General features: G+C 30.9%; 3 protein-coding genes and 1 pseudogene across 23 annotated transcripts; 3 read left to right on the top strand and 1 right to left on the bottom strand.

Annotated features, from left to right (window-relative positions):
• The first annotated feature begins 22,325 nt into the window (after nt 1–22,325).
• Nucleotides 22,326–22,895, top strand: LOC149510711 (uncharacterized). The gene has a single exon (XM_089757066.1). The coding sequence runs from the start codon at nt 22,326–22,328 to the stop codon at nt 22,893–22,895; it is 570 nt and encodes a 189-aa protein (XP_089613192.1).
• Nucleotides 22,896–42,642: 19,747 nt separating this feature from the next.
• On the bottom strand, nt 42,643–43,107 carry LOC149510710 (uncharacterized). Its single transcript, XM_089757065.1, has one exon. It carries the CDS (start codon nt 43,105–43,107, stop codon nt 42,643–42,645), a length of 465 nt encoding a protein of 154 aa, XP_089613191.1.
• Nucleotides 43,108–55,373: 12,266 nt separating this feature from the next.
• On the top strand, nt 55,374–62,581 carry LOC111280605 (protein MLN51 homolog). Of its 20 annotated transcripts, none has more exons than XM_089756763.1 (13): nt 55,522–56,380; nt 57,633–57,735; nt 57,846–58,054; nt 58,147–58,985; nt 59,479–59,593; nt 60,001–60,123; nt 60,855–60,910; nt 61,013–61,070; nt 61,186–61,254; nt 61,334–61,413; nt 61,904–61,993; nt 62,084–62,148; nt 62,323–62,581. In XM_089756763.1, exons 1-9 carry the CDS (start codon nt 55,848–55,850, stop codon nt 61,211–61,213), a joined length of 2,064 nt encoding a protein of 687 aa, XP_089612889.1. In that variant the 5' UTR covers nt 55,522–55,847; the 3' UTR covers nt 61,214–61,254; nt 61,334–61,413; nt 61,904–61,993; nt 62,084–62,148; nt 62,323–62,581. The 20 variants fall into 20 exon arrangements, with proteins under 20 accessions (XP_089612890.1, XP_089612889.1, XP_089612888.1 ...); XM_089756755.1 differs by having other exon boundaries at nt 55,543–56,380; nt 60,989–61,070; nt 62,323–62,421; XM_089756756.1 differs by having other exon boundaries at nt 55,543–56,380; nt 60,989–61,070; nt 62,320–62,421.
• A 1,764-nt stretch (nt 62,582–64,345) lies between these two features.
• LOC111281400 (uncharacterized) lies at nt 64,346–70,827 on the top strand (annotated as a pseudogene). The gene is made up of 4 exons (XR_016334905.1): nt 64,346–65,427; nt 66,527–67,373; nt 68,067–68,119; nt 70,484–70,827. The product of XR_016334905.1 is annotated as an uncharacterized LOC111281400 (transcript).
• Nucleotides 70,828–72,089: the final 1,262 nt, after the last annotated feature.

The following is a 72,089-nucleotide window of genomic DNA, read 5'->3' as shown; positions in this document are numbered from 1 at the left end:
TATCCAAAATAGGTTAATGGTTCAAATAGTAGTTAAACCGTGAAAAAAGACAAAAAACTCATAGGTTATATGGTGATTCTACATGGAAAAGCTTTTCAATTTAAGCATTTATATTTGATCAAAATGAACTTTTCAAAGCATATAACGTAGGCCAAGGTTTGGGGTTTTGAAGGAAATGATAAATAGACCCAAAATGTGTTTAAAGGTGATCAAACCAAGGATCTTTTCGTATTATATTAAGGATTTCCTTTGGGAAATTTGTCTTTTCATTTCCCACACTTGCCACTCCATCATTTTATTCTTTTTTTTTTCTTACCTTTTCTTTTCTTCTATTCTCTTTACTTTTCTTTGCATGTATTCATTTTTGATTGAGTGAGTTCAAAACTTTTTGGAAACTCTTTTTATTGATCATTTGCCCGAGCAGCACATAAGGTTTTTTCTTTATACTTAGAATTAGGCTTTACCATGCATGATTTTTGAACATGTCCCTCTTTTGCCTCCCAATATGAAGGGTGATCCTTGGTCAGAGTTTATTTAGAAAGAATTCATTAGGCTTAAGGGGGTAGCAAATGAATAATTTTCATGCTCGTAAAGAGATAATGAAAGACAGCCTTTGCCATCTTAAATACAATCACTTAAATTGAAAAATGAATTTTTTTTGGAAAATGGGTTAAAAGAAAAGCTTCTCAAAATTTATCCTTTTTTTTTTCAAAATTTTTCCTTTCTTTTTTGTTTTCTTGACTTTTCTTTCATTTTGAGTTCTTTGATTTTTTCCTTCTTGGTTTTTTTAAAAAATTTAGGCTTCTTTCAAAAATTTTCAAGTTTTTGTCTTGATTTATTTAAAATTTTCAAGTGCATGATGTCACAATCATTTTTAATTTTTTTTTATCTTTTTCTTTTTTTCTCTCTCTTTTCTTACATGTCCCCATAACTTATACATTAATTTTTTTGCCAAAAACATAATGCATGGAAGATGTTCCTATTTTAACATTCCACCTCTAATGAACTTGTTTAGGTTCTCAAATTATTCGAGTCACTCCATAGATGAATAGGATTTGCTATAACTTAAGTTGTCCCAAGGGCAATAAATGGTCTTGCCTTTGGGTTAATGTGCCCCAAAGCACAAACAAAAGGTAATAAATGAAGGGCTGACGTGGTTGATGTTGTTTAAAGAGATATGGGTGGGTGGGTGGCTTTTGCACTTGAAATTCTGGTATAATCTTGATAGATATTAAATTACCAACATCTAGAGCCTAAAAAATATTAGGTTTGATTAATTTTCAAGAAATCCATCAAACCATAAAAAGAAAAAAAGAAAAATATTTTTAACTTAACCGTTTCATTGTTCATTGTATAGACAAAGATTATCACCATTTTCTCTCATGTATGATCGAATGAAGGCATAGTTCAACAAATTCAAATTTATACTCCACGAAATGTTAAGGCTCTTGAGTGATTTTCATTCAATTGACCTTGGCCATGAAACACTCAAGAGGAAAAATAAGATCGGTCCATCATAATCACCAATTTGTTTGAGACTCTTTTCATTATTTAAGAAAAATCCCTTTTTTTTGGATTTTTTTTGAACTTTCTTATTTTGTAAATTTGTCATGTGAGGCCTTTTATGAACAATTAAATAAAAACAAATTTCATAGAAAAACTCCAAAACATCCATTTTTTCTAAAATAAAATCTAATATTAATCCAAATAATTTCTAGTAACACCATATACATAGCATACACAAAATAAAAGTTCAATGGTTTTAAAGAAAATTATCCTATCTTGATCATTCAAAACTTTAAATTCCCTACTATATCTCAACTACTCAAAATTTGTGATTGGACAAATTAACTTCTTTTGTTCCATAAGTTCTAAAGTTAAAATACTACTCTTGATAAAATCTTCAATCCTTTTCTTCAATTACCTGTATTTTTCGATTGAAAGGCCAATTACCCTCATTTAATAATCATACTTACTATTAAGATCATAACTCTTTGTCGATGGATTTGGAGTTGTTTTCAAAGGCATAAAAGTAAGGCATTGGCTTTTTATTAGCAAAGGCAAAAGATAAGAAATAGGGATTGAGAGTTTCTCTTAGCTATTTCTTAAACAGAGGCCCCTCAAGTGCGACTACTTGCACCTCTCCTTTTTTTTTTTTGATGTACTACCCCTATCAACATTAATCACATCTTTCAACTTAATCCTGCCATTCTTGATTGCATTTTTTATCATTTCCCAAAAAATTACCATTTTAGCAAAATTTTTGGAGACATTCCCAATCATTCTTTCAAAATAATGAGTGCTTAGGTTGTTGACAAATAGAACAATGATTTCTTTCTCTGTTGGGATGGTTGTACTTGAGCAGGCACATGTTTCCAACTTTGGGCATACTTATTTAAGCTTTCATTGGCTCTATTTTCCATGTTCTGTAAGGATAATTATTTAGGAGCCAAGTCAACCACATGTCTATACTGAGCAATAAAGGCTCATGCAAGATCTTTCCATGAATGTATTCGATTTTAATCCAATTAATGTACCACCTAGTTGCTGACCTTGTTATGCTGTCCTGAAAGTAGTGTATTAAAAGCTTGTCATTGTAGGTATAACCTGTCATCTTATGGTAAAATATTGTGAGATAGGCGAATGGGCACTAAGTTACATCATATTTTTCAAAATCTGGGACCTTGAACTTTGCAAGAAGGATCAAGTCGGGGACTAAACTAAGTTCATTCATGTCAATGTTTCCACAGACATTATTCCCTTCTACTATCCGAAGCTTTTCCTCTAACATATTGTATTTATTTTGCATTTCAGTGTTCCCACCTAGTTATAACATACCCTCAATTTTTCTTATTCCTTGAAATTGTTTGGGTTTAGGACTAGAATGAGATCAATAGGACTAGATCCTAGGTTGACATGCATTGACACAAGTTACTGGATAGGCTCAGATTAGGATAAGCATAGGGTTATATATTTACAAGTGGTGAATGCACATCTTAACAAGTTTGGAAATATGACATTGCATACCTTATGGAGTGTAATAGTTTTTCTCTAGTAGTGTTTTCCATGTCTCTTAGTTTAGAGGTATCAACAACTTCTTCGCTCTTTAATAAATCCATCAACAAATTTTGCCACTTGTTGATCAATGCTTTCTTAAAATTTGGCCACCCTTTTCCTTATCTCCTCTTAGGTTTTCTCAATCATTTCTATTCTAGCCTCACGATTTTCCATGTTGTGAACAAAACTACTCTCAAAAGATTTAGTGAGAAATCAATAATATTGAACCTTTATTCTTTAAAAGAAGCAAGATCAAATCTATTGACATGATGGTGAATCTGCGTTGTTATAACGTATCGGTCTATGAACTTGATCATTAGACAAAAAAATTAGGGAGCCGTTATCAATCTTTATATATATATATATATAAGTATTTATGGCCACCTAAAAGATTATCTTTTAATAAAAATCTCAAAATTAATTAAGATTTACTAAAAGACATTTTAGTTTACAAAACTGGGATCGGGTTCGGGAGTATAGCTACGAGCAAGGAAAACATAAGCAAACCCACATCATCTGTTCAAAGAATAGTACTATTTAAACATGTGTTATCCTTTAATTTTTGATGATATGGCCTTTTTAAATATCTAAAGTTAATTCCCTAAAAAATATTTATGAAAAACATTTATTATTGTTATTATTATTTTGTAAAAAGAATTATTATTTTCACATTCCATAACTTTTCCAACACTTTGGTGGAATCTATAGAAAATATCTTTATTCATGAAATTTTCAAAAAAATTGATTATTCACAAAATTTCTAAAATTTTGTCATAAGATATTTTTTATTACTTTTTTTATAAAATTAATTTTACAATTATCTCAACTCTTTGTTAAAATCCCAAAAATCATTTTTTTAGTAATAATTAAGCAAAATAAGATTTTTCCAGTTTTCGTTAAAATTTTTACTCAAGAGATTTAATCAAAATAAACACTTAATTAATTTTTTGTTATTTTTATTTTATCATTTTTCATCATTGTTTTCATTTATTTCTTTTTATTATTTAAATAAATTTTTATTTAGTAAAAATATTTTTTAGATTATCCCAACTCTTTGGTGAAATCTAAAAAATATTTTTCATTGTAATACTTAAAGAAAACATAACCCTTTCAATTTTCTTTAAAAATTATATTTAAAAAAAATTATTTAAACAATATATATATTTTTAGTATTATTGTTTTTTACCAAAAATAATTTCTTGAATCACCCTAGCACTTCGGCAAAAGTCAAGAAATATTTTTGCTTGTAAAATTATGGGAAAAAAATAGAACTCTTTCCATTTTCCTTAATAAATATTATTTAGGAATTTAATTAATTTTATTGATTTTCATTAAAATTTTATTTTTGATTTTGTATTTTTATTAAAATTGTTACTCATAATAATCATTTTTTTGTTTAATTTTTTATAAATAATTGTAAAAATAAATAAGAAAAATCCTTAAAAAATCAAATCAAATCAAATCAAATCAAAAAAGAAAAAGAAAATCTTACAAATAGGTAGCGTTGTATGCAGGTCGACATGTGGGTTTGTCGTAGGGCCAGTGCAGGCTCGGGATGCCTAAACGACATCGTTTTGGCCTACTATAAAAGATTCCTTTTTGTTTTCCTTTTTATTTTTTATTTCTCTCTAAAAAAAACAAAAACTCCCTCACCTGCCATAGCAAAACCTTGATTCCGACCAACTGCCATCATGGTGTCACTGTGCCATCATCAAGATATTCAATTGATGCTGAAAAGTTCAACGATTTGCCAAAATCTAGTGGTATTCCCAAATTTCAATGGTTGAAAAATTCAATCAATTGGAAAGTTTTAGTTTTTCTAGATTTTGGCGACCTAAAAAATTTTCAAAAAAATCTAAAAAAATCACAAAATGATCCTTTTAACCTCTCTAACACCTTTGCTAAATTAGATTTTAAAAAAAATCTCAAAATGCCCAAGTCAAATTTTTTATTTTCAGTTTAAATTGGTTCACTGGAAGGGGATGTGCATACTAAAAATTTTCTATTGTTTATGTGTGCATGATCTTGGGTCGGTAAGATAACAGTGGGGCTTTTTGCTTTAAAATTCTCTATGCCTAAAAAATTGCTCTTCATTTGTGTTTTGCCCCCAGCTTAGAGGTTGGATTTATAAGGGTTCAATAAGAACCTAAATCCTAGAAAATTTGGGATGGAGGATGATTTTTCAAGGCCATCGACGACTTTTTCAAAATTTTCAAAGTTTGAAAATTGGGCAACTTGATTTAAACTACTCTAATTGAAATTTGGTTCTTGACTTTTATTGCTTTTTTTTTTTTTACTTTTTACTTTTCTTTTTTAAAATTAATTAATAAAATAAATAATATGTAATTGAACCCAATATGCAATAAATATGATCAGAACACTCGAATGAGTTCAAATTAAACACATCAAAATCACAAATGCAATTTGAGTTCCATTAGTTTGGACAAAATTGGGTGTCTAAAATTACCCATCTTTGCACATTACTAAGAATCAAGAATAGGGCAAAAATAAAAGACAACAATTTTGTTCGAGAAGCATGATTTTAACATTAATAAATTTATTCAAATAATCCATCATTTTTTTGCTCATTATTTATAAAAAAATTATTTTTGGTAGAAAATAATTTCTTGAATTATCCTAATAATCTGGTGAAATTCAAGAAATATTTTTTACCTGAAAAATTAAGGAAAAATATAACTCTTTCAATTTTTCTTAACAATTTTTTATTAAATTTTACTAAAAATAGAGCTCTTCTAATTTTCCTTTAACCAAAGACAATTAAACTTTAAAAAGCCCCTCTAACCAAAGGTTATGATACTTGAAAGACACTTCTGACCAGAGGTTACGATATTTTAAAGAAAACTTTTCTAACTAAAGGCTGTGGCACTTTTTATTTTTTATTTTTTAAAAACTATTCTAACCAAAGGCAATGATATTTTAAAAAATTTTTCTAACTAATGCTATAGCACTTTTAAAGAAAAATTTTAAAATATCTTATAGATTATGCTTGTTGGTCTTACAAATCATGCCTAATTTTGAGAGAGTCCTCTATCAAAAGGCTCTTAAAATGTTTTGAAAACTCTTCTAACATGAGGTAATGAGACTTTAAAAAACTTCTAACACTGTAAATAACTCATCTAACCAGAGGCTATGATACTTGAAGGATTCTTTTATCCAAAGGTAATGATATTTGAAAGATTCCTTTAACCAGAGGCAATGAAATTTGAAGGATTCCCCTAACTAAAGGTAATGGAATTTGAAAATTGCTCTAACCAAAAGCGATAAAACTAAAAAAAAAAAACTTTTATTTGGAAAGAAACTCAAAGATTCTCATTCGAAGAAAAGATAGAAAATTTGAGATTCACACCAAATCATCCTCGAAATTTGCATAGAGAGCCATTTCAAAAGTTTTCATCTTTAAGATTTGTATTAAAGGCTCTGAATTTACATTGAAAGGTCCTCAAGATTTGCACCGAATGTTGCATTAGAAGCTTTTGAGATTCATATTAAAAGTTTAAAATTTAGATCAAAAGGCCTTTAAGATTTCTATCAAGGGTCACATAAAAATCTTTGAAACTCGCATTGGAGATTTAGGATTCATATTGAAAGGTTTTCGACATTCGCATCAAGAGTCGTATAAGAAATCTTTGAGATTTGTATCAAAAATTTGAGATTCAAACTAAAAAGTCCTTGAGATTTCCATTGAAGGTCGTTTAAAATGTTTATGAGATTCACATAGAAGGTTCAGAATTCACATTAAAAAGTTCTTGAGATTTGTATAAAAAAACTTTGAGATTTGCATTGAGGGTTTGGTATTCACATTGAAAAGTCCTTGAGATCCCATTAAGGGTTGTTTCAAAAGTCTTTTGAGATATGCATTAAAGGCTTAAAATTCACTCTAAACGTTTTTTAGATTTGCATCAAAAGTTTGAGATTTACATTGAAAATTTTTTTATATTCACATTGAGGGTTGCATCAAAAGCTTTCAAGATTCACACTGAAAGATTCTTGAGATTTGCATCGAAAGTCTTAGAGATTTGCATTGAAGGTTCAGTATTCACATCGAAAAGTCCTTGAAATCCCATTAAAGGTTGTTTCAAAAATCTTTCAAGATATGCATTGAAGGTTCAAAATTCACACATTCACACTATAGGTTTTCGAGATTTGCATCGAAGGTTTGAAATTTACACTAAAAAGTTTTCGATATTCACATTGAGGGTTGTATGAAAAGCTTTCAAGATTCACATCGAAGATTTGAGATTCACACTGAAAAGTTCTAAAGATTTGCATCGAGAGTTGCATCAAAAGTATTCAAAATTCCCATCGAAGGTTTGAAATTTCCATTGAAAGATTCTCTAGATTCACGTCACAAGTCTCAAAGGCCACATCAAAAGTCTTTATCTCCGAGATTTGCATCAAAGGCTTGGGATTCACATCAAAAGATCCTTAACGTTTGCATCAAGAGTTACATTAGAAGCCTTTAAGATTCACATTGAAGGTTCGAGATTCACACCAAAAGGTTCTCAAGATTCTCATCAAGAGTCGCATCAAAACTCTTCAAGATTCACATTAAAGATTTAGAATTTACACCAAAAGATTCTTGAGAGTCACATTGAGACTTTTGCATGTCTTTGGATATCACCACCGAAAAGTTTTGATAAAAACTCAAATATTCGGATATCACCATTGAGTAAATTTGCTTTAAACTTGAATACTCGAATATCATCATCGAGATTTAAAATTTTAGAATTTGAATACTTGGATATTGCCATCGAGATTTTTTTTACAAGAACTCTTTTTATTGTTCTTGTTTCTTGAATATCAGGTATCTTTTTTTAATTTTTGGCAACTTTTCTTCTTTTTTCTTGGATTGACTTTTTCTTTCTTTCTTTTTTTTCTTTAATACTTTTCCTTTCTATTTTTTTTTGTTCTTTTCTTGACATACTCTTTTTTTTTATTCTTTCCTTGACAAACTAATCAATTTTTTTTTATTTTTTTGGTTTAATTTTTTTCAAACTAAAAAAAATATCAATATTTTTTTTTCTCAATGTTTGTAAAATTGATAAATGCAATTATGATGCAAACGTCTAATTTCAAAATAAATTTTGAAACTGTGAATATCTCTACACTAATGCAAATGATGCAGAAGCTAATTTTTTTTCATGTAAATGCCCTTGTAAATACGTTTTCAATGATGCAGATGCAATGTTGTAATTGTGAATGTCTTTCTCATGATACAAATGCAAGTGATGCAAATGTGGGTGTCTTTGTTGTGATGTAAATATGATAATGTAAATGTAAATATCTTTATTATGATGCAGATGCAATGATGCAAATGCGAATGATCAGCTACCATAAAACCAATGCAAAGATTTGTTTTATGTTTCCTTTTGCTATTTTTAAAGAAGAAAGTTTCTAATCAAATTCTCATTATTCAAAATTTTATTCATCACAAAAACAAAATGAATAGTCACAAAATTGCCTCACATAGTTTTCAAGATAAATAAAATATCTAAAGTGTATTGACTTTTGAGTTTTTTCAAAATTGATGACTACTATTTGCAATACCCGTGAATAGAGTGATTGACAATTCAATTCTTTTCACTAGTGGGCAAATCTCAAGGAGGGCTTGACAAGGGTTTTAATGAAAAAGGAATTACTTCTTTCTTTTTTTGATTTGGCTCATAAAAGAAATAATTTTCCAAAATACTTTTTTTTTTCTTGAAAGTCATGTATGGTTTGGCACTCTTTCAGTTTCTTAGCATGATACTTCAATGTGTGTCAAAACTAGCCATTATTATTATTATTATTATTATTATTATTATTATTTGCAAAGATATGGAAAAGAAATGATTTAGCTTTTGATTTTCACTCTTTTAGGAGCTGCAAAGTCTTTAATGGGTATTGATCTCTCAAAAGACTTTTCATCATGAATTTTTCTTTTTAGATAGAACCTTGAAAACTTTAAAGTTCTTGTGAAGCACCAAGAATGATTGTTCTAGCTCTAGACAAAAAGGGACTTGGTAAAATCTCTCCAATCAGTATTAAGTACATACAAAATTTCAAAGACATTGCTCTTCAATTCAAATGCCCACATTTGATCAAAATAGATTTTTCAATGCATGTAATGTAGGCCAAGATTCATAGTTATAAAAGAATGAATTAATAGGCCCAAAATATGTTATTGAGGGTAATTAGGCCAAGGATCATATTATTTTTTATTGAGCATTTCTTTTGGATGAAAAGACATGTGTCTCTTTTTTACTTTGCTTTCTCTTTTTGAAAACATTCAACTTTGACTCAAGTATTCTACTTTCTTGAATTTCATCTCTTTTTTTGCTTGGGATTCTAACTGAAACTTAATTCATTCATTTTTTACCCCAACTTCCCATCTCTAAGGTATATGTCAAAATTCAATATAAGACATTTTTCTTGAAGTAGTGCACATAATGCCTATGATCCTCAACGATGTCCCCATTTTCACTATCAATATAGGGGATGATCCTTAAGGGTTCATTTTGGGTAGCAAATGAATAATTTTTTATATGTGAAGGATAAAGAAAGATTGCTATTGATCATCTCAAATATGATCACTTAGGTTAAGTACTTGAAAAGTGGGTAAAAAAGGCTTTTTTTTTTTATTGTTCGTTGTTAATTTTTTTTTTAATTTTTAGTTTTTTTTTCTTGTTCTCGAATCATTTGAATGTCTCAAGTGTGTGAGGTAACCATCAATCATTTTTATTTTGTGTGAATGATGCCCCATCTTGTTTGCCACTTTGGGTTCCTATGACGATGAAAATCATGTTGTATGGGGTGTTCAAAATTTCATCGTAAAGTTCATAAAAAGCTCATATTACTTCCATGTTGTTTGGCATATTTTGTAAAATGAGGGGAAACGTATATTGGCATGCAAAAAAATGTCTTAAGCAATATGGAATTTTGCTTCTGTTGGTCAATGCGCCTTAAAATATAAAACAAGAATGACTTGAGGGAGAAAGTTTAGTCATTTTTATGTCTACGGTCATCAAAAAGATTTGGATGGTTTAATCATTTTAGGAAAATTTTGACACTCTTTAAATTACCAACTAAAAAATTTCAAAAGGTATCATGCTTGATTTTCAAAACTTAAAATGAATTTTCGATAGTAGTATGTTTTGTTAATTGCCCAAAATAAAGCTTGGCTTTTAGTTATCATGAAAATTAGGTTTATGAAGCTCAAACTCATGCCCCTCAAAGTATTAGATTTATTTGGGATTTAAAATGAACATCAAATTTGAAATTAACTGATGATAGATAAAGTTGTTGGGATTTGCCTTGAATCTCAGAATCCCACATCGAAAGTTAAGTAAGTTTGAATTTGTCTTGTATCCCACATCAGGAGTTTAGTAAAGGTATAAAGGGTTTCACCCCTATAAATAAGATGTTTTGGTTTTAGTTTAGTAACCTCAGAGAGTTAGACACCAAGAGAATAGCTAAGTGAGTAGGCTATTAAATGGTGTAATTGAGTTTTGGGTTAAGTTTTGAGTAAGGAGTTTTAGGAGACTTTTCTCATTCTAAAAGTCTCACAGTTGTAAAGATTTATTTGTTAGTGGATTGTGTTTGGAGTAGGCCATTTTGAGTTGGGCCAAACCAAATATATTTGTGTGTTCTTATTCTTGATTTGAGCTTGCTATTTTGTGTGTGGTTGCTGCGCGTGGGTATTGTTGTTTTTCCCAACAAGTGGTATCAGAGCTATGGTGATCCCCAACAAGTGGTATCAGAGCGAGGTTCGAGGTTCGTGGGTCCAAGAGATCGTGAAACAGTGTTTGAAGATGTCTGAAGAAGGTATGTCTGGTATGTCTATGCCTAAGTTTGAGATTCCCTTATTTGATGGAAAGAGTAATTTTATGTTATGGCAAAGTACGATTCAAGATCTGTTAGTACAACAAGGGTTGATCAGGCATTAGAGAGTAGTAAGCCTGAGGGAATGTCTGATGCTAATTGGAATAAGATTCAGAAGAAGGCTGTTAGTACTATTAGATTGGCGTTAGCTCCAGAAGTAAAGTACAGTGTGTTGACTGAGAGTACTCCGAAGAGTTTGTGGGATAAGCTTGAAGGTATTTATGCTTCGAAGTCGTTGACTAATAGATTATGTTTGAAGATGGATCTGTATTCTCTGAAGATGGAAGAAGGTATGAGTCTTCAAAATCACCTGAATGAGTTTAATAAATTGGTTTCTCAATTGTTAGCAATTTTTGTTGATGAGTTAAAAGATGAAGAGAAGGCTTTAATTTTGCTGTCATCTTTGCCCAAGTCTTATAGGCCTTTAGTTCAGACTGTGTTGGTAGGCAGGTCTACTTTAAAGTTGGATGATGTGACTGCCCTATTGCGTGAGAATGAAAGGTTTATGAGAGCTCAGAACTCATCACTTGGGGGGAGTACACTAGCTGTAGAGGGTTTTGATCGAGGGAGGACTCAAAAGAGGATTAATGGATCGAGATAGAGATCCAAGTCAAGAGACAGAGATTACAATGATGTAGAATGCTATTATTGTGGTAAGAAGGGACATATCCAAGTGCGCTGCAGGAAGCTGAGAAGGGATATGGCTGCTTTCAAAAGGGCGAATGATGAGAAGAAATCAGATGAAGAAAAGAGTGATACTGCTGCTGTCTTGTCTGATGATGATGATGTTGTTTTGACAACTTGTGTGGATGAGACCCAGACTTTGAAAAGTGATAAAGGTTGGGTTTTAGATTCAGCTGCTACAGTTCATGTTTGCAATGATAGGAGCTGCTTTGTGGAGTTGAATGAGAATGAAAAGTATGGGGATATTGTGGTTGCTAACAAAGAAAAGGTGCAGATTCAAGGCATTGGGAGTGTTCGCCTTAGATCTCACAATGGTGTTATTAGGACACTTCGTCATGTAAGGTATGTACTAAATTGTCACTACAATTTGATTGCTTTGGGTGAGTTAGCTTCTCGGGGGTACACATTTTATGGTAGTAATGATTGGTTAAAAGTGTACAAGAATGGTAGTGTGATTCTACAAGGGAATAGGGTCAATCACTTGTACATGTTTGATGGAAGCTCAGTTGCTGGAATGCCTGTGATGAAAGAAAAGAAGAAAGGTAAGCATGTTAGTTTTGCAGATACTGTTGAAGTGTTTGGAGATTCAAGTCAAGGGAGGATTTGTTGGGATTTGCCTTGAATCTCAGAATCCCACATCGAAAGTTAAGTAAGTTTGAATTTGTCTTGTATCCCACATCGGGAGTTTAGTAAAGGTATAAAGGGTTTCACCCCTATAAATAAGATGTTTTGGTTTTAGTTTAGTAACCTCAGAGAGTTAGACACCAAGAGAATAGCTAAGTGAGTAGGCTATTAAAGGGTGTAATTGAGTTTTGGTTTAAGTTTTGAGTAAGGAGTTTTAGGAGACTTTTCTCATTCTAAAAGTCTCACAGTTGTAAAGATTTATTTGTTAGTGGATTGTGTTTGGAGTAGGCCATTTTGAGTTGGGCCAAACCAAATATATTTGTGTGTTCTTATTCTTGATTTGAGCTTGCTATTTTGTGTGTGGTTGCTGCGCGTGAGTATTGTTGTTTTTCCCAACAAAAGTAACATTACTTTATTTTTGCACTCACAATTAATATCCCAATTTAAATGACCTAATTTCTTTGCATAATTGCTTTAGAGTTTATATAATTTGATATAGTATTATTAGCGTAATTTTTTAATTATACAAACAGAGTTAGGAGATAATCACATATCTCACTTATTTTTTTAATTAAATTTTTTATTATTTAATATACTCTTAAAGGTAAGTATCACTCTATTAACTCTATTTATAAAATCTAAAAATTCCACTTACAGTAAATTAAATAATTTTTTATTGATTTAATAAAATCATGCACTGAACCTTGGAAAAAAAAAAGTCATACACATAACATTACACGACTTGTAAGTTTGCATGCCCCCAACTTTCTCCGACATGCATGATTTAGTTACCAAGGTTTTGTTTAGCACACGACGAGCTTCTTTCAAAAACTTTATGATTAATGACAAAAGCAAAGTTGAATTGGGGAAAAACCTTAAAATATTGGAACATTCGGACCCTCCAAATTTATAACAAATCATTAGTGGAAGCATGTTTCATATGACATGGACAGAGAAATAATTAATTAGTCCTTGTTCGTTATAATTAGGCAGTATAAATATATATATATATATAAAATATTTAAAAAGTATATATAAGATAGCAAACATTAAAATAAACAAGATAAATATTTAGGATCCAAGATTTAAATTACTATTATAGTCATGTTTTTAGTCCTGTCACATTTATTATCGTTGTGAACATAACGGATAAGATAGCAACAATCATATTTATTACAATCATAAATTTTTTTTTTAATTTTTGTACTACTCATCACAAATACAATAAATATTATGAATAATCATGAATACTCATATTTTATATTATTTAAAAAATTTTAAGACATTTTAATTACGTTTTTTATATGATAAAATCAATTATTAACATCTTTTTAGTATTATAACTTATATAATAGTCAATATACTCATTTAAAAGTCATTAAGTAAGATATCCATCAATTTTACAAATATGACTAATATAGTTAAATAGAATAAAAAAATAATTTCATGTGTGAAATTAATTGAAAAAATATAATAGATGAAAATTTTATATTTTATCAATAAACAAATTAAATCAATAGTTAGTAACTTAACTTTAATTAAACAAAAAAAAGCAATTAAAAATAAAATTAATGATAACAAAATTTTAATGTAAAATCAATTATTTTTAAATAATACTTATACATATAAAACACTTATAAAAATAAATTTACTAATCATCATCTTTCATTCTCTCTCAATTTTATTTTAAATAAAAAAATTTTCAAATTCTTATTTCTCAACAAACTTTTCCTCTCAAATTTTTATCTAAACAATAAAATAAAATATAAAACTAATTTTATTACTTTTAAACACCCTCACGTGACCCAATACACTTTCTTTCTTCTATACCTACTTCAATCCCTGTGCCTCTTTCTTTCCCATCTTTTTTTTTTTTTTTTTTTTGCATCTATTTCAATTCCTTCATTTCACCATACATAGCAAACTACTCTATGTAACTCCTATACCTTCTGCTTCAATTCTACCTTCAAATCTCGTCTCATCTTTATCAAGATTGAAAAAGAGAAATAACTCATACCATTGTTATAGTTGGTAGGGGTTATGAAATTTCTAAAAAAACAACAAAATGTGAAAAAAAGTACTTGTAAGTGAATATCTTGTTATTTCTTTAGATTAATTCTTTTTTTTTATTTGTAAATTGAAATATAAAGTTATTATTGATTGATTGTTGTGATTTGGGGTTGATTTTTTTTTTAAGACTTAAGCAGCAATAGCAGTTCGTTTTTATCGTTATTTTCAGTTTTACTATTATTTGCAGCCGCTAAAGACCATTACGTGTATGAATCGATTTTCACACTTTAATAGCGGTGAATAATGATTTCGATGGGTGTCTTTACCACAAAATAGAGACAGCTAACCCACCCACTTTTTAATTTAATTAAATCAGGACAACACCCTTTATATTTAATACATAAATTAAGAAAAGTGATTTCTTCCCTGCCAAACGGAGAAAACGATCAATCGCTTATGGTGAAATAGACTTTTTTTTTAACAGAAATTATAACCCAATATTTTACATTTAGATTAACCCAATTAGCTTTGAATGACTTGACATAGAGTCATTATTTTAAATAAAACATTGGGATTGATCCAAATATTCAACAGGGCTTAATTTATTCATTCACCATCTCATCTTGCATGGCAAATCATGATCAGTTATTCTTGGCGCATGTCGCTGCGCAAGCATCCACGCAGGTTACAACTTTCGTTTTAGCTAAACAATTTAAACCAAAAAACAAAACCTTGAGTTTATGTATTCTTGTGTCTGTTTTGAAAAGAGAGAAAGAGGAAGAAAAAGAAATTACCTGGATTTTCTTTGGTGCTGAGATTTGAGCACAAAGCAGTTGCAGAACCAAGCTTGCAGAATGATTGAGTGTCTTTGATAGTGCCCACAGTTGATTTGAAAAGGATGCAGTTCTTCAAGCATTCGATAGCGCAAGAGCCAGCTGTGGTTTCGGGTCGAAGGATGCAGAGAATATAGCAGGTAGCGTAGCAGACTTCAGTCGGGACGAATTGAGCGGTGGACTGCCCAACTAGAATCCCAAACACCAAACAAACCATCAAGATCGACGAAGCTCCTTTTTTTTCCTTTTCTTTTTGTTTGCAATAATAATAACAAGATATGTAGAAAGAAAGTGTTGTGTTGGTGGTTCTTTCTATTACACGTGAGATTTACATACATTATATTTTTCCTGTCTCAAATTATTTGAATGCAACAAATTTTTATAAAATTTTAAAAAGTTTGATTTTAATGTATTTAATATTAAATTTTAATTTTTTATAAAATTGAAGTTTTATAATTTTTAATATTAAAAAATCACAAAATTAATTGTAAAATATAAAAATAAAAATTTTAACTCTTCGAAATATATATAATTTTAAAACATTCCAGGAAAATAACAAAAGGAGGAGACAGAAGAAGTAATTGATAACTGTACGTAGTATTCATCGTGCTCCTCTGAATTTGTGCTTACAAATGAAAATCAAGTTAAGTTGGCAATAGTCAAGAAATCCATTACAATGCCGATTAGGATTAAAATTGATTGGTCTAATTAATTACACCTTAAGTTTATGATGTAAATGATATGTTAATATTTGTAAGTTATTCGGATTCAATTCGAATAAAATTTTAATTTTGTTCGATTATTATCGAGTAAAATTTAAGTTCGAGTAATTTTACTTATCGATTGAATTGAATTCGAGTATTTTTATACCTGATTCGAATTATTTGTGAGCTTAATTGAGTTTTTATATTTTAATATATTTTCATTAATAAAATATTTTAAACTTGAATTTGAATTTAAGCACAAATAATCGAGTTTTTATCGAATATAAAAATAGAGTTTTATTTTTACATGTTAATCAAGTTTAATCGAGCGAGCTCAAATAATTTGATTTTTATTTCGAGTTGAACTCGAGTTGAAAAAAAAATTCGATCGAATTTGAGCTAAATTTTGAATTTTAGATTTAAAATCAAATTTAAATTCAAGTTTAATATTGTATCAACTCAAATTTGATAAATTATACCCTACTTGGGGTGATATAGCTAGGCAAAATCCAATTCTCAAAAAGTTCAAAATGAGTAGAAAAAATATATATTAATTCTTGATTCGAAGTCAAGTAATACCAAAATCTTCGTTCCGGATATGGCCCCAATTAATCCTTCTAAACATTTCCACAAAATAATTTTTCTTTGAGGTATATTTCTCCAAAAGGATAAGCACAAATATGAATTCTATAATATTCCACAAGGATTCTTGTGTAGAAGCTCATTTTAATTATTTCAAGGATTATTATTTTACACATGGAGTTCTGATCGATAGTAAAATTTTTTTTACTGTGATTAATTTGGGATTGGTTTTTTTTTTTTTTTTATTTATAATTTATAATATATATAAACAGGAGTGTTGATAAAACTTTTGAAACAAAAATGGACATTTGTTCTTATTATATTTTTAAATTATCATTTTAAATATTTTTGTTATAAAGAATCTAATTTTTTTGAGAAAATCCATTAAATGAATTTATTTGATAAACAAAAAAAGAGAAATTAAATTTATATTTTTTTATCTTCAAAATTTTAATTTTACATTAATGATAAATGTGAAAACTTAAAGTAATAAACTTTATATTTATCTGATATGATTTGCATATGAGACTAACTTTACATGTTAATGCAAATTTTAATCAATATATAATTTATTATTTTAGTTATTTGTAAAATATGGAACTGCATGTCCATTAAATAATTATTATTTAAAAATGGATAAAAATAATGAATATATGCATGAAACATAACAATATAAATACCAGTTAAATAAACATGCATAGCAAGTATATATACCCTTTTTTTAAAGCAAGTTTTTAAAAATTAATAGATAAAAAAGAGAATACAAAAATGAAAAATAATAAGCAATTCAAAAGAAAAACAAAGAGTCATTTAAGACGTCGTGGCTTAAAAGAAAAAACGCATCTAATTAAATCACAACTCAAAACTATATATCTCTATATATATATATATACTATTCGTAAAGTGTTAAAACTCTATTATTTGTGTTGTAATGATTTTTTGAGATTGATCGTTAGATTTAAAAAAAAAATTTACAAAATTATTATCAATTTTTTTAATTAAATGTGATTGTTCACTTAAAATATTATTTTTTAATGAAAATATTAAGATTATAAGATTTAATTTAAAGATATTTGGGTTTGTAAAATCAAAATTAGAACCAAACGTACTATCTTTTAGTGTAAAAAATATTAACACTCACATTGTTCGTTCGAAAAATTTTATCAATTAAAAACGTATTATTTTTTAATTTTGATAATATAATTTTTTTAGTATTTAAATTAATTTCTTTTTTTTTAAAAAATTATTATTTAAATAATTTATAAATTCTTCAACACTTTAATAAAATTTATAAAAAATATTCTCATCTAGAAAAATTTAGAAAAAAATTTATCATTCACCAAATTCTTAAAAATTTCATTTGAAGATATTTTTTATCATAAACATGTATGATTTAAAGTAATATAAATTATTTATGATTATATTATTATTATTATTATTATTATTATTATTATTATTATTATTATGTGATTATCTAAATAAAAATTTAATTTGTAAAATTAATTTTGAGACCACCCACCTTTTTGCAAAATCCTAAAAATTTATTTTTCCTTAAAAATAATTAAAAAATCAAACTCTTTTAATTTTCTTTAAAATTAATTTTCTCATTTAAGAGATTTATTTAAATAAAAATTTTTATTTTTTAATTATTTATTTGAGTTATTTAAATAAATCTTTGTTTAGAAAAAATAATTTTAGATTATTCAGCTTTTTGATGAAATCCCAAAAACATTTTTTCTTATAATAATTAAAAAAATTGAACTCTTAAATTACATTTTAAAAGATTTATCCAAATGATCAATTATTTATTTTATTTATTATTTGTAGCATTTTCTTCTTAGCAAAAATAATTTCATTAATAATCCCAATCAACAGTGTCTGCAAAAAAAAAAAAAAAAAGGAAACTCCAGAAGAGACCCGTCCTGCTCTGAATTTATTTGCAGCCCTTCTCTCTGTATAAATTGATTTTTTTCTTGATTGTGTCTGGTTTTTTATAAATGTAATGGCTTGGCTTTGCGTGGTCGGGTGTTGGGTTTTAAGTTTTCTAGGTTCAGTGTCTGTTTTATTACGGGGTTTGTTGGGTTGAAATAGGGTTCGGTTTGGGTCTGAGTATGATGGCTAGAAATTGATGAAAAAACTGTGTGTTGGGATCTGTATCTGGGTTCTTTTTGAAACTCTGGTAGTCACCGAAACTGTGCTCCGATTAAAGCTGATGTTGCCAAGTTCTTCCCCTAAATGTGTTGCAGCTACAGTGGTTTTTTGCTCCTTTGAGTGCGTCTGCTCCTCTTTTTAGCCTTAGAGCACTGCCAAATATTGTTTGATTTCTCTACAATTTACTTCCTCGCTGGTTATCCCCGTCAATTCTTGCACTTTCTATGATGATTGCTTTCTGGAAATTGATTTGCAAGGATTTGGGTTGTAGCTAGAATTGTGATTAGATTTGAGGTTCTACACATCCCAAAGTTTAAATTTCAAATCTTTTATGTTTCTCGAAATAATTAGATAAAAATAAAGAGATAAACAGGAAAATGAGTAGATAATTGAGGATAATCAACATTAAATAATAAAAGAATAAATAAGATTTAAAATATATATATATATATATATAGATAAGTAAAATAAAAGGATAAAATAAGAAATAAAATATAATATATATATAAAAAGAATTCAACAATCAAACTTAAATCGAAACCGAAATCAATTGATTTTGATACCAACGAAATAAGGTGTCTATTCTCTCTATTCCCATTTTAATTACCGTGATCATTATAATGTGAAAAGTTGTTTTGATCAAACATGTAAGAATTTGCTATTGGTCTCGGGTTGTCTTGCTTTTATTGATATCTAAGTAAAGAGCGAACTAAATTTCCTTTCCCCACATTTTTGTTTCAGGAGAATAAATAATTATGCAATAAAACAAGTTAATAATTAAATACTGTTGTCAATTACAGTTTACATTGTTTTTGTTAAAAAAAAAAAAAAACAATTATTGTAAAAGCATATGCCAGAAGTATTCTATATGTTTAGAAGAGAACTAAATTAAGGATATAATAATCATAATTATATGCTCAGTTAATCATACTTTTGTTTACAGACTATAATTAATTAATATCGTTCAAAACTTCAAGACTGTAAGATAAAAGTGGTCTCCAATTTGATTTAGGCCAACCTTAAATTTTGAAACATTTGATCCCCTTTCCTCTCCAAATAATATTTCATTTCATCATTTGCAAAATTCAGCATTCGCTAAACAACGTATTAATTCCTGTTCACTTCATTTTAAATCGAATCCACAACCTTTGCGAAATGTGAGCCCTAACATCAGTTTATCAAACTTTTTTCATCCAAATTCCATAATTTGGCCAATTAACAATATCACTATATCAATATATATATATATATATATATATATATATATATCACAAACCGAACTCTCTATCTTTGACATATGATGAATAATCAGTTTGTCTTGGCGCATGTTTATTTTAATAATACATTAAAATAGACAAAACAAAACCAGGCCTTGAGTCTATTTATTAACAGGGAAAACAGAGAGGGAGAGAGAAAATTACTTACAAGGATTTTCTTTGGATGTCTTTGAGACTAATTTCCCAACTAGTAGAGCTTGGGATAAATACAATCCCTGAGGCACTTGAGATTGCAAAAGAAAGCCGTAGCTTGCGGGTGTAATAACACAGAAAGCAAAGCAACTCAAATAGCAGGTTACGAAAGTAGCAGTGAACTGCCCTACTATAACCCCCAACACCAAACAAGCCATCAAGACTCCCCTTCCTTCCATTTTTCTTCCCTTAATTTCCTTTTGTTTGCAATCGGGAAATTAGAAAGATGAGGTAGAAACTTCTGTTAGTGCTGCTCTTTCTTATTCTCTAAGACAGATTTATATATATAGGCTCTAACTGGTAGGTGTATGTGGTAGATAAGTTCCTCTCAAATTATGCTTGTATACAGAAATTGAATTGATGGGTCTAATTTTAACCTTTGGGGATGAGTTCTTAACAGGAAAAAGGCCAACTATCAAAGGTTAGATCATACCAAAAAAACATTCAAGTATACATTAATTGTGAAAATATATAACTTTGTTGGACCATAAATCTTAAATTTTATCAGATATCAACAATTATTGATTTATTGATTTAATTACGACAGTTTATTTTAGATGTACTTTTATGAGAAACAATTCTTACCAATAACTATGTTTTTTAATAGAAGTTTCATAATATTATGGTTTTTTTTTTTATATAAGAGATCCCAATTTGAAAAACAAAAAAAAAATTTTAGGTGTTGGAATTTAAATTTTAGATCCGCACGATATTACCTCTTAGGATTGGAGGAATGAACCAACTGAACAAAACTGAAAATTCTAAAATATAATGATTAATGAAGAAGTAAAGATACAGTATTAAAGTTTAAAAAATAAAACACTGACATGAATTTTGCTTCACCGGCATTCACTTTTTTTCGGAGATCATCATTCTAGTGGGGAAGGTTGTTGGTTCGACCTTCCAACAATTTGCTATTTGATATGTTCTTGGGAGACCAATTAAATTTTCTTTCTCCATATTTTTGGTGCTAGAAAGAATATTGCATGAATTGACTGAAGCAGTTTTCCACGCCAGTCATCAAAGAAAATTGAACTAAGCACTGTCGCGGTGAGTAAATTTGGAATGCCATAATAAGTTAACAATATTCAGCACGTGCTGGCCCCTTTTAATCCCCCTACAGATTTTTTTTTCTTTTGAAAAAGCAAAAGAAAAGCTTTAGTTAAGAGAAAGGAAAACCAAGTTCCCTACAAATTCGAAAATCCCAATATATGAAGAAACGTACAAATCAACTATGAAAATGTAAATCCAATGGAAAGGCTAGTCTGATGGAATGGATGAGAGAGAGGCACGTGTTGCAGAAATATGAAGAAAGCTCGAGACAACAAATCAACTATGAAAAGTCATCCTTATTCTTCAGCAAAAACACATAGAGGATTGTAGGAAAAGTGTCAAACATATCTTCGGAATCCAGTGACAGCAAATCCAAAAAAATATCTGGGCGTTCCAACCATGGTGAGAAAAGAGAGAAAAAAGTATTCAGAGATATAACAAATAGGATGAGGGGAGAATACAACATTGGAGTGGAAGAATGTTGTCCAAAGGTGGAAAAGAAGTCTACATAAAAGCAGTGCTTCAAGCAGTTTCAACGTATGTTATTAGCTGTTTTCTTCTTTCCAAAGGTCTTTGTGAGGAGATAAATAGCATTATGATCGATGTGAAGATGCGAACCTGAGCACACAATACCAACTGGCTTCGGACCTGACTGAGCCCAACGAAAGAAAGTGGAAGGAGGAAGAGATCAAACAATTGTTCTCGGATGATGAGGCGCAGTTAGTAGGCTGTACACCACGGGGACGCACGGGTAGAGATGACCAATTAGTATGGGGACCAGAAAGGAATGCAGAATATTCAGTAAGAAGTGCATACAAATTGCTTAACAGATCACATGAGGATATCACAGATACGACGTCTGCAAACGGGTATGGAAGTAAATATGGAAACTGAATATCCCAACAAAGATTCAAGTGTTTGAATGGCGGCTAAATTGAGGAATTTACCAGTTTTTAGCAATTTAAAGAAGCGGGGAATTGCAGTGAATTAGACATGCAGAAGGTGTGGGCAGGAAGAAGAAACATCAATGCATGTGATAAAAAGGTGTGGGGGAGCAAATGATATATGGAACATGGGAGGATAGGGTGCAGAATGGACCAATGCAGATATGGAAAGAGAGAAAGGATGGCTTCACTGCATGTATGAGAAAGTGGACCAGAACAACATGGAGTTGGGGTTGACAACATGCTGGATGATCTGGCATAATACAAACGTGGAGATCAAGACCAACGAAGTGAAAAAAAGCTGAAGACACCGTGGCATTTGTTGGGAGATTCATGGAGGAATATAGAGAAGCCCAAATTAGCAAAGCCTCTAGCGTTCCTAAGGAGATTATCAAATGGAAAGCACAAGCGAAAGGACTGGCCAAGGCTAACTTTGATGGAGCATTGAAAACAGATGAGTGTGTCTGTGGCATAAGAATCCTGATACGAGATGAAACAGGACAGGTTCTGGGGGCATGCTCAACAACAGTAAAGAGAGTCAAAGATCCCACAATTGCAGAGGCATTAGCAGCGATTAAAGCCGTAGAAGTTGTGATGGAAATGGGATTTCAGGCTGCGAATATTGAGGATGATGCTGCAGAGGTCATAAACCAGATAAAGTCTAATGAAGAAAATTTATCAATGGTTGGTGAACTGATCAAAGATGCAAAGCTGTTGGGGCAAGAGCTTCATTATTTTTCTGCTGTCCATACTAAGAGAGAAGCAAATGAGGTTGCACATATACCGGCAAAGAGTGCTCTTCGACCACCCTTGGAGCCAGAATACTGGTTCAACGAATGTCCCCCTATTATTTCGGATGTAATCCTTGCTGAAAGTATTAACTTAAATCTTTTTTTGTTTTGAAAAAGAAACAAACAAACAAAAAAAAAAAAAAACAGTCCTAACCCAAACAGACATCAACACCATTTCCAAGTGACCTAAACCAAGCTTGAGGATCAACACACAGCACACTCAAGCAACTACAACCAAAGCAAATCGCATGATGCCCAACTCTAACTAGATTTCCCCACCACGACAACTCCAGCACCAAAAAAAAAAAAAAACCATAGCATGCCATATCACGAGAACATCCACAACCAATTCCAAAGTAACGGTATCAACATAAAAGAATATTGCAATACCAATCAAGAACCGAAAAGCCAAAACCACTATAGCAACCAATCCTCTCCTCGCAACCAAGTCGCAAGACTCGAATTACCCTCCAAAAGCCAAAGTAGGCCATTTAAACCTCCAGTTAATTCATGAAATAGTGGGGACCGTGAAATATTACTGACTGATTTCTTTTCCCGAAAAGTCTACCAGAAACTTAGTACCACATGTAAATATGGACGAAAGGTTTCGTTGATAGAAAAAAATTTTAAATTTTAAAATAAAATGAATTTGTCTTGTAAAATTAAAATTAAAATTGTTAAAATTCTTAGAATTTGAATGAGAAATTTTATATTATTCAAATTTTCTTTTAAAATTTCACTAAAAAGGTGAAATTTTTAAAATTTTTTAGTTTTATGGTAAGAAGTCATTTTTTTTTCAACTTTTGTTTTCCTCAATTTTAACTATAAAAACTCATTATAAAATTTTTTAAAAATTTTTTATATTGTTAGTAATATCTACATATTTTTACAAATCTAATGACACCCATATTATATTTTTTAATATTTTGCTTGTTCTATCTCTAATATAATTATTTGTCTATTTATACTTATTTTTTTATCTTATTAAATTTCAATATTTAAAATTTTTTCTAAAAGGTAATTATCCAAATAATGTAATTACAAATTTTATTATTTTGAATTGATATATTTCAAAATGCTAATTTCAAAATTCTTTTTCCAATATAAGGGCTTGGATAAAAATTTCGTTCACGTATAAAATAATTAGAAGTTTATATTTAATATATTATCAGTGTATATACTTTATATATTATCAATAATAAGATGTTGCTATCTTATTATTAAGCAAGTATTAGCCTTTAAAATAAATATAAAAAAATTAATATTTTTTAAAAAATTTATTTGTTAATGAAGTGGTATTATTTGATTCATTTTATTAACGAATTGACATCATCTAATTCATTGGTAGTATATAGGATTTATACAAAAATATTGAGAGATAATAAGAAATTAATTCAAAAATGCCATAAAAAGTGAAAAATGTACTAAGAAATATTAAATTTGAAACTTGACCGTCAAAATTTCAATAAAATAAACTTGACAGTAAACGAATATAAATATGTTCTCTATTATAATATTCGTTAAAAGAAACCGAAGGCAAAAGAAAATCACATTCTTGAAACTTGACGGTCAAAATTTCAATAGCATTATTTTTCCATTCTGGATACATTTAGTTCAACTTATAAATTCAAACTGATTCAACGATAAAATTGAAAAAAAAAAAAAAAGGCTCCTACTTGTTATTGTTCTTCTTGCAAGTCTCATATCAGGAACCAACAAAGTTTTCCACTTTCTCAGAATCTGCAATATTAAAAATAATAATAATAATAATAATAATATAGTATGGAGATTAAAAGAACGACATAATTCTTAGTTTTAATTGAATGTAGAAAGATTTTTGTGTATTCTACCAGCGAGATTGTAAGTGTTGACCATGGAGTTTGCGCAGTTACTAGTACAGTTGTAGACCACTTCTGAGGGTAGAAGTTTGCAGCGTATCATGCACAGACCAAAACAAAGTGCAATGCGGGAAGGAAAGATGGGAAACACGCACTTAAGGGCACACTTTTCAGCACACAGTCCTGTCTCGGCAGCTGGATTAATATCTACTAATTCAGCTCGACCTTGAGCTACCACAACCGTCAGCAACACCATCAAGCTCACCATCATTTTCTTCGCACCAATCCCCTCCATGACACGACTAATTACTCTTTCTGTCAGTCTTCTTGATCACTTTTTATTTGTGTTACAGATGGTTTTGTTAGCTGAACGTTTCAAGGCTTGAACACAACGGATATTTATAAGGTTGAAGCACCGTATTTGCACGAGTAATCATTGGAAGAGCCCTGGTGTTTTCTGTAATTCAGTTAGATAGCAATTAACTGCTCTAAAAATCAGGCACAGATTAGCATAATCTTCTTAAAATTTTTCACTGCTGCTATGTTGCTGTGGTGTAGGTTTCAAACAAAGTAACTATGATTTCTTTCGCATTTTTATTTCATATCTGTTAGAATCACTTTGATCATGGAACTGCCATCCTTCCATGTTGTTAAAAGATCACGTTTGATAAGCTATCAAAAGTTGTTTGCTTAATCTAAGGTTGTAAGAATTAATTAAAAAATTATTACTAATTGTTACATTGATTCTAAAAGTTAATTAGTGATTATCTGTTTAAAAAAATCTTTCCGAAATTGAAACTGTATGTTAATTGTTGATTACCTATTTAAGTAATCAATTCTTTCCGAAAATGTTACAGTAGAAGATTTGCATCAATTGAATCAGTAACTATCGACAAACAGGAAAGTCCACATTAACATACATAACGTTTGCCTTCTAAAATTAAATCTAATAATTAGTGTATCTATAGTTTTTTACTTATTTTATGTTTAACACATATAAAATATAAAAATTATTATATTATAATTCGTAATCACAGATCATATACAAAACAAATTTGTTTATTTTTTTCATATCTATAAAGGATTTTCAATAAAATTTTAAATTATATCATTTTTATATTTTTTTTCAAATTATTCTAATATAATATTATTTTATCATATTTAAAATTATCACATCTACCAAAATGCATTACTTGTGAAGACAAGTGTTCTACAAAATGTTCCAAACTTATTGTTAAATTCCAGCCGAAGTTAGGTTTAAAAGCTTTCAAGCTTAACTGCAAGATCGTTCAATCAGAGTTGATCTACAATTGTGATCGTTCAATCAGAAGTGTTCCAAACTAGTCGTTCCTTGATAAAGTTTTCCTCTATAGCAGATGATGGAATTAATAAAGTCCAGAGATATGTATAGAGATGAAGACTAGCAATTTATTTTAAGGCCTTCCAAAGCCATACATATATAAGACAACAGTATTGAAATGGGCGTAAATCAAAACGTGGCTCCTTATCTCTCTCTTAAGTATGAAGATTTTCTAATGATTTTAGAAGCAGAAGATGTTTTAGTTGTTTGGAAAGCTGAACATAGTACCAATATTTATAGGCAAGGAAATATGGAAAGCAATCATTGTAATTTTGGAAATTGTAATTCTTTCCAAGGCTGCAATTAATCAAAAGTTTTTTAATTAATGGCAATCAAATATGTAAATATCTAATTTTGTCGAAAATTGATTTGAATTTGTTTGATTTGAGCACTTTGATTTGGGTTTGTTTGAGAACTTTAATTGGATAGGTCATATTGAGCTTATTTGGGCTTTATTATTGTTAGTATTATTTAAATGTATTAAAATTAGATCCAATTTAATTTGGGTTGATTTAAAATTGGCTCAAATCCAAGATCAAATTTTAAAGTCCTGAATTTTAAAGTTTAACATTTTAAGGTTTAACATTTTAAGGCCCAATTTTAGTTTTTTAAATTTAATTATTTTTATTTATTGATAAATACCAAAAAAAAAAAAAAAACATGAAGCTTGGTCTATATGGTAGACCAACTTTCTCAGATCTTCCCCTCTAACTGTCTCAGCATTCTCAACAATCTGTGTTTTACCCTAAATTTTACATATTCACCTCTAATACCAATTTAGCAAACACTCTAGATCTAATCAGCTTTTATCTCCCATGCCATAAAAGTCCAAATTTCTAAATCTACTTTTCAAAACAAAGATATTAAGCTTCTCCTAATCTCTGGTGGCTAATAAAATGGACAGAGATAAAAATTCACAGGTGAAAAAGTGAAAAAAAAAAACACACAGTAAAAAATTGATAAGAAAATCCCACGAGCTCTATCACCAGCCCCTTCAAAACCCATCTCCAAAGTCTCTGCTTTCAATGAAAACACCTCACCTTTACCCGAGACTACCATTAAAGCACAACACAGAAAAAAATAAAAAAACCCCATTTGGCCATTAACCAAAAAAAAAAAAAAAACCAAAAACAGCATACCCCGTAACCGAACTTGGGTAATTAAAAACCATTATCCCTTAATGCCTTAAACCACCACAACAGCCTAACAAAAAAACAAAAAAGAACCAACATAACTAAAACCCTTTTTAAACCATAAAAAACCCTCCACAACCACTCAAAACCATTATCCACCATAAACAACTTCTAACACCACAACCAAGTTTTTGCCTGCACCTATCACAATCACATTTGCTTGCACCATACCCCCAACCATCACTCGTTTCGTCCAAAGTTTAGCCACCATCTTACCAGCCTTCAACCCCTACAAAGTCAACACTTTTACAAAATCCCACATCATCCCCCGAACACCTCCACCATCGGTAACCACTAAAACTCCATTATAGCCTCCCTCTCACCAACATCACCCTTATTGTTAACAAATACCAAAACACCAAAAAAAAAAAATCAAAACCATTTTTGCTTAACAACCGAAAAACCTAAAACACATTTTAAAAAAAATCACATCCCTTTAGAAGGGAAAAACAACATTGAAAGTAAAGAAAAGCCAACCAAAAAAACCAAAAATTGAAAAAAAAAGAAGAAAAAAGAAAAAAATAGCAAACAGAGAAAAAAACTTCAATTTATGTGGCTCTAAAGGAGTTTCATGGTTGGGCTTTTCTTGGAAAGAGAGGTCATGAGGAGGAGAAACACATAATAGGAAAAGAGCTTGGTAGAGGCAGCGAGGATATTAGTTTTTGGTGGTTTTTATCGCGACTTTGAACATATATCTAGAATTATTTGAGTTGGTTCTCAAAAAACAGAAGCCAAATTTAGGAAAAGGGAGTGTGAATGAACATGTAGTGAAAATTTAGGATCAAACTGTGGTCAGAGGCTATGGGGACCAGTAGCCAGCATTGTGGCCAATGTTGAATTCTGGGTTTGTTTGATTTTTTGGTGAGGCTAAGTTTTAGAAAGAGGAGAGAGGTTTTGGGTAGTGAAAGAATATGAAAGTGTGAAAAATGAATGGGTTTAAAAAATCTTGGCTTTTATAATAATGTAGATTTAATAAAATGATGTAGTTTTGTTGGAGAAAGAAAAAAAGAAAATAAATTTACCAATCTGACCCATTCTTATTGATCGACTCGAGTATAGCTAGAGCTGACCCAACTCGACCCACACCTGTTGCTAGAAGTTGACCGTGGACCAACTTCTTTGACTGGTCCAATTTTGGTTTTTTTTTCCTAAATTTTATTTATTTGCTTGTTTATTTATAGATTAAATTGCACACTTAGGGTTGAAATTTTAGAGAAAATGTATTAAATAGTAAACTTATATATAAGTTAAAGAAATTTAAAAAATTACTATAAAAAAATAGTAATGAGCGAAAATTCCTCCAATGATGAGATTTTAAAAAATCTAAGTAGTGATTCTTTAGGAATCTCTAGGTGAAAAGATTTTTTAAATACTATTAGCGTATTAAAGTATTTATAAAAATTTTTAATACAATAAAAAAAAATTTTTTCTTCTAAAAATAATAATGATAATAAAAAAAGAAATAAATAAACAAATTTTCTCAAAAAATGAATAAATAAAATATCCACACCAACATTTCATTATTTTCATTGCGTGCATGTCACTTAATTTTTGAAAAATAAACAAGAACTTCTGATAATAAGATTCGAAGATAATTCGAGTAGTGATGCTTAAAAAATTTTTAGGTGAAAAAAATTCTTTCAATGTTACCAATTTAAAGGGACATTTTAAGAGTTCTTTCAATAATATGATTCTAATTCATTTTTCTTAAATAAAATAAAATAATAAAAAAAGGAAAATATTATTACAAATATAGGGAGTCAAGGAAATTATTTTTTAATATCAAATTCACAATCATTTTTGTCAAAATTAAGGGATAACACATAATTAATTGGTACCATTTTTCAACAGGTATTATGAAATGCTAATCTTTTTTCATACGTAATTGACTCTCGGACCTAAACTATTTTACAGACTTTAAAATTATCTTTTTAATAAATTTTAATTAATTTTAAGATTTTATTAAAAATGTAAGTTTAACAGGTGACTAATCGTACCTAGCCAAAAAAGATTGGTGATGACTATTTGTTTTTAAACTTGTCTAGCAACTCTAAAACCATTACAACAATTTGGCAACTCCACTGGAGATGTCATTTTATTTAATGAGTTAGGCTAAAAAATTAATTATATGTTATCCTTAATTTTGATTAAATGGTCTTAATTAGTATTTAACTTTAATTTTCTTGATTTTAATTTTATTTTTTAAAATAACAATAGTAATAAAACATTTACATGTTTTTCGTTTTAATTATGTCATTTACTCATTTATATTTTATGTTTTTATATATTATTCTACATAGATTGCAAGGCACTTTATATTAGGTTTTCAATGTTAAATTCCCTCATTCACACACGACACATTCATATCATTCTTAAGCTCTATACTCGAGCTTTGTCCTTTTTAAGAAGGAATATAGTACTTATAATCTCGTGAGGTAATAACCTCTGTAATGACAAAAAAATACTTTCACCTAAATTAAACTATTTCTGTTTGTAGCCTATAATGAGTGAGGATTAGGGTGTCTTATTAGTACTATGTGGAGCCAATGAGGAACAATTTAAGAACTTTTAGATGTATAAATCCTCACTCAACATATAGTAAACGTTAGGGGACCAAATCTTAGGTAGTGTGCTATTGACCTTTTTTATAGAAATAACTCGAATTAAGACATTTCAATACAATATGCATTTTAGGATAACAACAGCGTAGGCAAAATTAAAATTTTGAAAAAAAAGAAATAGATAATAAAAGAAAAATATTTTCTTTAAAAAGGAAAGGAAAAGAAAATTTTCTTTTGATATGTAGTTCATTCATTTGGTGGTTATCGAAAATTTACATTTTCAGGAAGTGGTTTAAAACAAAATGAAGAATTTTTTTTTCAACATTATCCAACAAAAAAAAACAAACAAACAAAAATTTTCAAATAGAAATTAAGGTTTTCTTAAATTTTTTGTTTATTGGCCAAATAAAAATTAATGAAAAAAGAGAACAATTTTTGAATCCTAGTTATTCTGTATGATAAAAATATATGTTCTTTAATTTTTTCTCTTTCTTAAAAAAGAAGAAAAAGAAAAAAAGAAAATTTTAAATTTGAATGTTGTTTCATATTATGCATTTTTATTTGATCTTTTTGCATACATTTTTATCATTTTTTTAAAAAGAAAATAATAGGATAATATGTGCACCCCCATCTTATGCATCTTAATAGGTAGTCCATGCATTTCATCTCATACACATCTCATTAGATAATTGATGCACTACATTTCATTACATATTTTAAGGTAGTATTAGTTTTATTAGGTTGACATAACACAAGTATTGCATTTCATATAGATATATCTTATGCACATGATAGGTCAGTGCATTTCACATAAGTATGTTGCATTAGTCATAAGTATACATCTCATCATTTATGTAAGTATGTCATTGTATTCTATACATGTGGATCCATGAATAGTAAGGTTTTATAAAATATGCATTGCATTTTACATTAATATGACTCACCACCTCTAGCAACAGAACATTACATTCTTTGTATATACATTCATGAGTGATGAAATTTTTATCATTTTATGCCTTGCATATGTGAAAATCTATTGTCTTAGACATTTTGGTATTTTATAAAACTCTTTAGGCATCATTGTCATATTTATAAACATGCTCTGTGTGTCATATAAGTTAGAAATTATTTTGTGACATTCATTCAATAAGGGTAATAACATAGAGTTTTATGTCTAAGTCTCGGAATAAAATGTTTGTCTTGGTGGGAATCAAAATGGCAAAAATGAGAGATCAATTAGAAGCAACGATTAGTGTGTTGAGTTGAATCAAGAGGATTTTGGCATGAGCTTCAAAAAATGAAATAATAGATTGCTCAATTGATAGAAATGGCTAAAGGTGGTGGTGAGGTTAAGTTTGTTGTTCCTCAAGGGTTGTTGTTACTTTCGATTCAACCAATTCAAGATTAATTGGTTCTTATTCAGTCCAAGACTTTTTTTTTAGCATACTAAGCCATTAGGTGATTCAAATAATAATCAAAGTTTAGGCAAGCTTAAGGAAAAAATAGATGAATTGGCCACACAAGTGACTGAACTTAAGTTTTGATTTCTAAAACGGAGTCATTAGGCTTCAAACAACCTTACCAATTATCTTAAGTCCAAACCCACACTTAAATCCTTCTCATGACTATTTTTGAGTTCTTTTCCAAGCACCTAATAGGCCCTTAAACTTCATGCAATCTCTGAGAATTTCACACCTAAATTTGTGTCCACCACCTCATATTTCATAGCCACTTATGCAGCTTGCTATCCTACCACTATCTTCTCAACCCAATTTTCAATCTAGAGTTTCTTAATTCACTCCAACACCAACTATACCACCTTTTTTCAACAAAGCAATCTAACTATAGAACAAAAAAACTCCTACAGCACCAACACAAAAGAAAGAACTGTATTGACCCAATACCCATGTCCTACATAGATTTATATTTATAGCTATTGAAAAAATACCTCATTGCCTCTCTCTTTGCTGAATCCCTTAAACCACTGTATCCCAAATGGTTTGACCCGAATGCTTTATGTGAATACCTTTTTGGCATTATAGGCCATTCTTTTAAAGATTGAACATTTTTGAAATACAGGGTACAGAAATTGGAAAAATTCAAAATTTTGGGTTTTGATGTTGAAATAAAGCTAGTTGTTTATAAGAATCCTTTATTGGTCCATTCCGAAATAGAAAGCAATGCTATAGACAATACTAAAGTTAGCTAGGATAATGAATAAAAAATAAAAGCCCTAAAGCAAAGAGTTGTTCCCATTAATAATCACAGTCAACTTCTTTTGGATTTCTTAAACAAGGCAAGGAAAAGTATAAGCGAGTCCAGCACTTTATGGTCCTAGTCCTAGGATGGTTCATGATGTATATAAACTTAAAATTTTAGGAATGAATGAAACTTCTCTTGATTTGAATTTCTATAAATAGACATATCTGTTTACATTTCATTTTTTAATAATGGTATGCATAAAGGAGCTCGTGAAAAAGAATGATGGTTGTAACTATACTTTCACCAAATTTTTAAGGCAGAATGAATGTCTTTAAACAACCCAACCTGAATATAAGATGTAATTTAAGCTCCTTTTCCACAAAAATAATAAAATTTGACTTGTATATTATGTATCATTTATTTGAATTCATTATTTTTCATGATAGCTATGGACAAGGAATGGTGATTGTGAGGATACTTTTGTCAAACTTTCGAAGCAAAAAGATATTTTAAAAAGTTTTACCTAAATATTAGAAAATTTCTAAATTATCTTTTAAAGCCAATAATAGAATTCATGTCATGTATTTTCTAACTTTTAGTAATTAATAAAAGGTTCAAGGATAACGCGTCCTAAGAAACATGATCAGTTAATTCTACGTACTTACAACACTCAAGCTTGTACAAGAATCATGAAAAATGAAAATGCAAGTTAGATGGACAGAATGAAAAAAGCCCAAAGAGATCAATGAAATAGTTACAGGAATGCAACAAAATATAAATAAACAGTTAGCAGAATTAAAACAGAGGTTAGCGGGATTAACAAAAGAAAAAGGATTGCTAAAACACATAAGGTAATGGAGGAAACAGCTACTAAGAAATCATTATATTCGCTTGAGTTCACATATCCAGATGTTCAAGACCCCATATGCCATAAGCACCCTTAACAACCCATCAATCTTATACTGATACTTTGACCAAGTTGTCCCTAGTTCAAATAAATATTAATCCTAAGCCTACTCTCTGCAACCTAATTACTATGCCTAATTTGGATGATCCTAAAGAATGGAAAAACTGAAAAAGGTGTCAGATTCATCAGGAGATATAGTGATGAAAGATAAATATAACCTATTGGAAGAAAGACTGAAAGCAATTAAAAGCCATGATATATATGGAAGTGTTGATGCTAACGAACTTAGTTTAGTACCTAATCTTGTCATTTCATCAAAATTTAAAGCCTCGAATTTCAAAAAGTATGACAAAACAAAATATCCCTCGACACACTTCACCATATACTGTCGAAACATGACGAGCCATATTCATGATTATAAGTTGTTGATCCATTATTTTCAAGATAGTCTCACAAAATCTACAGTAAAGTGGTATGTCTAACTAGATCAAAGTAAGTTTGCTCTTGGAATGATTTAGCTAGAGCCTCTTTAGCACAATATAAGTATATTAAAGATATAACACCAAATAGGTTGTCACTATAAAATATAGAGAAAAAGTCAACTAAAACTTTCAAAAAACATGCACACAGATAAAGACACATGGCAGCTTAAGTACAACCAATCTTGACAAAGAAAAAAATCACTGTTATGTTTGTCAATTCCTTGAACACTTCTTATTACAAAAGAATGATAAAAAAATGTCTCTAAAAACTTTACTAACATGGTGATTTCTAGAGAAATGATAGAAAATGCAATCAAGAATGACAAGATTAAGTTAAAAATGCAACTAATGTTAAAAAGAAAAGTACATAAAAAAAATGAAAGAGAGGTGCAAGTAGTCACACTTGAGAGGCCTCTACCCAAAAACTTCATCCAGTGCATTTCTTATCCTCTTCATCAGCCCCATTTTCCTATCATAGGCAATATCTCTCAAAACCCATATATTTGTCAAGCAAGTTAGCATTTAGGCTTTTTAGCAAATATCCATCTTGAGATGACTATTCACGATATTATCCCTACATTTGAACCTACCACCTAACTAACAACAAATAAAAAAAGATCAAACAATGACCAAGAAAAACTTTCAATCCCTATTTTTTACCTTTTGCCTTTGCTAATAAAAGATAGGTACCTCACTTCTGTGCTTCAAAAAATAATACCAAATCCATCAGCAATGAGTTATGATCCTAATAACAAGTGTAATTATCATATAAAAACAATCGGTCACTCAACTAAAAAATGTAGACAGTTGAAAAAAAAGGTTAAGGATTTTATCAAAAGCGGTATTTTAACTCAAAAACTTATAGAACAATAGAAGTTGACTCTATCCAATTCCAAAATGTGAGAAGTTGAAATGTGAAAGAAGGTCTTGAGTTTTAAAAGATCAAGATGAGATGATTTTCTTCTAAACCTTTGACTTTTGGCATATAACATGCATATGGTGTCCCTAAGAGTTAGTTAGATTAATCTTGTTAGAATTTATTTTAGAAAAAATGAATGCTTTGGATTTTTCTAAGAAAATTTATTTTTTATGCAATTGTTTGAATAAAAATTCCCATATAATTAATTTTCAAAATCCTAAGATGAGAAGTGCTTTAAAAAAAGAAAGAAAAAGAAAGGAAAAAAGGGAAAAAGAAGTTTTTTTTTTGTAATAAAATATGGAAAAAGCCTTGGAAGAGTTGATGATCTTTATTAGAAATAAACTCACCAAATGCCTTCACATCATTTTCAAATCAATCAAAAGGCTTCACCCATCAACCATAATCTTACAAGCAATTTAGAACTAAATTCGTTAGTCTTACTTTCACTTCATAATATTATGATATAAAGGGGTGATAATCTTTTCTTAGATAATGAACAATGAGATAGTCAATTTTAAAAAAGAGAAAAATTTAAGATTCTTAAAAGATCAGACAAAAATGGCATTTTTTTTAAAATTCAGATGTGGTAAATATGTCTAGACTATGCTGTAGCTTTAGAATTACAAAGGTTGAAGCCACTCAAGTGTTACTAAATGACTATAAACATGCTAGCCTTCCAATTCTTTACCCAAGAAATTATCCTTGTATAGTTTCTTAAGGTTCATGGATTAAGAAAAAAAAGGTCATTGCCCTCAAAATAACTTGAATTGTGATCAACCTATCTTTTATTGTGGAGTGATATAGACTCCTTGATATCTTAAATGAGTTCATTTCATATGACCATTTTTCTCACATTAACCTACATTAGGTGTGGTTTGTTAAAATAATATATTTTTCTCAAATAGTGGTGGGAGGTATGCAAAAAAGAAAAAAAAAGACAAAAAAAGGAAAAATCTTTGATTGTGACATCATAGAAATATTTTAATAAATTTATAAAAAAATTATGAAAAAAATCAAAGAGCTCAAAAAAGTAAAAATGATCAGGAAAATCCTAAACAAACAAAGAGAATAGGCCAAACACAATAAATTTTTTTTTCAAACTTTGTTTTTTCTAAAAAAAAATAACTTTCCAAAATTGAGCAACTTTGTTTGAGATGATAAAAAACCATCGTCATCATCTTTTCACAAATGTAGAAATTTATCATTTACTACCCCTTTTAAGCATGATAAGATTTCTTTCATAATGATGTTAATCAAGTGTCACCCTTTAGACTAGGGTGCAAAAAAGGATACATCTAAGGGTTAGGTGTGGCAAAGTCTAAGAAAATGATATTATATGCTGAAAGCAAATATCCGATAAAAAGTTTTCAAAGTTTCCAATAAAAAGTTTTCAAAGTTTTGAATCCACTCGAAAGAAAAAAAAAAAGAAATGTGAAAAAAAAGAGAAAATAAGAAAAAAGAAAGAAAATGAAAACCATAAGAATAAAAGGAGAAAAATGAAAAGAATAAGGAGAACAAAAAAAAGTAAAAAAAAAAAAAGAAATAAAAAGAGAAAATGAAAAAAAAGGAGAATAAAGAAATAAAGGAAAAAAAAGAAAAAGAAAGGGGAAAAATGAAAAAAATGAGGAAGAAAAAGGAAAAGGGGAAAGAAAAAGAAATGAATGATTGAGTGGAAAGCATGGGAAAACAAAAAAATAAATGCCCCAAAATGAATTTTTCAAATAATGATCCTTGGTTTGGTTTAAATTCATCTTAAACACTTATTTTGGGCTTATTTATCCTTTTTTTTTAGAACTTCAAGTTCTGGCTTACGTTACATCCTAAAAAAAATCGATATTGGATTAAACACGATTGTTTAAAAATAAAAAGCTTCTCTTTAAAAAATAATCATAAAATTTGATAACCTTGTTTATCTCCTTTTATTACCTAATTATCCGTTTGGGCTGTTATCTTATTTTGGATAAGTTTGAATTCTTGAGTGCGTAGTGTAATAATAAAAAAAAAAATAAAACAAAAAAAATAAAAGATGAAAAAAAATAAATGTGACTTTAGGATAAAAACCTTGCAAAAAGGTAGTCTAGCAAATTTGAAAAGGCTTATAGCCACTCTTGATGTTAAGATAAGATGCCAACCAAAGATAATTCGTACCCTTGCTTTACCATTTATCAAAATGTCATATTTGGATACTAAAGAAAATGTCGAACATGTTTGATTTTCAAGGATTTATATTTTAGGTAAACTTATGTCTCATTTGTGAGCCTACTTGAAAAAGTAAACACCTCTTTTTACCTTTTTTAGGTGGTGAATCCTTTTTTAGTAAACTGAAATCTACATGTGCTGAGACCTTTCAATCTATTTGAAAAGAAATTGTCACATTTTTCATTTCTAATAGGGAACACCAATTTTCAAGATACTTTTAAAGCCACATTTGTTTAGATATTTCAATATCTTTGACTAATAAATTTAATTATGTGGGATAAATTTTGTTAACCATTTTTGAAAATATATGAATAACCAATCACACTTTTTATGAAAAACAAGAAAATCATGTTAGAGAAAATTATTGAATTGCGAGAATCTTTAAACTAGTTTGGATTCAAGAAAGGAAAATAATTTTCATTGAAGGATTAATACTGTTGAAAAAGAAAGAAAAAGGAAAAAAATATTTTTGGGAATGGTGGGGTGTCTTCTTGTTTTCACAATGAAGTCTAAAACACATATTGCATGTTGTATATTATGTGTTGAAAAAGAAAATAGAAAGGAAAACATGTTGGAAAGAAAATCAAAAAGCATGCTGGAAAAGTAAAGAAAGCATAAATTGGTAAATAGACCATAAGGAAGATAGATGAAAGCATAAAGAAAAGAACATGAGAAAATGGAAAAAGAAACTTTGTCGAGAGAAAGTTGAAAAGCTAATTTGATGAGTAAAAAGAAATTAGTAGAAATAAAATATAAAAAAATGAGAAAAATGATCTTTGCATGTGTATCCTCATGTTTGCATTTACATTATAAAAAGATATTTACACTTGCCTCATTGCAATACATTTGCATAACTAGGACAAACATTTGCATTTATATGAAACATTTGCATCAGGAAAAAGACATTTGTATTTACATCTGAAAGGAGACATTTGCATAAAGTAAAGTTTTGCATCCGCATGATCATTTCAATAGTCTTTTTGCATCATAATTGTGTTTGCCAAATCTTGGGCAATAAAGCAAGAAAAAGAAAATTTGTTCTCTTGAAATTTAAAATAGTGAAGAAATGGTGTGAAACAATTCTATAAGATAAATTTGAAATATTGGGCATTTTCAAATCTAAAAGATAAGATATTTTGAAACAAAAAAGGATAAACTTTTGAAACAAAAAGTAAAAATTTTGAAGTAAAAATATTTCAAACTCTAAAGGAGATTAGGATTAAGAGAATTAGTATATGATTTTCAAGACCTTTGAGCAAAATCTTAGATTTTTGAATAATTTCCAAGACTTTTAAGCAAAATCTTAGATTTTTGAATGATATCCAAGTACCTTCGGGCAAAATTTTAGATTTTCAAAGGATTTTCAAGACCTCCAGGCAAAATATCAAATTTTTAAATGATTTTCAAAGACTTTCAGGCAAAACCTTAGATTTTTAAATGATTTCAAAAGGCCTCAGGCAAAATATTAAATCTTTGAATGATCTTCAATACTTTTAGGCAAAATTTTAAAATTTTGAAAGATTTTCAAAGACCTCCGAGTGAAATTTCAAATTTTTAAACGATTTCCAAATACCTCCGAGCAAAATCCTAAATCTTTAAAGGATTTATAAGACCTTCGAGTAAAATTTCAAAATTTTAAATGATTTTTAAAGATCTTCATGCAAAATCTTAAATTTTTAAATGATTTTCAAAGACCTTCGGGCAAAATTTTAGATTTTTGAATGATTTTTCAAGACCTCCAGGCAAAACTTCAAATTTTTAAATGATTTCCCAAGAGCTCTAGGCAAAGTTTTGAAAGATTTAAAAATCCTCCAAGCAAAATACATTAAATTTTTAAAGTTTTAAGACCTCTTTTTATATGAGTATTTATAGATATTGAGATTTGTAAGACTTTCGGGCATTATCTTTAAAACTTTTGGACAAAATTCGTAAGTCTTTCGAGTTGAATTTAATTTAGTGTTAAGATTTATAAGATTTTTTAGTGCGATATTATGTTCTATTTCCAAATGTTGTTGAGTTTTTACTTAAAAGAGTTTTTAAATTTATTTATTTAAAAAAAAACAAAAAATGGGAAAAATGGTGAAAACGAAATTCCAAAAAAATCAAAAATCAAGAAAATCTACAAAAAGCAAAAACAAAAATTTTAAAAATCCAAAAAAATTAATTAATAAAAATTTTTTCGAATTGTTGACTCCGGATAAAATTGTTATCTATATCTTTACCCTATTCTTGATTTTTAGTAATGTGTAAAGAAAGGTAGCTGTAAACACCTAATTTTATCTAGAATCAATTTGAGTTTTTTCGATTTTTGTGTTCAATTTGAACACTTCGATTTGGGCTTATTTGAGCACTTTAATTGGATACGTCTTATTGGGCTTATTTGGGTTTTTTTTTTTTTTTTGCATGTATTAATATCTGATCCAATTTAACTTTGATTGATTTAAAATTTGATCAAATCCAAGATCAAATTTTAAAGCCCAAAATTTTAAAGTTTAACATTTTAAGGCCCAATTTTAGTTTTTTAAATTTAATTATTTTTATTAATTGATAAATACAAAAAAAAAGCTTGAAGTTTGGTCTATATGACAGACCAATTTTCTCAAATCTTTCCCTCTAACTATCTCACCTTTCTTAGTAATTTGCGTTTTAGCTTAAATTTCACCTATTCAACTTTAACACCAATTCAACAAACACTCTAGACCTAAGCAGCTTTCATCTTCCACGTCACAAAGGTCCAAATTTTTTAATCTATTTTTTAGAACAAAGACAATAAGCTTCTCCTAGTCTCTGATGGCTAATAAAATGGACAAAGATGAAAATCCATAGAAGAGGGGGTGAAAAAAAATACACAGCAAAAAATTGGTAAAAAAATCCAATGAGCTCTATCACCAGCCCCTTCACAACCCATCTCCAAACTCTTTGCTTTCAACAAAAATACCCTACCCTTACCTGAGACTACCATCAAAGTACAACACAGAAAAAAACCAAAAGCCCCTCTCAGGCATTAACTAAAAAAAAACCAAAAATGTTATACCCTATAATCGAACCTAGGTAACTAGAAACCACTATCCCTTCATGCCTTAAACCACCACAAGAGCCTAATAAAATCCAACAAAAAAAAAAACAACACAACTGAAACTGCTTTTGAACCACAAAAGAACCCTCCACCACCACTCAAAACCATCATCCACCGTGAGCAACCTCCAACACCACAACCATGTCTTTGCCCACACCTACCATAACCCTATTCATTTGCATTGTACCCCAAACCATCACTCACCTGTGCCAAAGTTTAGCCATCACCTCACCAACCTTCAACCCCCATAAAGCTAATACCTTTACAAAATCCCACACCATCCCCTAAATGCCTTCACCGTTGACAACCACCAAAGCTCCATCATAGCCTCCTTTTCATCAACACCACCCTCGCTTCCAATAGATACTAAAACATTAAAAAAAAAAAAACCAAAACCAAAACCCTTTTTGCTTAACAACCGAAAAACCACATCCTTTGGGAAGGGAAAAACAGCATTGAAAGCAAAAAAAAGCTAGCAAAAAAATAAAAATTGAAAAAAAAAAAGAAAAAAAATGAACAGAGGGAGGAGAGGAGCTTTGGTTTGGGTGTCTTTAAGAAAGTTTCGAGGTTGAGTTTTTCTTGAAAAGAGAGGTCATAAGGAAAAAAAACACATACTAGAAGAAGAGCTTGGTATGAGCAATGAAGATATTAATTTTGAGTGGTCTTTGTCACGACTTTAAATATAGATCTAGGATTATTCAAGTTGGTTTTCAAAAAACAAAGGCCAAATTTAAGAAGGAGTCAGAATGAACACGCGATGAAAACTTGGGATCGAATTATGGTCGAAGGTGATGGCAACTAATGGCTGGCATCTGGTGAGGCTAAGTTTTAGAAAGAAGGGAGAGGTTTTGGGTAATGAGAGAAAATGAAAGTGTGAAAAATGAATGGATTTAGAAAATCTCGGCTTTTATAATAGGGGTAAATTTAATAAAAGTGTATCATTTTGCAGGAAAAAAAAAAGCAAAAAAATAAATCTACCAATGATAGACCCGTGCCTAGTTGGAGTTGACTTAACTCGACTTGTGCCTATCATTAGAAGTTGATCGTTGACCAATTCCTTTAACTGGTCCAATTTGGTTTTTTTTCTTAAATTTTATTTATTTACTTGTTTATTTGTGGATTAAATTGCACACTTAAGGTTGAAATTCTAGAGAAAATGTATTAAATGATAAACTTATATATAAGTTAAAGAAATTAAAAAAATTATATAAAAAAATAGTAATGAGCGAAAATTCCTTCGATGATGAGATCTCAAAGAAGTCCAAGTAGTAATTTTTTAGAAATCTCTAAGTGAAAATATTTTTTAAATACTAATAGTGTATTAGAATATTTATAAAAATTTTCAATACAATAAAAAATTATCTTTTCTTCTAAAAATAATAAAAATAAAAAGGAAATAAATAAACAATTTTTCTTGAAAAATGAATAAATAAAATATGTACACCAACATTTCATTATTTTCATTGCATGCATGCCACTTAATTTTTGAAAAATAAATAAGAACTTCCGAGGATGGGATTCTAAGGTAATCCGAATAGCAATGCCTAAGAAATCCCTAGATGAGAAAAAATTCTTTCAATGTTACTAATGTATTAAGACATTTTAAGAGTTCTTTCAATAATAAAGTTATAGTTCATTTTTCTCAAATAAAATGGAATAATGAAAAATAAAAGATATTACAAATAAAGAGAGTCAAGAAGATTATTTTTAAATATCAAATTCAATATCATTTTTGTCAAAATTAAGGGATAATACATAATTAATTGGTATTGCTATTCAACGGGTGTTGTGAGAGTGCATACGTAATGACTCCCGAAGCCAAACTAATTTGCATACTTTAAAATTATTTTGTAATAAATTTTAATTAATTTTAAGATTTTATTAAAAATATATGCTTTAATAAGTGATCAATCGTATCTAGTCCAAGGATATTGGTGGCAACTTAATTTGTTTCTAAATTTATCTAACAACTCTAAAATTGCTACGACAAAATGAATAAATAATTAAACAAAAATCAAGTGCTAAAGTTTTGATCATATTTTAGAAACAAAAGGCAAGAAAATATCCTCTTCACCATTTAAGTAGAAAAATTTTCACTATTTTATTTAAAAATGAATAATGTATTTTTAATTAAATTTATGATTAAAATTTAATAATTTTAAATTATATAAAAAATTAAAAAGTAAAAATAAATTTAAATAAATATTAATAAAAAAAAGATGCTCTCTACTACTTAAGAAGTAGTGAAATTTTCTATTACATCTAAAAGTGAATAATTGCACTCTCATTTAAATTTATGAATAAATTTAATGATTTTCATATAAATTAAAATAATTAAAAATTAATTAAAATAAAATAATTTGAAGAAATATTAACTTTAAATTAATTGTAACTCTTAAGCAAAGTAGTATAAACTTTTGCTTCCCTTTTTGTTTTGGATAAACTTTCATTATGTAATCTAACGAAATATCCTTTCATTATTTGTACCTAAAGTTCAAAGTCCCTCACTTTTTTTTTGGTCTCTGAACTCTCCATAATATATTTGGGCGATTAATACTAAGAATTTACAATAAAAAATCTAATCTTTACAGATTGGATGGAGAAATATTTTATGTTTGTTTTTTCTTTTTCGACAATGAATTTTTTTTACTTAATATATATATATATATATATATACTATATATTAATTATTACTAGTTTACCGCTATATTTTACCCTGCAATTTAAATACTAAATAAAATTCAGGATCTCATTCATTGGAGAAAGAATAAAGCAAGAAGAAAATTTTAATAGGGTTCGATTGTTACTTTTATTGATTTATTTTCATTAACTTTTTCCATACAAAATAAATACTACAGTAAACTTTTATTGAATAACAACATGTAATCTTCCTATTCCTTTTTATGAACTCTAACTTTTTCTTTTTACGTATAAATCAATCATCTTTAAGTATGATTTACATTTTATTTATTTATTTATTTTTAAACGGGATATCTATGTTTCATTCAAAACAAGCCAATATATTTTACTGATACTAAATCACGAAGGAAAGGGGGACATTCCCCAAACCAAAACTCAGTGTTTTCCAGTGTAAGGGCATTCTAGCTAATGCATGAGCATCATCATTGAACTGATTCCATTAATCTTGCCCGAATCCTGTGTACACCCGCAACCAGGTTCCCTATGAGGGAAAGATCCCTTGTTCTTTCATTGATTCTATTGATCACTTGCAGGGAATCCGCTTCTATTGCAACATGAGTGAGACACTTTTCTTTAGCTACCTTGAAAGCTTGCAGAGCTGCAAATGCTTCTGCCACGAGAGGATCACGCATATCTTCCCGTTTTTCCGCAATAGCACCTAGAACATAGCCTTCATGGTCTCTTATTACCACACCAGTACATCCTCTCTTTCCTTGTGCTGAAAGGCTCCCATCAAAATTAACTTTGACACTACCATAAGGTGGTGTTTGCCAGTGAACATCCTCGTCCTTTCCCTCCTGTTCTTTTTTTGGCATTTGCCAGCTTATAATCCTCCAGGTATTCCTTGGCAAAATTTGCAATGTCTGATGGAACTCGTTTGACTGCATTCTTTACTTCCATAATTCGGCAATGCCATATTGCTCAGCAAACAACCAGTGCCGTTTCCAGCCTTTCCTCTTCGTCATCTTCTGCAATCCTGGCCAACCACCCTCGTCGGTGTCCTTGGTCTACTTATTTCCATTTTTTCGGTAAGGATGTGCATTCCCACACTGCCTTTGCTAGTTCACAATCCCATATTGCATGTGTTACCGATTCGTCCTCATTGCCACACCTCACACAAACCGGATTAACTTCAATATGTCTCTGCAGGTTGCTTAAAACCGGTATGAAACCAAGATTGAGTTTCCACCCAAATACCCGAATTTTGCTTGGGATTCTAAGTTTCCAAAGCTTTTTCCAGAAAAACTTCTCCACCTCACTGCAAGCCTCTTCTCCTTGGTTAAAAGCCTCTCCCATTTCCATTCATAAGAGACGGTAAGCAGTCCTCACCGTGAAAGAACCATGCTTCTCCAAACCCCATATTAACTTGTCCTCATGTTGCTTACAACTTAGTGGAATGGGACATATCATCGCTGTCTCCTCCCCAGGAAATGAGCTGTAAATGAGTTCCTTTCTCCACGTCATTGCGTCGTGGTCGATTAGATCTGCTACTCTTGCATAGTCTTCCTGTGAACAGTCTCCTTTTATAACTATGTTGAAAGGCAGCCATCGGTCTCCACGTATTTTGCTCTTTTATCCGTCTCCAACCCTCCATACCAACCCAGATTGCAGAATATTTTTCACTGACCAGATACGTCTCCAAGTAAGGGATGGGCTGTAACCGATTGAGGCTTCTAAAATAGACTTATTCGGGAAGTACTTTGAACTAAGAACCCTATGCACCAGTGAGCCGGTATTCATTTGCATTCTCCATGCTTGTTTAGCTAAGAGGGCATGGTTAAAGAACTCAAAATTCTTAAATCCCATCCCTCCCACATCCTTATTAAGACACATTTTCCCCCCATGCAGCCCAATGCAAACCATTTCCCTCCTTTTTTGATCTCCACCAAAAGCTGCTGATCAGGCTATTTAACTCTTGGCATAGACTCTTTGGAAATAAGAAAAATCCCATCAGATATGCTGTTATGGCCTAAAGAACAGATTTTATAAAAATTTCATTTCCCCCAGTAACCAATGACTAATGTTCTACTTATTGTTGTTTTATATTTAATCTTATTTTTTATTTTTATCATTCTTTCATGGCAAGTTGGATTTTTTGCTTATGTTCTAATGGCAATTGTTTTTAGCGATCGTGGGATTGCTATGCTTGTTTGAAATTGCAAGTGATTGTTGGGCCAGAAACAACAAACATAACAACGTAGAAGCAACATATCGTAATAAATCTATAGTAATAGACAACAATCAATAATCCAAAAAGTAGGAAAAATAAAGCACACTAAAATTTACATGAAAAATCCTCCAATGTAAAGAGAAAAAACTATGGACCACTAAAAAAATTTTCACTAAAAAAATTTTCACTATCAAATACTTGATATACAAAATTATTTTATAGTTAAAACTAGAGCTAATCAACAACTAGAGAGACAATTGGAGAAATTTCACCAAATAGGTGACTCAACAAATATACTCTAGATTTATTCCTAAAAAGCTTCAAACCCAATCTCCATCGTTCATAATATAGAACTTTGAATTATAAATCTACTAACAAAATTTTAGCTCAATTGGATCATGGATCAACTTCCTTTTAATCAACTCTTCCTTCTCCCTTTTTCTCTCTATTTTTTTTGGCTTATTTTCTTTCTATTTGGTGCCATTCTATTTCACTTTCTCATGCCAAAAACACAACCCTCAAATCTTTAATATTTAGGGCTTTATTCCTTGGTCAAAGAAAAAAAACTTTGGGCCTTTTAATTGGCCAAAACCAATAGGGCTAGACGTTACATTTCCTAACAATCTCCCCCTCCAACCCCATTAGAAGGAGATTCATCATCATAGTAATTTCATTTGGAACTTATCTTAGCCAAGGAACCCATTCTGGTCAAGTTACTGCAGAGCTCAAACTTTTTCTTGGGAAATATCTTAGTCAACATATCTTCTACATTATCATCAATAGGGATTTTTTTCAACAATATCTACTGTTCTTTAATCACCAATGTAATTAGTGATATCTAGCATCAATGTGCTTTGTTCTAGCATTGTACATAGCATTATTACTTAAATCTAAAGCAATCTGACTATAACAAAAAACTATATACTCTTTTTTATTTATCCCTAATTCAAGAAGAAAATGTTTCATTCAAAACATTTCTTTTCCTACTTCAGTTGCTGTAATATACTCAGCCTCTATAGTTGACAAAGCAATACACTTTTTAACTTAGACTGCCAAGACATAACTTTTCCTACAAAAGTGAATAAATACCCTAAAGTAGATTTCTTACCAACAAGATCACCTATCATGTCAGCATTAATAAATTTTTTTAAAACTGGTTGTGAAACTCTATAACTCAAGCACATTTTTGAGGTGCCCCTTAAATATCTAAAAATTAATTTCACTGCTTCCTAATAAACGTTTCTCAGATTAGAAAGAAATCTGCTCACTACATCAATTACATGAGCAATACCAAATTGTGTGCAAACCAGAAGATACATTAAAAAACCGACTATAGAAGAATAAGGAATACTAGACATAGCTAGTTACTTTTTCTTAGTCATTGAATAACATTTCTTACTCAAATGAAAATGGTTGGTAAGTGGACTGCTAAATGATTTAGCATGTTATATGTTAAATCTATTAAGTACCCATTCAACATACTTTTCCTGTGATAACCATAGCTTTCTACCTCTCATATCCTAGTTAATATCTATACCGAGAATCTATTTTGCTAAACTTAAATCTTTTATGTCAAAAGATTTAGACAATTGTTCTTTCAACCTGTGAACCATACCAGCATCTTATCTTACAATCAATATATCATCAATATATAGTAAGAGAATAATGAAGTTACCATTAAAATTTTTTTTGACATACACATAAGGTTACGTAGCTATTCTTTTATAGTTGTGGCTTACCATGAAGAAATTAAATTTTTTGTACCACTTTCGTGGAGCTTGTTTTAAGCCATACAAGCTTTTTTTCAGTTTGCAAAGTGCTCTTTCCCTTTCACTTCAAAATCTTCAGGCTGATCTGTATAAACGTCCTCCTACAAGTCACCATGCAAAAATAGAATTTAAACTGAAGAGAAAATCTCATCAAAATTGATGCTAGGTTTTTAAGAAAAACTTTTTACCACCAAACGAGCCTTGTACCTCACTAGTTTGTCGCTATTTTTTTTCAACTTGAGCACCTATTTATTTTTCAATGGCCTTATCCCTTTAGGAAGTTTAAAAAGATCATATTTACCATTTTTCTGTAATGACTCCATCTCTTCTTTCATTACTTTTAACTAGTGCTCTCTATCCAGAGTAGTATGTATATCTTGAAAGCTTTTTGACCCCTTCTCACTGGTAACTAAAATAAAATCTGAACTTAGATACTTGGTGGATGGCCCGTGCTCTTTAGTAGATATCCTAGGTTGAGATTTTACACTACCTTATTCTAAAGGTAGCTCTTCCTACTCAACACTCTTTGGTAGAAAGGACTACTCACCTTATTCAATACTTTCAGGTAGAAAGTATTACTCCATTTGTTTAAAACTGATTGCATCTAGCTTATTACTAACTATAATTGGCTCATTCATATCCTCAAGTTGTCTCTTGTTCATTTTTACGATCTATGGCTCTTTTCGATGAAACTCCTATCAGTGTTGAAATATTGTACTCAATAGTAACCTATGTAACCTTTTCATTTTTTTCAAGGTCTACTATGGTTTTTTTTCATAGAAGACCATATCTCTGCTTTAATATCTTTCATTCACTGGATCCTATGCCCTATAGCTATTTTTCTCATCACCATATCCGATAAACACACACTGTATGGCTTTACTGTCAAGCTTTTACTTCAGCTATTTTGGCACATGTAAAAATGTTTTACATCTTAAAACTTTCAAGTGAAAGTATGAAGCATCTTTTTCTGTCCACACTTTTTTTAAAATGTCAAAGTCTAAAAAAATTGATAGTAATCTGTTAAGTAAATAACAAGCTATATTAACTGTTTCAGCCCAAAATGACTTTGATAATTTTACCATCCTTAATATATATTTGATTTTTTCTATAATGGTGTGGTTCATCCTTTTAGCTACACCATTATATTGCGATGTTTCAAGTTTTATCATTTCATGCTTAATCCCATGCATTAAACAATATTTTTCAAAATCTTTGGATGTGTATTCTCTACCATTATTAGTTCAAGTACAATTTAAGGGTAATTCTGTCATCCTTTCTACTATGACATTGAATTTTTAAAAATACAATAGTACTTGGCTTTTGTTTTTTAACATATATACCTAAATTTTATGTGACGTATTATCAATAAAAGTAATAAAATACCTGCTATCACCTAATGACTCAATCTCAATGGGACCACATATATTTTTTTCTCTAAAAACTCTTACAAAAAGAAACTTTACGATGCTTGCCAAACAAACAATGATCACATAAATAAAAAAACATACCTTTGCTCAAGGTAATGAGATATTGCCTTGCCAAAACCTATAACGTTTCTCGCTCATGTGTGCCAGCATTTTGTGCCATATATTGGCTAAAGTATCATTCTCAATGGCATTTATCTATTTATCGTTAATTATATCCATGTCTTGTACATTGTGCAGTATAGTTTTCTTTTTGTAACTACCATAGATCCTTTAAGAAACTTTCACTATCTATTCTTTTGTCGACTCTCATATCTTTCTTTGTTAAGAACATTAATAGTAAGCAAGTTCATTCTCATATCTGAAATTTATCTAACATCCCTCAAAGTCAATATACAGTCTGTACTAATTTGTACAACAATATCATCAATCTCAATAATCTACGACGCACTCTTTTTTTCATCTTAATGTAACCAAAATCTTTTGCTTTATAATTTATAAATAACTTATTCTTAGAAATACAATAATATGTTGCTTATGTGTCAATTATCTACTCAATGTCAAGATCACCAACATGGTTACAATTATTATGTATACAAATTAAAGTAACCGAATCACTATCTGAATTCACTACTATAACATTACCACTGTCTGAACTCTTACTTTTTTCATCTTTTCACTCTTGCTTCAAGATTTTATAGTATCACTTTATATGACCTACTTTATTACAATGAAAGCACTTCACTTTATCTCTAGACTTGGATTTATGTTTAAACTTACTATATCTTTTTGAATTCTGACATTTGTTGATGTTTTTACCTCTATTTTCTGTGACCAGAGCTTGATTCCCAAAGTCTAAATCTTTTTGCCTTACTTCTTCATTAAATATACTATCCTTTACCATCTCCAATGTCACTTTGTAATCAAGAGCTGAATTAAAAACAATCATAACTAGAGTATTCTAGTTATTTGGCAATGAACTTAAAAGAAATAATGCTTTCATTTTATCATCCATCTTAAACTCCATAGTAGTCATCCGATTAAATATATCTTGAAAATCACTTAAATGCTCTATAATCAATCATCCATTCTTATACTATAAAGTTGTAAACTTTTTAACAAGCATAACTGTATTTATGCTTGTTTTTCTCTCACACAATATTGTCAATTTTTTTCAAATAGTGTGGGCATCTGTCTCTTATACTACATAATGGAACACATTCATATCAACTAATTTTTTGATTGTAGCTAGCATCTTTCTGCCTAGCTTCTTTCAGCTTTCATCTTTTATATTTGCTAACTTAGTTAAATTATCCAATATTGGCCTATACAAATCTTTACAGTATAAATGATCCTCCATTATAAGCTTCTAAATTGAATAATTTAATGCTATCAATTTTATCATGAAACTTATATCACATTTCATAATTTCAAACAGAATTTACTTCTATCCTGGGTTGTTTCTATATTGATGTCTCAAAAACAACCCTCGCTCTGATATCACTTGTTGGGCTTTAAATAATAAACATTACAATGTAGAAGCAATATATTGCAACAAATCCATAGTAATAGATAACAATCAATAATCCAAAACGCAAGAAGAATAAAACACACTAAGATTTACATAAAAAATCCTTCAGTATAGAGAAAAAAATTATAGACCACTAAAAAAATCTTCACTGTTAAATAATGAATATATAAAGTTCTCATCTAACTAAAACTAGAGCTAATGAACAATTAGAGAGACAATTGAAGAAATCTTACTAAATAGATGACTCAATAAATACAACCTAGATTTGTTCCTAAAGAGCTTTAAACTTGATTTTCATTGTTCAGAATATAAAACTCTAAATTATAAACTTGTTGATAAAATTTTAGTTTAATCGAACCACAGATCAACTCTCGTTTAACCAACTCTCCCTTCTCTTTTTTCTTTCTATTTTTTTCTAGTTTCTTTTCTTTCTATTTGATGCCACTCTATTTCACTTTTTCATGCCAAAAACACAACCCTCAAATCTTTAATATTTAAGGCTTTATTCCTTGGTTAAAGAAAAAAAACTTTAGGCCTTTTAATTGGCCAAAATCGATAGGGTTGGACCCCACACTTTCTAAAAATTATGTGCTTAAAGAAAGGCATAGGGTTGAACTCAACTATTTGCTAAACCTGCAATTAAATCTCAACTATTTGCTTTTAAGAATATGCATAATATTGCTTGCATCAACATTTCTAATGAGCTAGAAACGTAGAATTAGAATGTGCATGGGATCCCTTATGTATTCATCAAACCAAGAGAAAATCTTATCACTAACCCCATGATAGAGTTGATCATTGAAGCTGATATACAATTATAAGAATGGCAATTTCTTATTTGCAATCTAAATAGACCATGGTCATATTATATTAATTACAGTGGCAGTTTGTTTTTAATATATTTACTTATATCCTACAAAATTTAAATTTTGATAAAAATATCAATTTATTTTTTGATTAAAAGTAAAATTTTTGGCTAAGTCATATATTGTATTTTAATACAGGATAAATGGCCTTTGATAACAGTTGGATGGAAATTTTTGATAAACGATTGCCTCAATATGAGAAAGGGGTTAATGAATTTCTTGAATTTGCTTTTAAACATATTGATGAAGGAAAAACAGCTCGTTGTCTATGTAAGAAGTGTAACAACAATTTATTTAGGACACATAAGTCTATTTATGAACACTTTATTATATATGGGAGAAAGAAAAACCCATCATGGTGAGTGCTTGTATGTTTCTGATGAAGATAACACTAATGAGATTGTTTATGAGAGCAATGAAAGTGATGATGATGGCATGTATGATATGGTGTGTGATTTTGGACGTGCTAATGCCAATTTTGCTTAACAAATTAATGCTCAAATAAGTGATGATGAACCTATTAGAGTTAGCCACAATGCTTTTAATAAGGAAGCCAAAGAATCTACCAGAGTTAATTTCACTACCCCAAATAAGGAAGCTACTAAGTTTTATAGATTATTGTAAGAAGTAGAAAAACAACTATATCCTGGTTGTGAGGATTTTTCCAAGTTGTTTTAGTTTGAGACTTTTGTTTAAGTACAAAAATTTTTATTAATTATAAATTTTTTTTATTGATTATAAATCTTTATTTTTATATTGAATATATAAGTAGTTCAAATATATTTACATTTATAATTAAAAAAAAATTTACAATTGTTATTTCAATAAAAAATAAATTTAATAATACACAAATTGTTATTGCAATAAAAAATTAATATCTTAAATTTGTCAATATAATTTTTCAAGAAATATTGTTACAAATAAATTTCTAGTCATTATAATATTTTCAATAGTGATGATTTCAATTGTCACTAATAAATTTGTGATTGTGATGACATATAGTCAATAGTAATATGTTATGTTTAATGATGACAAAAATTTTTAAGACAAAAAGTAAAGTATTACGTAACAAATTATTTTTTCCTCACAATAATGTCTAATAGTAGTAATCACTTTATATGTCATCATCAGTACATTACTTTGCATAACAAATCACTTGCCACAAATCTGTGCACTTATTAAAGACGATTCTATAGTGACAAATAATTTTGTCAAAAGACCATACTTATAGTCACAATTTAATTATAAAAAAATTTAAATTGTCACAATTACTATTATATTAATAATTAAATAACAATACATCATAATTAATTATTACAATAGTTTTATAAGAAAATTTCGTCACAAAAATCTAATATTTATGATAAAATAGCTCACGGTAATAATAAAATCATTACTAAAAATTTTAATTGTTGAAGTGATAGATCGTCCCACCCCCTTGCACGAATATTCTTTGTAGTTACCTCAGCCTGTAGACCGTCTAACTTATTTTTACTGCTAGCCAAGCTTGTATATAGTGTCGTGACCCTCCCCTCAGGCCTCGAGATCTTGACATGCTCCATTGGCCCGGTAGTTCCCCCACGGGTATTTGAAATTCCCATGTCATCCTCGTTCCACATCCTGATATTTTCGTGCATATGTTCCACACATTCCATTTTACCCTGATTAGGAGTCTGTCCATTTTGGGAAGATAACCCCCTTATTCTGCCCTCCTTTTGATTGTTGATAGAGTCAATTTGTTCCCCTATTTTTTCTGCAGTATCCGCTTCTTCCATGTGCATGGTTCTGGCCACAGATTTCCATGTGTGCTTGCCGTCCTTACTCACCTCATCCTTCCTCTCATCCACTACACCTTTCCAGTAGGTCGAGGCCTGGTTCATCTTCCCTCTGATCATGTTTCTCCTCTTTAGTGGAGATGCCCGCAACCAGTCCCCATATTCAAAAATAGATTTTCCATTAATGGTTTTGGCTAGTGTTGTTTACGCACTCAGACTCGGTATGCCCTAGTACTCCGCATTTGTAACAAAATTTTGGTAGATTTTCATATCCCAAACGCCCAAAAAATCCTTGCCTTCATTCCCCCTGATCATAACAGCCCTTCCGAGTGACTTTGTTACATCTATACTTACACGGATTCTTAGAAAATGGGACCAACCTCCTTCATCTAAACTCGCATCCACCTTGATTAATTCCCCTATTTTACTTCCTACTCGTTTACCAACATCTTGAGATCTCATCCCCAATGGCAATCCATATACTCTAATCTAGAATGCCGATTGGTTGAGGCTGTAATCACCAGGCCTGAAGCACGCCTTATAGTACTCCATCACTACTAGATTTTTATCAAAAGACAACGGGGCTTTTCTGTAACCCTCTTCCTGTCTGCCTCAGTTGAAAACTTAAATAGAAAGCGATTGTTTTCCAATTCTATAACAACAACCTACTGTGCGATCCTCCATGCTACCTTCAGAGGGTTCACCATTGCCTCCTTATTGAAGGGTCTTCTAGTAAGCAATTCCCCTACCTTTTATCGCCTTTCATCAATATTCCCAGTCTCCGAATTCTCATCCCTTAGCTGAATTCTGTGCAATTCTTCTTCAGTGAAAGTCAAAGACTTCCAGAAACCGTCAAGGTCTTCTACCATTTAAATTACTTCTACTGGAAGAACTCCGAAGCCTCTCTACTGCAGGTCTTTTAAAAAAATACTACTAGGTAACTAGATAACCCTCAAACCAACACTGAGAAAACAAATCCCTAATAGCATGATTGGATTGAGGTAAGGGGAGAGAAAGGAAAGAAATGGAAAGGAAACAAAAGGAAATGGATAATCTTTTTCCTTGTTTCAATATGACATAAATAAAAATAAAGGAAAGGAAGGTATGCTTAAATCTTTTTGGTTTCCCTCAACTTTCTTTATTTTTTAATTACTCCAAATCGGTGGAAAAGAAAGGGAAAGAAAAAGAATAAAATTTTTAAGATATAAAATGACTATTATATCTTTATTAATTTCTTTAAATTAAAAATGTATGATTTTGAACTTTAAAACTAGATTGAGAATATAAAACATAATTTACCAATAAATTTATTGTCTTTATTTTTTTTTTTTTTATGAATTTCTTAAATTTCATTTATGATTATTTTTATGAAAAAATAAAGGAAAATTGAAAACATTGAATACATTAATATAAACATATAAATATTATAATAAAAACAAAGATTATTAAAAGTTATAATTGAAAAAAAATAATATAATAAATTATTTTCTTTTTTTTTTCGTTATTTAACCAAACAATGATTGTTATGATTTTTTTTTTATTAATTTTAGTTATCTAAACAAAGAGTACATATATCTTTTTTTTCCTTTAAAAACCTTTTCTTTCATTTCTTTTTTTTTTTTTTTTGTTTTACTAATACTTATCTAAACACAAGTAGGAGAAAAACCTTGTAGAAAGCAAGACTAAAACTTCTTTTACCAAGGGGAGACTTAAGGACGCGACACTTGGATTAATGTTAGTATACTGTTCCATGAACATGGTTTTGACTAAGTTAATACTATATTTATTTTTATTTTTCGTAAAATATGATTTAAAAAACAAAAATATATCTTGAGCATGAACCGCCATTGGTACTAAATTTAAAGGAATTCATTAATTTTCTTTCACTCCTTAAATTTCATCCTATCATGATAGGATTTGCATTTCATGATTTCTAAGATATAATATTTAAGTGTTTTTTTTTTTTTTTTTTTGGTTCCGATAACTTTAAGTTTTAATTATTGTAATGTTACTTTAGAGACATTCTATAATGTGTAGAAACCTTCTAATTAATTAATTAATAATCAATATAAGATCACTTGCAACTGAAAACTCATAAATATTTTAGTCAGTGGTCCTACAATGGAAAGGGAATGTGAGTGTTAGGTGTGGAAGATTAAAAAAGAATTCACGTGCAAGATGAGCAATTAAGGAAAATAATATAATTGGGTACTGGGGACTGACCCAACATAATTAATAAAAACACCATGATTGCCTCATCCTTTGCTTATGCCTTTTCAGAGTTATTGCACAAATTAAACTTTAAATATCTATTATGGGTTCAATTTTCCGTTTGCTATAGAGCCTAATTGAAAGTTGTACAATAAAATTCAGTCATATACATTGAAATATATATTTGGATGGGATGGGGGTGATCTAAGTTTAAAAACAAAATATAGGGCTTAGTCTGAGGAGCATTTTAGGTAATATTTTGATAAGTTTTACATAATTTAGCGTTGTTGTTTATTAATTGTAATATAATAACGGCAAGTGATACAATTTTTTTTTTTTAATTTCATAGATATATTTGGTTTTTTTTTTTTATATTCATTTTTTAAAAATATTTTTAAGTGTATAAAGATTAAAAAATCGCTTGCTCTACAAAAATTCTAGACCTTGCAACCCAAAAAAAAATCGTTTGCATCAATCTAGCTAAGGCAAAAGACAATAATTTAACATAAATTTTTATGGAAAATGAAACAAATATTTTTTTTAGTAAATAAAATCCACTTAATTAGCGAAGTTTCATATACATATAGTCCCTTTGAAGAAACCATTTCAACGATTATTATAACTTAAATTATTCATTTAAAGGTTTTAAATTTGAATATTAAAAAATAAAAGATTTTAAGATTTTTTTGAAAAAAAAGATTTAGCATGTTTATTAGATTATGATTACCTCTCCTTACTCATCACCCGTATCTGCTTGCTCATGTTTATATAAAAATAAAATGACATTTTTGTTTATGTACAGATTGCTGGAGAGAGGAAAAAATATTGTTGATTGAACTTTTTGGAAGGCTAAGACAATAACACAAAAAATGATTTTTTATTCATAAACCCTAGGGTTCTACAAAGAAAATTGTGAAATCATGTTTTTCAACTTTTTTTTTTTTTTTTTTTATGGAACTTTGTTTTTGCACTTAGGTAAGTTCCTCAAGTTCAGGAAGCAAAATGTTAAGTATCACGATTATTGTTAATATCTAAAAATTATTTTAATGAAATTTTTAAACTTTTAAAATTAATAAGATGATATATTTTTTAAAATATATTTAAAAATTAAAAAAATTAATTAAAAAAATAAAAACATATAGCAATATTTTAGTCACTCATAAAAATTTAAAATATTTGGTGATAGTTTATAGAAAAAAAATTCTTAATATTTTATTAAAATATAAAAATTTTCCTACTGACATATTTAGTTGGATATATTTTGTGACGTCGAGAAAAATGCAAACTCAAAAACAGTGGAGAAGATGATTACCTGAATTGCGAATGAAAACGTGGCACAATCCCATTGGTTCTCTATCATGAAACTTCTTTTAAGATTCACTCCCAACCGAAGGCAAAGACCTCGTGCGATCTCATGTCCGTAACAGAATCCAACTCCAAACAGGCAAACACCATCCTATGCCGATCTTACGATCTTACACCTTTTAAATTTCCTAAAATGTCCCTATTCTTTCCATGTAACCCCCAAACCCCAAAAACTAGAAAAAAAATTAAAGAACTTTCACAACAAAGCAAGGTCCTGTCTTCTCTATCCATTGAATTTTACCCAAAAATCCCCCCACCCCTAATAAAATTCTCTCTATAAAAATCTAGGGTTTTCTCGAATAACGCTACCCCTAGATCCTATTCTTGAAAGAAACAAATAAATAACCCTAATTTTTCCCTTCAGTTTCAAGGCTCCTAGGGTTTTGATTCTCTTCCTTTTTTAGGCGATTGGTTTTGAATTTGGTCTTTTGCTTCGTTACAAAGTTTGCTCTTCTTCTTTTTTGAATAAATTTTGAAGTTTGAGCGAGTTGGTGTTTGGTTCGCGAGAAAGTGATGGCTACGGCGGGAGAAGAAGAGGTGGAGTACGACAGTGATCCGGTGGAGGTGAAGCGTTCGTTGGCGATGCGGAGGAGAGAGGCGGCGAGTGACGATGAGGAAGGCGAAAGGGAAGAGGATAATAATACTGAGGCGAGGATGGATCGGAGAGCTGTTATTCATTCCGATGAATCCGTCGGTGAGGGCGGTGCTGCTGACTATGATGACGACGAAGAAGAATTGGACCTAGAAGAAGATGAAGTTTATGATGAAGAGGAGGAAGAGGAAGAAGAAATTGATGAAGAGGAGATAGAGGAACTAGGGAAAGGACTAGCGGAAGGGAATGTGGAGAGAACTAGAGAAGATATGAAGGAAGCACGGGTGGATGATGGGAATGGGAATGTGGATGAGGGATTGGAGATTAATAATAATAATCATGTGGGAGAGGAAGATGATGAGGAAAAGGAGAATGAGCCATATGCTGTTCCAACTGCTGGAGCGTTTTATATGCACGATGATAGATTTCGAGACAATGTTGGCGGACGTCATAGGTATTCAATTTTGTTTTTTTTTTGTTTTCTTTGCATTTTTGGGTTTAAATCGCTATGTTAGTTGCTAATATTTTTAACTATTTAAGAAATTAATTGACAATTTGTAGAATAGTGTATGGCACGCCTTTATAAGGTTCTTTGTTATGCCTATTTTATCTATTTTGTATATTGATTGAAACCGGAATGCTCACTTGCCCTACTTCCCTATGCACACTATAGAAATTAATAGCAATTGACTTTTTATACTTTTAAGCAATGTTACATTTAGACAACAAAAGTGCTTAATTTTAGTTTTTCTGCACCTATGATGTTCATGCTCTATGTGCAGCTTTTTTATGTTCTTTTATCTTGAACCTTGAATCGTCCATGATTAGTGGGGTTCAAGGAAATGTAAGGTTGTAAGGTGCTTGAGAGCTTTAGTTACTTGGTCTTCCAGACAAGAAGACATACATACCTGGCTCTTGTACTTTATTTGGTGTGAGGACTTGAAATGTCATAATCTACTTTAGAATACTGTTACACAAATAGACCTACATACCAGGCTCTTGTTATTTGGTGTTTTCTTTTTTTTTTTTTTCCTGGTTGTCATTGTTCATTCATTTTAAGAGCTTAAAAGCTACCTGGTTTGATCCAGGCATGAGCTAGTTGATCAGGACCGTTGTTTTTAAACACTGAGTGGCCCAATATAAGACCAAATGGGACCTAATATGGTCAAAATATAGGCCCAGATTGGAACCGTGTATTCGAAGACTTTATAAGTGCTTGCAGCTACTTTTCCTTGACTTTGCTTATGTGAAAGGAAGTAACTTTTAATTCTAAAAATACTTTTTTATCTATACTATCAATACTATGGCAACTATATGAAATTTTAATAACAATAAGCTTTTTATGGTTCAAATCTTTATTTATATTCATATTTTCTAATTCATTCATCATTAATGTGTGTGTGTGTGTGTGTGTGTGAAGTCTAACTGTATCTATAATCTGTTTGCATATTTTGCAAAGATTAGGTTTATATTTAACTGTTGACCCCATTAATAAGGCAGTTGAACTAATTACCTGATGACTCTTATGCTATCAAGGCCTAATTTCTGGTCCTGATTTAGGCTTTTTATGGCTTCAATTCTCACTGCTATATTTTGGTTTTCCTTTACTCTCTTAGGTTTGCTTTGCTGTGTCCTTGCCTTCCATTTTCATTAAAGTTATTACAAACGCTTTTAAGCTGTGTATCAACCTGATTTGTCTGTTTTAGAAGAACACATGGTGGAAGGAAATTGTGGGAATCCAAAGATGATAGGAAATGGGGACATGACAAGTTTGAGGAGATGACTTTGCAAGAAAAGCATTATGAAGAGGTAAGGGTTTTATACATATTCAACTCTCATGATTAGTGTTTTATTTTCTTTCTTAATGTCATTACATCCTTTTCTTTTTCCCTACTGATATGTTTTTTCTTCCACATTAGGGAAGAAGATCTTCTAGAGGTAGAAATCGAGCTCGGAGTAAAAATCGAGGTCCAGATCATGGTTATCGTAGGGGAAGTAGGTCCAAAGCATTTGGGAAAAACAACAATCAGAACCAGGCTCCTAAGGTTGTGAGAGGGAGAGGACCTAGGAGGTATGAACCTACTATGAAAAACAGCAGTCAGGCTCCAGCACCAACACAGAACAAACCGTGAGTATTAAAATGCATTTGTTTTCTTCAATTTTCTTTCTCTTCCTACCATTATTAAATTTGCACGACATTGAATGAGTTAAATATTTCAGGTCTGGGAAGCCTCTTGAAAGAACTTCACAAGCCAATTCAAGTAGGGTTTTCACACCTGCAACAAATGCTGATGCTGCATCTGTTCCTGCTAGGAAACATGTTTTTGCATCAAGCTTGAGTTCTGCTTCTCCACCTTTTTATCCATCAGGGTCTTCCAACAAAGATATTACCTTGACTCAGAAGAAGGATGTGCAAGCTGGAACTGTGGGCAGGAATCTTCGCCCTTCTGTTACAGATGAGAATTTTTCTTTGCCACAATCCAATTCTTTACGAGGGAAGAATGTACTTGATTCTCTCAGCATGGCAAAGCTTTATATGGATGATTCCAGCACGCCAGCTTCTGGGAAGCCTTTGGGCAACATGCAAATTCTACCTTCTGGATCTTCATTGGGTAAGACTAGTCAACCGTCTCAGTCCAGGGTACAGGGTAGAGGCGTAGCTATCCCAGGACAGAAGGCGTATCAGCCAGGTCCACATCAGAACCAAGCCCACAAAGTATCTCCACCAACTCAGGTCAATGCTGTTCAGAGAAATCCTGTTCAAGGCAGGGGTCAATCTTCTCTACAGGCAACTGCTCAGCAGTTTGATGAGCATCCTGGTATTGGGTCTCAAGCTTCATCTCCGCCAAAAACAGCTATGTCAGTCCATTCATATGAATCTGGAGAGGCTGAATCTTCAGAAACAAGTAAATCCAAGAGTGCATTGGTGAGCAAGGGAAAAAGTAGTGTTCAAGGGGGTGGAAGGGGCTCTTTTCTGTACGGTGGAGCTCAGATTATTGGAGCTACAGGGAGTATGGCTATCGGCCACGGTGATCAAAACTTTCCTGCCTTTTTGCCATGTAAAGCTTTTGATATTTTTAATTCTTTAATTTATCTGGATAATGTAATCTACCATAAAAGGATAAATGGGAAATGGGGAAAATTGTCTTACCTGCAACAGTGCATACTAAATCCTGGGCCACATTTTCTTTTTTTGAATTTCGTATGGATTAAATTAAGTGCTTTAATAAATACTAAATTTTGTTTTCTTTTAAATATCTTTAATGGTCTTTTGGCTAAGTTTAGATGGAAATTTAATTCCTACAAAGTGGTTTGTTTTGAATAGGTACGCCTTTTTCTGGGTTGGCTAGAGGTTGGAGTTTGCTTGAGTTTATTTGTCTTTGCCATTGATACTATGGGTTGTTAGGGAATAGCTTTTATCTACTGAGTTGCTTAGATTCAGTTCAATTATTCTCTATTTTCTCTTGGACAGTTCTATGCTTTCCTTGTGTTAAACTTTTTTATGAGCTCGATTTCTTCATACTTTTTCTTTTCTGAATGATTGGCATGCAGTTATGCAATTTGGGGGTCAGCACCCTGGTGGCCTTAGTGTTCCTGCTGTTGGCATGGCATTTCCTGGCTATGTTGCCCAGCGGCAACTTGGTTTGGGAAATTCAGAAATGACATGGTAAAGTATTTCTTTCCCTGTAGAGAATTTTTTTTTTTGGTGTGGACTACATCTGGTTTCCTGTGAGAAATGAAGGTGATGTCTTGGTCCTTCAGAAACTGGCCAATTGACTTTTTTTTTTTTTTTTTTTTTTTTTGGGGGTAAGTTACCTATAACTTATGAGTTATGAATCAGCTTTTCAAACTCCCGATATTTTTCAGATAAGCCTTTTTGTGGCTAATCTCCAATTTGCTACAGATTTTGACACTAGTGAAAGGGTAAGGTGGGAGCCATTTTGATTGTGGACGTTTATTGACTACCAATGCAGCACTAAATCTCTCTCTTGATTGCTTATTCTTATTCATGTTATTCTGATTTATTTATCTATGTAATCCAAAAGCATTAAGGATTTTCGTGTTCATGTTTAGGCTACCAGTACTGACAGGTACTGCTGGGGCTTTAGGTGCACCATATTGTCCACCTTATATTACTGTTGATGGAGCTTATCATACTTGTCCGTCAGGGCAGGCATCCTCAACAGTATCCTCAAGGTTAGTAGCGTGGTTTTGGTTTCCTTAACCTGCTTGCTTTAAATAGCCTATTGTTATTGTTTTCCTTCTGCTTGCCAAAGCGGGGGGGAGGGGGAATATTAACTGTTCTCATTAGTCCTGGAAACTGGAAGCATTGAACATTGCCTTTTTGTTGTCATTATTGAAGGTTAACATCTGGTTGGAATGTCTTTGCAAAAAGCCCCTTTAATCAGGATTAAGTCACGATTAAGTTGAGTTTAATGTGTTTTAGTTCTATTTATGGTTGTGTTTTTTCAACTCAGCTGTATCATTGGCTTTTCAATCAATTTATTTAGTGTGAAATGCCAGGTATTTTGGAGGATGATAGTGTCATGATTTTACATAGAACTATTGGCTTTTACATAGATTAACTTTAGAACAGAAAATAATTGTTGGAAGATGTTTTAAAACATTCTTTATTGCTGTGATATTCATGTGATTATATCTCTATAACGGCCTACTGATGTCTTCCCTTCATATTGCAACATTTTTATGAGTAGACTGTATGATGATCAAAGTTTTGCACCCAATATAAAACATAGTGTGTGTTGGTGTGTGTGTGTGTTTGAGAGAGAGAGAGAGACCAAAAAAGAATGGAATCTCAGATGATGGACAGTGTAACTGGTTATTTTTTCTTCTGTTTACAAGTTAAAACAAGTGGTTATTATTGTTGCTAGCTGATTGTTTTAATAATATTTAATCACTCTTTGCAGCAAAGAAAATACTTCTAACAAACAAAATAATGAATGGAAGCCTTTGCAAAGACTTGGTAAGCAATGATCTTGGCTTGATCTTGTATTTGGTTGGCTTTTGAAATAACCCATTGCCTTTTTTAATGTTTTAATAGTTAAACAAGTTGTCTCCTATGCAGAGCTTGTGAGTGATGAATTTGGGCAACAGCAAAATAACCCAAATAAGCAGCCTCGCAGGCAAGTTGAAACTTTTAAGCTGTTTCTATGGATGGTGGAAAACCTTTCTCACTCTGTTTCTATCATCTTCTATATGTAAACTTCTTGATTTGTTTTATCCTTCATTTCCATGCAGATATTCTGAGATGAGCTTTAGCAAGTGATTTACTTATTTAAGACAGCCTGTCCCAATAAACTGAAGAAGGTTAAACTTTCGTAAAGAAAGTTATTATTTTTTTGTGGGTGTTTAGAATTTTTTATTTGTGAATTACTGGGTGTTGCAGGCCTTTCTTTCAGGCCCTTTGTGACCTCCAGCTTTTGACCTGGACCACTTTGGGCTTCAAATTGTTCCTGGATATTGTAGGTAAATCACACTTCATCCCTAGTTAATGCGAGCTTAATCTGTTTGGTATTTAAAATTTTCTTTATTTTTAGAAGAAAGTTATAAGTTTCTCAGCTAATTGTTTCATGTCCAAAAAACACAAAGCATAACAGTGTAGTTTATGTGTCTGTGAGTCCCCTCCCTCCTCTCCACCTCAATGAGTGATTGGACATTTCTTTTGTACCTGCTGCCACATGTGAAAAGGTTAAGGTCTTAAGCAATAAGGACATAATTTAACAATCTATGTAGTTTAATGTTGGTGAGATTTTAGAGACTGGTGTTTAATTTAACATGGTCCCGTTGCTTTTAGGCAATTTGGAAGTTTTTTCTTGGCATTTGTGCTTAAAGGAGTTCAAAATCAGTATATCATCTGCAGTGCTTCCTTTTTTCTTCTCCCATTAATTGGAGCTGTCCTTGTTGGGTCATTCTAAACTAAATTTCTCTCCCTTGCATTTTTTCCTTTTTTTGGCAGTTATATATGACAAACACCTGCTCATGCAACATTCAGTTTAAGAATATTATTGTGACTTGATGGGTGGCATTCCCTTGTTTAAATGTGCGGGTATGAACATATATCAGAGAAAATAATCTTCTTGTTATCTCAGCTACACACTGCAAAAATTGCTATGACTACTATTCTTGTTTCTTACAGGTTTTTCTTGTGGTTTGACTTTTTAACGAAGCTTGTGAGAAATTTAGGCAGGCTTCTCCATAAGTGTATGAACAAGAATTATTGTGCAGGCAGCTGTTTGCTTGGCGAGCTTATTATTAATATTTTTTATTTGCATAGATGGTGTTGTTATTTCTCTTTGTTGAGCATACTTGCTTGGTTTTGATGGTACATTAGTAATGCTTGAGATTTTTTTTTCTTCTTATTTTTATTTGAAGCAGGCTGGTTATTGAGATATCGCACGGTCGGATTCTGCTTTTGTCAAGTGGTTTCTTTAATTTAATCAAGTGCATTTGGTGATCAGTGGTTTTGATGCTTCATGTTCAAAGCTCATTCCTGCTTTGTCTGTTGAATGTAATTATACTTTTTTTTACTGTTGCCACGTAAAGTTCATTTGCGTCTATTACAGTGTATTTGGGTCGGATAATAAACTTTAAACGATTTATATTATATTTTATATAAAAATTACGTTTTATTTGATATGATACGAAAATTATGAAATGTATTTTTTATTTTATTAAATTTATATAAATTGTTAAAATTTTAATCATGACATTATGGTATTTTTTTCGTTTTCGTGCACCGTTTTAAATCTTTTTAGGTTAAGCTTCATTAATTAAACTAACTTCAACCATCTAAAAACTTAATCGAACGGCCATAACGGTCTAATTAATCCACCGACGGCTCATAATAATGTATGCAAACACAAGAATAAAGGAAAACCCATCATTTCCACGCCTTCTAATAATTGCCCATCATAACTTCCCACCATTTAATTTACATAAAAAAACATCCGCCCGTGTAATCAGGCTATCCACGAAACAACGGAGCATACCAAGTTTATCCTACACAACCTTACATTAAAACATCCCCCGCCAATCTTCAAAAACTTTTTGTTCAAACGAACGTTTAGCACTTGTGATCCGTTTCATGTTTCAGACATTTCTCCCAGTGCAACCATTTTTTTTTACTCTTTTGTTTCCATCTCTAGTTCTTCCCTTGTAACTTTTTTTTCTTTTAATGTAAGCTCAGATCAATCAATAACAGAGAAAAAAAATTAAAGAATAGTTTCTTCATTTCTTCGAATCTTTTAGTGTAAGCTAAACTAGTTGCTTTTATTTTAATTATAATTTTTTGTTTTACGTTTATTTTTAAGAGATTTTCTTAAATATCTTGTGATCTTAAGTTTGAGTGCTTTTTTTTTTTTTTTTTAACTGCGCTTAAGCTCATGTAACTGTTAAAAGATTGATTAGTTGGTTTCTTAATTTTTTTTCTTGCTTTGGTGTTCGAGTGTTAAGTTAGTTACAAGCATAAAGATGCGTTTGGTTGTCGAGAAAATGCAAGAAAAGAAAATGTGAAATTTAATGAAATTTGACGATTTTTTTTTTTTTTTTGGTTTTGAGGTTTTTTTCTGAGAACTATTTGGTTTCTGAGAAAGTATATGAAAAGAAAAAGGAAAAAAAAAAGAAGAAAAGATCTCGACTTGTTAAGATTTATGGATTGTTGTGGCTTTACTTTTCGGTATTATGACTGATTGCTAAGAAAGTGTTACGGAATGAGTGCAAATAGAAAGTTGAAAGTAGTTTTTGTCTAGGCATAAGGCTTTGTTTGATAGGAAACAGATTTATCTTTTTTATTTCATTTTTGATGTTTTAGTATTTCATGAACTTCGAAGAATGTGAACTGCTGGTTGATCAGTTTCTTGATCCTTCGATTTAGTTCTTGGTTATTATAAATTTTTATTGATTTCTAAAAAAGTATACCCAAAGATATCTTTTGAGTTGTAAACCTATGACCGTTGAAAGAATTTAGTTTTAAGGTGGTAGTTGGTAAAGTTGAGGTGCCTTTCCAACCTGAGGATACTTTTGAAAATTCTAACTTGGGTCTTTTATCAGTTTAATTGTTTAGTTTCTGATAAATGCATGAAACAACAGGAAATTGAGATCTGAAGTTTCAATCTTCTGGTAGTCTGAAATATACAACATCATCTCCGCCAACTGTAATTTGCTCAAATAAGTCTAGGCTGTTCTTTATTGGTTACATTATTTGTTTTTTTAAAGTAAAAATTGATAATTTTTTAATGCAAGACTTAGTAACTTGTACGAATTTGTCTATTTAATCTTTTCCTTGCCTGCTTTTATGCCAGCCATATTGTTTACTTTTCATACATTTTATATTAATGCTATTGTGCAAAGAATATTAAACATGTATATTCTTCATTGATGTAGGTTTGTAGTATAGAAAGCTGTAGAAGGTGCTTGTAAGCATTTTGGAGCTAGAAGAACAGACATAGACCTTTCAGCGCTGTTTGTTTTCGGTATTGGCTAACATACGAAGAATGTTATTTTAGCTTTTGAGCAATATACTATAGCTAGAAGAAAATGGAGCAAAGTGTCGGCAAGCAACCATCGTCATTGAGGCAAGGTAGCTTTAAGTCCAGTCTGTCTGGAAGGTCAACTCCAAAGAGTTCTACATTTCGGAGACTGAATTCAAGCCGAACTCCAAGAAGAGAAGCAAGAAGTGGTGCTGGTGGCAAGAAGTGGTTTGAGAGCAACCGCTTAATGTGTTGGATACTTTTGATTACTCTTTGGGCTTACCTTGGATTTTAAGTCCAATCCAGGTGGGCTCATGGTCATAAAAAAGAGGAATTTTTGGGTTTCAGTGGTGATCCAAGAAATAGGCTCGTGGATGTTGAACAGAACACTCGACGAGATTTGCTTGCTGATGACAGTTTGATAGCCATGAATAATGGAACTAATAAAACTCGGGTCTATAGTGATAGAAAATTTGATGTGATTTTGGCCAAGAAGGGGAATGATCTTTCATCTAGGAAGAAAAGGAGTAAAAGAGCGAGGCGTAGTACGCACAAGACGCATGGTAAACCAAAGGCAACAATGAACATTGAAAATGGTGACACAAAGGGGAAAGAAGGGTTAATAATGTAGAAAAATTCTACTAACGGCTTGCTTGTTGGTCCATTTGGGTCAGTGGAGGACAGAGTTTTGGAGTGGAGTCCTGAAAAGCGGTCTGGAACAAGTGATAGGAAAGAGGACTTTGCACCCCTTGTTTGGTCTAGAAGATTAGTGTTGGTATTTCATGAACTCTCAATGACTGGGGCACCGATTTCAATGTGGAGTTGGCAACAGAGCTTTTGAGCTGTGGAGCCACAGTATCTGCTGCAGTTCTCAGCAAGAAGGGAGGACTTATGTCCGAGCTTGAAAGGAGAAGGATCAAAGTGATTGATGATAGAGCAGATCTTAGCTTCAAAACTGCCATGAAGGCATACCTTGTGATGGCAGGATCAGCAGTCTGTGCATCATGGATTGGTGAGAAACTTTTGGAATATTGTTTATATTTTTCTTTGAAATTGAAATTTATTGCTTATGCAGATATGAAGATCAGCTATTATCTACTGCAAGGCTGCAGCATTTTTCCTTTTAGCTGCATAGATTTTTAAACTTATGCTACTAAGTTATATATGTTTTCACTTCTCATTCAAATTGAAATTTGACATCATGCCTTATCTTGTATATAATAATGTTTCCATTAAGATTATTGACCCATTTTTATACTAAATTTGTTTATGATAACATAATCAATTCAATCATTTGCAATACTGCGTGATTTTTATCGAGTAAAAATGGCATCTTCCTGCACCTCCTTCAAGCATCAACTGACCTTCCTCGAAATTATCATCATTGTGGATTGGAAGGCTATCATCTTTTAATTTCTAGAAAATTACTTATTGATATAGTAAACTATGTACATGCCTTTTAATTAAGATGATCCAACATGTTTCTCTATTTAAATTATATGGCTTTAATAATTTACAACTGCCTTACTGCTTAAGTTGATGGACTCTAATCTTTCATGGATTTTTCGAATTTGATGATAGTGACTGGATAGTAGACACTGTGTTGAGTCAAAATGCACAAAGCTTTCTCTAACAAAGTAGCAGATTCACCGGTCCTATTACGAAAGCAGAATTATTTTTTGCGGCTTCACGCACACACATGCATACCAGTCACATGCATTTTCCTGAATCCCGGTTATTGTTATCACATTTTGTTCACCTGTATGTGGAATAGCAGTAGGCATTTGGTTTGAGCTTTTGAGGTCATTGTAAAAAATTCTTCATCTATATTGGACGTTGGTTCCCTTAACTCCCTGTTTTTCTCTCTTGAAAACCATGTGAAAAGCTTTTGAATCATTTTGTAGGTTTGTATGTGTGTGTACTGATTCTAGTTTTGCTCGAAAATCCTTACTAGAAAACTTTCTTTTTCGTTGGTTGGTCTGCCTTTTGTCATTCTCTTTCAGTGTCATTTCCACTAAAGCATAATCATTCTAGTTCCCTCGAGTTTTGAGTCATATGTTCTGCTTATATTTGACTGCCATGTAGTATTAGATGCAATTGTTTGGTTTCAGATCAATATATTGTTCATTGCCCAGCTGGGGGAGTCAAATTGCTTGGTGGATCTTGGAAAATAGAAGAGAATACTTTGATCGGACAAAGCTTGTTCTACACCGAGTGAAAATGCTTATTTGCTTTTCTGAATTACAGAGTAAACAGTGGCTTACCTGGTGTCAGGAAGAAAATATTAAGTTGGGATCTCAGCCTGCTCTTGTTCCACTTGCTGTTAATGATGAGCTGGCTTTTGTAGCTGGCATTCCTTGCTCTTTGAATACTCCATCCGCTAGCCCAGAAAAGATGCTAGAGAAAAGGCAGTTGTTGCGAGATGCAGTAAGAAAAGAGATGGGTTTGACATATAACAATATGCTTGTAATGTCTCCAAGTAGCATAAATGCTGGAAAGGGCTAGCTCTTGCTTCTTGAATCAGCAGGCCTCATGATTGATCAAGACCCTTTGCAAATTGATTCTGAAGTTAAAAACTCACATGATATCAGGCAAGATCAGTCTACCTTGGCTGTAAAGCATCATTTAAGAGGCTCGCTTCAAAAGTCAAGCAATGTTGATCTATCTTCTAAAGATTTGCCGTTATTAACCTCTGTAAATAGCACAAATGTTGTCAGCATTGATAGAAGTCACAGAAGAAGGAAGATTTGGTCTGATAGCCAAGGAACAAAGGAGCAAACTCTTAAAATACTTATTGGTTCTGTTGGATCTAAGAGCAATAAGATACCTTTTGTTAAAGAAATTCTAAGATTTTTGTCTGAGCATGCAAAATTGTCACAGTCTGTTCTCTGGACTCCAGCAACTACACGTATAGCTTCACTATATTCAGCAGCAGATGTTTATGTCATGAACTCGCAGGTGATAGATTGTTTATCTTTTAGTCTTTAATTAGATTAGCATAGATTTGCCCTTTTTTCTTCTATGTTATATAGCATATTTGGATGCCATTCCATTTGGAAAATTTTGCATATAATTAGCCCTTTCAGATTAATATATAGCTATATCTTCCATAGAATTAATGTCTTGCTATGTAGAGAATTCAGTGCATATTTATTCTTTTATTTTTTTTGTGTGTGCATTAGTTCATTTATTTACCTCATCCTGATCAACACATTGCTAAAGCTTTTCCGTGTTTCTTTTGGCAGTAGAGTTTATGCTCATAGTTCATGTAAAATATTTTGATGTAATGTTGTTTCTTTGTGCAACTGTATGGCGGAGCTTTTTGAATGAAGGAAAAAGGAAAACTGTATTGCAACCCCTAGGCTGTTGGTTAACACCACCCAAAACCATAGCTTTGCTTGTTGTTGATGTATTAATGAATTTGTTATAGAGTAGTTGATGAGAAAACCCGTGACTTCAACAGATTGGATTTTTTTTTTTTTTTAAAACAGCATATTGGAAATTGATATAACTAAAACATCTAATTCTGGTTAATTATGAAACTGAATTCATATTCAAATTAAATTCACCCTAGTTAATATTTATTTCTCGATTTTAAAATTCTTTTGAATTAAATGGAAAACATGTTATGATGTTAGATTTTGTGTACAGGGAATGGGAGAAACATTTGGCAGACCGTTGAAGCAATGGCATTTGGTCTTCCAGTAAGACAACTAACTCATTTACCTTTCTGATTTGTCTATGCCTGCATGTGACAACTGTTATTGGATGTTATCCTGGTTAAGCTTGTGATAACATGTGCTCCGGGAATATCATCTGCTATGTATTAATCATAGGTCCTATGATTGACTGGTTCGTGTTTCCTCCTAGTACGTGAAATTCCATTTGTACTTGCCTTCATCCTCGTAAATGTCCTTGGGCAAATCTATAACATATGATGTTTGTTGAAATTCATGTCGTTAGTTTAAGGGTGTAAATGAACAGAGTTTTCGACGAACTATTCGTGAACATGTTTAGTTTCTGTTAAGTTATTAAGCTTAATAAATGATTTTGAACAGCATTTTTATATTTGTTTGTTAAATGAACCAAACATGAACAGAGATCTATTTGGTTTGTTCATATTCGCGAACAAGCTCATTTAATGTTCGTGAACAAATTTGATTATTAACCTTCAATTTTTTTACTAGGAGATTATTCAAAGCGTTTTTACTCAGAAAACGCTTTCAATAATCCCGTTTCATTTTTTTTAGGATCATTCATGGTGTTTTTGGCCTAATAATTTCTTAAACCCTAAACTCTAAACCCTAAACCTTAAAAATTAGAGATTATTGAAAGTGTTTTTGCCAAAAATTCCTTGAATAATCACATCATAAAAATTGAAGTAGATTATTTAAGGCATTTTTGGTCATAAATGTCTTAAATAACTCAATTAAATTTAATGTAAAGGATTATTCAAGGTATTTCTGGTAAAAAACGCCTTAAATAATCCCTTTTAATATTTTTACTAGGGGATTATTCAAGGCGTTTTTTTCAAAAAATATCTTGAATAATCCCTTAAACCCTAAACCCTAAAAATTGGGATTATTCAAGGTATTTTTTACGATAAACACTTTGAATAACCCCATAAAAATTAAAGTGGATTATTGAATGTATTTTTGATCATAAACACCTTGAATAATCCCTTTTAATTTTTTTACTAAGGGCCAAAAATACCTTGAATAATTCTCTCCAAAATTTTTTTGGGATTATTCAAGCTGTTTTCTTAGAAAACGCTTTAAATAATCCCTTAAACCCTAAAAATTGGGGATTATTCTAAAGTGTTTTTGCTTGTTCTAACCTCATAAAAATTGAATTAGATTATTGAAAGTGTTTTTGATCATAAACACCTTAAATAAGCCCACATCAATTACGAACCAAAACAAGGGATGGGTAAAGCTTACATATTCCCATCCTCTTCCTCTACTAGATTTCTGTTACTATTCAAATGAATCCCACATCGCGTAAGAACCAAAAAAAAATATGAGTAAAGCCTATAAATTCCGTCAATCCACTAATCATTTATTCAACAAAATCAGCAATTAATTGTGAATATTGTCGTTTTCTGACAATAACGAGCTAAAAGTCCAAATTTGGAACTTAAAGCTGGAGCTCATTTGTGTTCGGCTAAAGCTCGTTGAAAATAGGCGAACCGAGCTCAAACATATGTTGTGGAATTCGTTAAGAGCTTGTTCATTTATAAGCTCATTTATTATTAACCGAACTGAACTTGAACAGGAGGATATTTCGCTCAGTTCAGTTCACTTACAACTGTAGTCTTGTTCACCTTTTTTAACATGTTTGCATACATCCTTCAAATTTCTATCTGCACTTGTACTTCTAAGTGTAAGTGCATGCACGTGATGTGGATTAGTTTAGATTTTGTTATATCATTTTGACCACATGAACTACGTTTAACTCTAGACAATTTTATGAATCAGGTGTCTCAAATATAGAATTATGAATTCCTTAAAGGGCAAGATGATTCTGGAAATTTTCCATTTTGAGATCAAATCTTGAGTAATAAACTTTATTGGTAAATAATGTGTACTCAGATAAATTGATGGGTAAGGTATTCTAGATTTTCGTATTCATGGCACATTAGTATTAGATGATAGCCTATGCTTTGTGTAGCATTTTTTGTGAAGACTTTTGCCACCCTTTTTCTCTGATAGACAAAAGAGCAAATATAGAGCAAAATATCTCGAAGTGACAATCATTTGTAGTTAGTAAACTTTGAGGTCATGAAAGCTAGACGTCCATAAGCACTTTTTCTTTACATTCCTAGGAACCTTTCTACAAGCATGCTTTTGTTGTGCTTATTTATTTCCTCGTCCCTTAAAAAAGGCAAATCGAAAATTTGGGTTGTTTGCATCAAAAGTGAGTTGTCTAATTTCTTGTTTATTTTAGTGATGCAAATCGAAAAGTGAGCACCTTTATCTGGCACAGTCTGGATTTGGAAGTGGAAATAAGTAGGATTAGGAATATTGACAATCTACCATTCTTTTCCCTTGCATATGAGATGGGCACAGGTGTTAGGGACTGATGCTGGAGGTACCAAAGAAATAGTTGAGCACAATGTGACAGGGCTATTTCACCCTGTGGGGCATCCTGGGACCCAAGTTCTTGCCGAAAGTCTCCAGTTTTTGCTAAAAAAGCAGTCTGCAAGAAAGCATATGGGGATGGAAGGAAGAAAAAAAGTAGAAAAACAGTATCTAAAGCGGCACATGTATAAGAGATTTGTAGAGGTTCTTTCCAGGTGTATGAGAAGCAAATAGCATCTAGCATTGGACACCCTCATTCTTTAATTGGTTTTGAATGCGAAACAATGTCAAATATTGGAATTCCTATCACAACAGTAGATTGATTTGTCAAATTTCTTATAGCTAGTGATTTAGAGAGCATATCACCTATAATTATTACACTACAATTAGGTTATCAGAATTAAGAATTATGTAGAGTTTAACAAAATAATATTTGGAATCCATACTTATAATCGATGAATTCTTATATAAATATACGCATTTGTTGTGATTGGTTAATGTCCCCTTTAGTTTTTGTCAAGAAGTTGAAAATGCTTTTAATTCATCAGATCAGAATTGCTTCAGTTTAAGAACATAGCTCTAAAAGTAACAAATACAACATCAGGCCCATCTTTAGGACTTGTGATTTAACAAAGGGAAAGACTTGGTTTGATCCTGTATGTCTATGTTAGGGCCCTTGGGAAGGCGAGGGGCTTTGCCTCGTACCCAAGGAGGGGAAAAATTTTTCAGGAAGCTTCACATGAATCTTTTTCTTCAGTGGATCCAGGATTTAGGTTTCGGCTTAATTAATTTTTTTTTGATCATTTAATCGACAGCTAGTCATGAAAATGTCAAGATACAGAAATTATTGAATTCTAAAATTTCAGATTCCTACATCCAACCACCAGGCTCCATATTGCCCAGAGAGGCACTCGAAGGAGTTAGTATTTGGATACTAATAGTGACACTTCACCAAGACCCCAATTTATGGGGGCCAGATGTTGACTACTTCTTTCCTGAAAGGTTTTCCAACGGAGTCGCTGGCGCATGTAAGCTCCCACAAGCGTACATGCCATTTGGTACTGGAATGCATACATGTTTGGGACACCACTTTGCCATTACAGAGCTCAAGATACTTCTTACCCTTGTACTATCAAACTTTACATTCACTCTCTCACCAAAATATAGCCGTTCTCCCATATTGAATTTGCTTTGAAAGTCTTTTTTTTTGGCTTCGACTCACCAGTCACCACCATTGGACATTGGTACTTGGAAGTATTACAATTATCCAATTTGACACTAGACGCTTAGAAATTGTGGAATTTGGTCCTGAAATGCTGTCCAATAAAAAATGATAATATGCCAATCAACCCATAACAAACTCCTGGAATGAACAATGGAAAATAATGAATATATGTACAATTATAAACATGGAATAGTTGTGTGCAGAGATTTTTTGTAAATTAAAATGTGTGCGTTATTAATCGGGGAATTAGCTAGGTTTACAATTCTATGTTTGTTTATGAATTCAAAGGGCCCTCCCAACTATTAAGTACTGAAATTGAAGCTCAGGAACAGACATGAGTTGTGAAACTTGAGTGTTAATTGTTGCTGC

The sequence above is a fragment of the Durio zibethinus genome, chromosome 28, assembly GCF_047325235.1.
Source record: "Durio zibethinus cultivar Kanyao isolate XHJ-2024 chromosome 28, ASM4732523v1, whole genome shotgun sequence".
Lineage (NCBI taxonomy): Eukaryota > Viridiplantae > Streptophyta > Magnoliopsida > Malvales > Malvaceae > Durio > Durio zibethinus.
The sequence above is the reverse complement of the archived record's forward strand: the minus strand, read 5'-3'. Positions and strand labels throughout refer to the sequence as shown.

What these genes read in the sequence shown, in the direction of transcription:
- LOC149510711 (XM_089757066.1), top strand. Translation starts at nt 22,326, where the DNA reads ATGGAGGAATATAGAGAAGCCCAAATTAGCAAAGCCTCTAGCGTTCCT.
- LOC111280605 (XM_089756759.1), top strand. Translation starts at nt 55,848, where the DNA reads ATGGCTACGGCGGGAGAAGAAGAGGTGGAGTACGACAGTGATCCGGTG. An exon ending in GGAAATTCAGAAATGACATG is followed by an intron (nt 59,594 to 60,000) that starts GTAAAGTATTTC and finishes GTTCATGTTTAG; the next exon opens with GCTACCAGTACTGACAGGTA. An exon ending in GAAGCCTTTGCAAAGACTTG is followed by an intron (nt 60,911 to 60,988) that starts GTAAGCAATGAT and finishes ATGTTTTAATAG; the next exon opens with TTAAACAAGTTGTCTCCTAT.
- LOC149510710 (XM_089757065.1), bottom strand. Translation starts at nt 43,107, where the DNA reads ATGCAGTCAAACGAGTTCCATCAGACATTGCAAATTTTGCCAAGGAAT.